The sequence below is a fragment of the Melitaea cinxia genome, chromosome Z, assembly GCF_905220565.1.
Source record: "Melitaea cinxia chromosome Z, ilMelCinx1.1, whole genome shotgun sequence".
Lineage (NCBI taxonomy): Eukaryota > Metazoa > Arthropoda > Insecta > Lepidoptera > Nymphalidae > Melitaea > Melitaea cinxia.
Genome location: NC_059424.1, coordinates 5,216,767 through 5,288,855, shown reverse-complemented (window position 1 = coordinate 5,288,855; position 72,089 = coordinate 5,216,767). Strand labels below are relative to the sequence as shown.

At 32.4% G+C, this 72,089-nt stretch overlaps 2 protein-coding genes across 2 annotated transcripts; both read left to right on the top strand.

Annotated features, from left to right (window-relative positions):
• Positions 1-18,460: 18,460 nt before the first annotated feature.
• On the top strand, positions 18,461-57,628 carry LOC123669048 (mucin-5AC-like). Its single transcript, XM_045602711.1, has 11 exons — positions 18,461-18,521; positions 18,765-18,873; positions 38,314-39,270; positions 39,513-39,689; positions 40,224-40,888; positions 41,554-41,651; positions 42,691-42,797; positions 44,340-44,492; positions 45,513-45,684; positions 54,613-54,768; positions 56,184-57,628. Exons 2-11 carry the CDS (start codon positions 18,854-18,856, stop codon positions 56,397-56,399), a joined length of 2,721 nt encoding a protein of 906 aa, XP_045458667.1. The 5' UTR covers positions 18,461-18,521; positions 18,765-18,853; the 3' UTR covers positions 56,400-57,628.
• Positions 57,629-59,931: 2,303 nt separating this feature from the next.
• Positions 59,932-70,015, top strand: LOC123669049 (D-3-phosphoglycerate dehydrogenase). The gene is made up of 8 exons (XM_045602713.1): positions 59,932-59,973; positions 60,533-60,673; positions 60,807-60,958; positions 61,603-61,822; positions 62,522-62,654; positions 66,747-66,862; positions 67,444-67,546; positions 69,809-70,015. The coding sequence occupies exons 2-8, from the start codon at positions 60,539-60,541 to the stop codon at positions 69,931-69,933; spliced, it is 984 nt and encodes a 327-aa protein (XP_045458669.1). The 5' UTR covers positions 59,932-59,973; positions 60,533-60,538; the 3' UTR covers positions 69,934-70,015.
• The last annotated feature ends 2,074 nt before the right edge of the window (positions 70,016-72,089 follow it).

The window sequence follows — 72,089 nt, the reverse complement described above, 5'->3', positions numbered from 1 at the left end:
CTTTATAATTTATAATTTTTGTCTTCCGGCTATTCTCTGAAACGGCTGGACCGATTTTGAAGTGACTTGCACTGGCAGATAGCTGATGTAAGGAGTAACTACGTAAGGCTACTTTTATTTTAGATTTTTTTTAATAACTCCGCGAACTGAACAATAATTATTTTGTTAAATTCCACGCACATGAAGTCGCAGGCACAGCGTGTATAGTTTATATAAGAATAACGAAACATAAAATATCTATTTCGAAGGAAATTTCCTCACACTTGATATTTAAATTTGTTTTTTGGGCTTAAGGATAAATAAGTAGGTACTTTTAACTTTTAAATTCCGAAAATCAAGAATTACTTATAAATTTTGTTAAAATTTTTTGTCGTCATATCTTAGTAATCTGCACGGGTAATATGATAAAAGTATTTTAAAGATTATTTGGCCTTGCTATTGTTATAATTGATATTATTTTTTTAATGAGTATTTTAAAGAGCCTGGAATTTGTATTGTGTATTTGTATACTTAGAATTATTCGCAATGTAACACAGATAAAACTTACAGTCTAGTAGTTCTAGCGCATGAAAGGAGAACGATAAATTTGGCACAAAGAAGTCATGAATTGTTGTTATATAATGGTTATACACTTTTTTTACGTGGGGAAAATCCATCATGGATACCCTCCAACGCGGGAGCGCCAGAGGGTTATGTCATACACCTACTGACTAAAAAACCACCACGTGTGAGCAGTCGTCCGCTAGGGTGGGGCGAGATGGGGTCGCGCTAGCATTCGCCACCTCGCCCCGGCGGTAGAATGGTTATACACTGCCTTAGCCTCTTTATGTAAATATTATTAATTTCTATGCAAGCGAAGCCGCGGGTAACTGCTAGTATGTAAATAAAATTAATAATTATTATATATTATTTTTACAACATTATAGACATTCATGTTTATAAGTTTAAACACGTTTATCTATTTGTACGATTTAAAAAAAAATGTTTGTTATTAATTGAATTTTTATGGTGACGAAGATAAAAAACTACTAAACCAACATGCTATGTTGCATAAAAGCTTAGCAACGGATACTGTTGTTAGAGAAAATCCGAATGTCCTCTAATATTCAAAATAACAATAGTTTATTAAACATTATACATATTTACAATTCACAACTTAAGAACTAAATATTTACAGATAGTTTTGGTATAAATCATGTCCGCGTGGAATTGTGCCAAGAATGCTGGCAGCGTTTCCCCGTTGAATTGCTATGCTGATTCTCTGGGCAAAAAATGCACCAGCCCTCTTGTCACCAGTGGAGGCAATAAATGGAGGAGTAATCTCAATTAATTTTTTTTAGCACTGCTACTCCAAGGTCCAAGTGTTTCGACTGCAAACGGCACAAAGATGTAATTTGGAATTAGTGACGAATATTTGTGTCGTTTAGTCGTTTCAGCTTTTTCCGCTGCGGCTCCCGCTTTTAAGGCTGTTTCCCTGACATGCGACGGAGCAAGTGTGTTAACGCAGGTTGGTCCCACAAAGAAGAAGAATCGGTCTCCTTGCTGAACACCGACATTAGAAAAAATTGTATTTTCGCCAAAAATTAGTTGAGATGGTGAACTGTAACATTCGCAAACATGGGTAAATTTCAGGAAGATGTAATATTCTAACATTATTTTTAGTATATATGTCAACAAAAAACAAAATCGAAATCGATTCTTTACCGATTATATTTAAACGTTTTTGTAGTTACATCAAATTGCTGTACAATCTAAATTGTGTAGACGACGACACATTTCAGTACTCTATTTAAAAATTGGTTTTTTATACTTCTGGGGGCCTTGAGTGTGAAGCATTTATTTATTTATCTTTATTGATAACTTTAGGTACATTCAATAAATTTACGTTTGAACGAAAATTAGTTAGGAAAAAATAGACCAATAAATGCTATATAGATAAGTTTTTTATTCCGCATATCGAAATATTTTTGTCTTTAGTAATAGTTAGTATTTGACCTTTCAAACACACTATAATTTTATATGTGAGAGATAATCTATACAAATGAATAAAATTGAAGTGTCTGTTTATAATATTAAAATAACTGCCCTTTACTAAATTCATATGTATGTATACACGGTACATATACCAAAATAACATTTTTTACAAACAATAAATAAAATTGGAGTTTCTGTTTGTAATAGTAAAATAACTGCTCTTTACTAAATCCATATGTATGTATATATGGTACATATTCCAAAATAACATTTTTTACAAACAATAAATAAAATTGGAGTTTCTGTTTGTAATAGTAAAATAACTGCTCTTTACTAAATCCATATGTATGTATATATGGTACATATTCCAAAATAACATTTTTTACAATTTTTGTCGGTCTGTCTGTCTGGCTTTTTGTTCCGGTTAACCTCTGAAACGGCTGGGCCGATTTTGACGGGACTATAACTGGCAGATAGCTCATGTAATAAGGAGTAACTGAGACTACTTTTATTTTAGAAATGTATTTTTTTATAACTCTGCGAACTGAACAATAACTCTTTTGAAAAATTCCAAGCGGACGAAGTCGCAGGCACTGCTAGTCTTATATAGAAAGTTCTTGTGTCACAATGTTAGTTACATTAATCCTCCAAAACGGCTAGACCGATTTTTATAAAATTTTGTGTGTATATCGGGTAGGTCTGAGAATTGGCTAACATCTATTTTTCACACTCCTAAGTTATAAGGGGAGGGGATTCAGGGGGTTAATAACATATATGGCAACACAACGTTGGCGAGGTCACCTAGTATTTAATAAACATTTCGTAATTCAAATACACATTAGCACTTTTAAAGAAACAAACAAAACTTTATACGTACAATATTAAAATAGAGGAGATGCGACTTTTTAAAATCTTTATACTTTAATTAATTTCAACTAACCAACTAATTAATATATACTTTTATCACATGTAAGCTGATGATATTCAATTTTACTTTACCTTTTGCTGTTTCTGTCGTCAATAATGACCTGAAAGTAAATCTTACCAAGACTCAAGTCATTGTTGTTGGCAGTCAGAGCATGATTCCAAAAGTTGATTAGACTTTAACAGGATTGTGGAAAGTCTTGGTACATATGTGGACTGTACATTATCATGGAGCAATCACCTAAAAGAATGAAGTCGGAAAACTTCAGCGGCTGCGTTTCATATTTGATTTGCGCAAGTCTAATCATATCTCAGTATTTCGTTCAAAACTTAAGTGCTTTCTACTACATGCTATTTTTCATGCTAATGCACCCAAGTATCTTCGAGAAATTTTTTAATTTCTCGGAACCCACAGCAAAGGCTACCAGCACCAAGTTTTTTATAACGTATTTCACTGCACAGGCAGTACAATTGTGAAATACCTTGCTAATTAACATTAGAAATGTGCAAATAGTTAAATTTAAAAAGCACTATCTCACTAGCTAGTTTTATATATAATTTTTACCATTATCTTTTTTACCACCTATTTATTATCTATGTCTGTCTTTCTTCTTACACATTGTCATTTGATATTTGTTTAATTTTTATATTTTAACATCTTGACTTACATATATCTACACTACCTATATTGCTGTGTGGTGTCGGCCTAGTAGAATAGCACCACCCCCTTTCTTCCTTTGGGGGTCGTAAAAGGCGACCGAGGGATAAACCTGGCTCAAAATCATCAGGGTCCTAGAGAAGGAAAAATTCATTTGAAACCCGGAATGGGGTCTCCGTCAAGCATTCGTGGCATAGCTTTAAAATGCGAAAGACTCCTGCAGCCGAACTGGCTCCGCACGTTGTTCCTGTGGGCGAGGGGATAGCGCAGAGCTTAGGCAACTCTGCGTTTTCCTGAAGAGTGTCCTAGGCGACACAGTGTCTGTCTGACACTGTCTAAATCGTCTGCAATAGACGGATTGAGGCCAATGATGTGTATTTATGTATATTTGTAAGTATTTTATGTGTATCCCTGTATTTATTTTAAAATTTTTAAGGATCTATTAATATTGTACTTATAAATAATATTGATAATATAATAATATTTATATACATATATAATACGTAAAACGAAAATTTTGTACCCGCTTGTTATGATTTTACGAAAATTACGCCGACGGAGGAGTATGAAAATATCGCACTCAAATAGTTAATATAGAGAAGAAGTGCAGATTGCAAATATTTTATTAAAATTTTGCATAAAACATACATGAAATAAAAAAAAAATCGTTGTACACACTACCACGTATTTGACATTTTGTACACTGCTTACAACGTTCTCCTTTCTGTTGTATTACATTGTGACGTTTAGATGACAGATATTTTACTAAAATTTACACATAGAGGCGCAAGTATCAAAAGCGTTGAGCTAAAGCGCCACTATACGAAAAGTATTTATACGTAAGTTGATTTGAAATTGAACAAAAACTTTACCAACCGCCAATCATGTTAACGTTGTTTCAAAATTAAAGCCGTCATATATATAATTTTAACTAGCTGTGCCCGCGGCTTCGCCCGCGTTGAAATCGGTGTGACACAAAGTTTTCCCGGCAAACTTCCAGTGAAACTCTCATCATAATCGGCTTAGCCGTTCTATAAGCCTTCCTATTGAAGCCCTCTCTCCATTGATGAAACCGCATGAAAATCCGTTCCGTAGATTTTGAGGGAATCGATCACATACATTTTTAGGGATTTTGTTTTATAATACACTAACTGTTGCCCGCGACTACGTGCGCGTGAAGCGCGTCGCATTTAACAAAATGGTTTGTTGAATTCGTCAGAATTGTGGTATGAAATAATGTAGTAATAATATAGTATTGTAGTGTAAATATGTTTAAATATACTGCATGTAATTTAGTTTTTAATATGGTTCTACGTAACTATATGCCACAGAATAGCGTAACGCACGCTCCTTCGTGACTCTGTGACGACAGGGGTAAATAAAAAGTATTCTAGTAACGTAAAGGTTAGATATTGTAAAAAATTGCGTACGGTTCACCTGATGATAAGCGATTACCGTAGCTTATAGACACCTGCAACACCAGAAGCATCGCAAGCGCGTTGCCGACCCAATCCCCAATCCCCCCAGGAGCTTTGGTCACCTTACTCACCAACAGGAACACAATACTGCTTAAAAACAGTATTATTTTGCTGTGATCTTCTGTAAGGTCGAGGTACTACCCCAGTTGGGCTGCTCCATATTTTGAGCAGGAAATTCCTGCTGTGCCCTACCTCAGTTAAAAGTTATAAGTGATCAATATAAATGTTTCTTGAACACATAGGGTTGCAACGCGGTTATTTTGCTTTAAGCCGACCCTGCTGTATATGTTTCATACAAACTATCAACCCCAATTAAAACCCTTAGCGGTGGAATATCGCAAAATCCGTTCTTAGCGGACGTCTACTAATTATAATCTACCTCCCTGCAAAATTTTATCTTTGTCCAACCTGGATGGATAGACCATCCAGCGGTTTTTGAGTTCTCGTGATGAGTGAGTTAGTGACCTTTCTCTTTTATATATATAGATTACAATGCATTATTTGGTCACCTTTCTACCATCTGTAGAGCATACATTTTAAATTTCAAGTCTCTTACTTCAAAAACATAGGACTTTAATACAAACTTCCAACCCCCGTTTTACCCCCTTAGGGGTCGAATTCCGTAAAACACGTTCTTAGCGAATGTCTACGCCTTATAAGGAGCCTATCTGCATAATTTCAAGTTTCAAGTGCGTAAACCTACCATCCCCCGTTTTAACCCCAAAAGGGAGTTGATTTCTAAAGATACACTATTTGGACACCTTCTCACCATCTATAGAGCATACATTTTAAATTTCAAGTCTCATACTTCAAAAACATAGGACTTTCATACAAACTTCCAACCCCCGTTTTATCCCCTTAGGGGTCGAGTTTCGTAAAATCAGGTCTTAGCGAATGTCTACGCTCTATAAGAAACCTACTTGCTAAATTTCAAGTTTGTAGGTGTTATAGTTTCGGAGATTTCGTGATGAGTGAGTCAATCTACCATCCCCCGTTTTAACCCCAAAAGGGAGTTGCTTTCTAAAGATACATTATTTGGACACCTTCTCACCAACTATAGAGCATACATTTTAAATTTCAAGTCTCTTACTTCAAAAACATAGGACTTTCATACAAACTTCCAACCCCCGTTTTATCCCTTAAAAGGTCGAATTTCGTAAAATCTGTTCTTAATGGATGTCTACGACCTGTAAGGAGCCTACCTGCCAAATTTCAAGTTTGTAGGTGTTATAGTTTTGGAGATTTCGTGATGAGTGAGTCAACCTACCATCCCCCGTTTTAACCCCAAAAAGAAATTGATTTCTAAAGATACACTATTTGGACACCTTCTCACCATCTATAGAGCATACATTTTAAATTTCAAGTCTCTTACTTCAAAAACATAGGACTTTCATACAAACTTCCAACCCCCGTTTTACCCCCTTAGGGGTCGAGTTTCGTAAAATCCGTTCTTAGCGGATGCCTACGTCTTATAAGGAGCCTACCTGCCAAATTTCAAGTTTGTAGGTGTTATAGTTTCGGAGATTTCGTGATGAGTGAGTGACCTTTCGCTTTTATATATATAGATATATATATATATATATATATATATATATATATATATATATATATATATATATATATACACATATATATATATATATATATATATATTATATAGAGTAATTTTAAGTTTTTTTTTTCTAAAAAGAGAGGCTAAAATCTTAAACATTGCATATTATGATATAAGGAAATAAATAAATTTATCAAGTTTATTAATTAAATTGTTAACGTTAATATTTTTTTTAATACGCTTTAGGAATATTCAAGTTTTTTTTCTATTCAATGCAACAGTTAGTGTAATTGATTTAAATGACCTATAATATGATCTTAGTTTGCAGGTCAAAGCCTGGCGCAAGTGGCACAGTGGGCCACGGGCATCGCCTGCGGATGTATTGTGTTCGAATGTCATATAATATGGCAATGCTATAACACTTCATTGTTAATATGAACATTTTTATTGTATTATAATATTTTATTATATTATAATAATGTTACGTATCATAGTCATAGTTTCATATAATCTTTGGAATTTCCTAACAAGTAACTGAAATGGATTCTGGTTTTTTAGAATCTTAATTTTCGATACACGATATTCATATATATGGTTATTGTTTAACCTTGAAAACGTTCTAGTCATACAATCGATTAATATCAATACTTATTTAAATTAAAGTTTTTTATTTGTAAAATACTTGTTATCTGAAATACCGACAAAAATGATTCGATCATCTTTTCCTCTTTTTTTTTCATGGCAATTGATTACTAGTAGTTGAAAATCCTAGGTTTTTAGTAGATTTGTAAAGAAAGTCAACTTCACACTGCTATAATCTTCGTATATATATAAAAATGATTCGCTGAAATTTATGTTCGCACTTAACGTCCGAGTTACTACGTTTGAGTTACTAGTACATGCAAATTGTGTTTTTAAATTTTTTTTATGTGTTTGTGTCAGGATAATGTTTGGGTAAAATAAAATAATAAAAAACGTAATTTCACGATAAATACGACACGAAACGATAACGAAACGTACGATGTTCGCCTGGTCAGCCAGTAGCGTATTTTAAAATTCAGCGCCGTGAGCCATTAAGTTTTGTTGCCCCAAAAATAACGGAAAAAGGTAGAAACAGCGTATATATTACGGTTGTGGGTTTTCAGGAAAACAAATCGATTCATAAATAATGGCTTTTTTGGCTGCCCATTCCATAGATTAATTGAGTAAAAGGAATAGAGAAATCGATTCTTTTTTCACACCTCGCCTTGCGCCGCCCCTTTTAAAATTCTTTGGCCCTAAGGTAAATGCTATGGGGTCAGCTAGTTTGTACAAAATTTGAAAGCGTATTTTTCAAAGTTTCTAAATCAATAAACTGAAACAAAATTGAGCAAAGAAATAAAAGCAAGTATAAGAAAAGACTGGACAAGAAGAATGGAAACAATTGAGAGATACATTTTACAGTCAAGGAGAATAAATAATTATACAAATACTAGCTGATTCAATCCACCCACCCACCCTTATAAATTAGGGAAATAAAAAATAGATGTTGGCCGATTCTCAGACCTACCCGATATGTACACAAAATTTCATAATATTTTATGAATCCTCATAACTCCTTTCCCCACCTTATTACTTAGGGGTATGAAAAATAGATGTTGTTCGATTCTCAGACCTACCCAATATGCACAGAAAATTTCATGAGAATCGGTCAAGCCGTTTCGGTGGAGTTTAACTACAAACACCGCGACACGAGAATTTTATATATTAGATGTTGATACATTTGTTTATTTATTTAATGGATATTCCAATGGAAAGAAATTAACAGTTGATACACAGCTTATTTTGGTAAAGTATAATATAACAATTACTAGAAACAAAATAGGATTACACAGTTTGTTTAAATATATTATTTAGCAAATTAGAAGACATCTCGTATTATGAGCGTTTGTAAAACAATTAAATTATGAATATAATATATAATATGATATATACGCACGGTTGTCTGTTGTTTGTGTTGTATGTAGCAGCCGAGTAGTCGACTGTTATTTTTTTGATAAATGTACGTAGAAATAATACATATATACATAGAAATATACATATATACATAAATAGAATTTTATATACATAAATACATAAATAGATTTCTCAATAAGTCTCCGGCTGGAATAGAACCCACAAAAAACAAAAAACAAAAAAAAAGAAAAAAAAAACGGGAACACTACAAACTGCCCTAAAGGGCTAGTTAAATAAAAAAGGCATATAAAGAGTTATTTAGCAAAATGACTAGATGAGAATGAGATGAGAATGATAGGATGTCAAGAAATATTAAGAATTGCTACACCATTGAAACTATATAAAACCACTACAGAGGGAAAACTAATAGACCTGTTAGACATATCACTCGGGCCCAGCATCATGCAGGAAGAAACGAAATTCGCTATAGACTAAAATAAAAATAAATAAATAAAAAAGCTCTTACCCCTATTCTCCAGAACATTTTTAATGGTATCTTCAACACAGAACGATTTCACAGTATTAGATTCAATCTAAAGTAATTCTTCTGTACAAAAAAGGCGATCAGTTCGATATTGGAAATTACCAGCCCATAAGTTTAATGTCCTACCTGTATAAAATATTTGCATACTCAAGCGAATGGAAATAAAACTAGACGAAAAACAGCCAACAGAACAGGTAGGTTTTAGAAAAGTCTGCTCAGCACTTGATCATATCCATGTTGCTAGACAAATTGAGAAATATACGGAATATCAACTTATACACTATTTGGCATTAGTTTGTCGATTATAGTCAGCATTCGATTCGTTAATATATGCAAACAACTGGGATGTAAGAGAACAAGGGTTAGAATAAAGTATATAAGACTAATCTATAGCAATTAATTAAAATTGAGTGTATATTTGTAATACTAAAATAACCGCTTTTTACTAAATACATATGGATCTATACACGATACATATACCAAAATATATTTTTTACAATTTTTGTCGGTCTGACTCTCTGTCTGTTTGTTCCGGCTAATCTCTGAAACGGCTGGACCAATTTTGAAGGAACTTTCACTGGCTGATAGCTGATATAATAAGTCGTTATTCTCTCAACGTCCATTCCTAGGGAAAAAAGAGAATTAATTAACATACAAAAATGAGTAAAACAAGGAACCCCTCTCTCTTCAACATTTTTCTCCGCTATTATGGAAATAATCTTCAGAAATTTGCAGTAGAAAAATCTTGGTTTAAATGTCTATGACTACACGCTAATACACATAAGATTTCCTGATAATATTGTGTTATTCGCCACAACGCCACGAGACCTCAACAAAATATAAATCAAACTAGCATCTCAGAGTAACAAGTAGGATTAAAGTTAAATCTCGAAAAAACAAAAGCAGTATAAATGTAGGTGAGTGACAAATATGAATAAATAATAGAATAATAATAATTAATAAAATTACCACTTGCCAACGAGCAATGGAGCAAAGTACGATAGCAATAAAAAAGAGAGGAAGAAACAGAAGCATAGACATTAGGAAAAAGACTAAGATACAGGACGTAGCCCTGAAAATAAAAAGACTAAATTGGTCGTAACACTTAATCAGAGAAAGCGACTAGAGGAACAAAATAGTTACGGAAAGAAAAGAATAGGTAAAAGGATAAGAGGTAGACAACAAAAAAAGATAGAAAAGAGTAAAGGGTAGAAAATTATATTAGTCAGGCTATAGGTATAACATGGAGTAGGATGACCTATATAGATGATAGTAGTGAGAGAGAGAACAGAATTAAGAAGATTGGAGAAGGCCTTTATCAATTTACAACCGGAGTTACAGAAAGTTAAAAAACATTATAGGCGCAAATAATTTAACTATGTTATATTTGTATAAATAATTGTAAATCTTATGTCCGAATAAAAGGCTTTATTTAAATAAATAAATTAGTGAAGTTCGAGTTCAACTTGCGGTCAAAACGTTATTCAATATCGATTAATAATCTCTTAATTTTAAATACTGCAGTTTTTTAATATGCGTATAACATCGTAAAACATTTCACAATTGATTATTATTTATAAGTAACCGGGTCATACATCGTATTACATCTTTCGGATACCGTAAGTATAGATTAAATTAGGCTGTATTATTTAGATAAAGCACGTTCCTATCGAATTCAACTGTCATGAATTCATTGTTAAATTTTGCCTCACTGATTCCTAATATGATTAGTGTTATTATTTCTATTAGTATTATTATTATTAGTCTGTTATGTACGTAATGTATGCTATGTCTCATATCTCACAGTGGAAGACGCAGGCAGCTGTATCACAGTCTATACTATTACGGCTGCTAACGTTAACCTGTATATGTTTCTGTTTAAAATGTGAATACTTAACGTGCTGTAAATTGTTTTGTTAAAAGGAGTGAATAAATAAATTATTATTATTATTATAGTATTATTATTATTAGTATTATCATTATTAGTATTATTATTATTATTCCTAATATGATATATAATACCGACGATGACAGTTCATGTCCAGGACCAGAGAACAGGACCTATTTCCCTCCGGCGTGGAGTAAGACAGAGAGATGTAATATCACCGAAACTATTTACCACTGCGCTGGAGGATGTCTTTAAGACCTTAGATTGGGGAGAACGAGGCATTAACGTCAACGGTGAATTCATCTCTCACCTTTGTTTTGCCGACGATATTGTCATCTTTGCGGAGACGTTGGATGAGTTAGGCCAGATGCTGGCTGGCCTAAACGAGTTCTCCCAGCGTGTCAGTCTCTGTATGAACTTGGACAAAACGAAAGTTATATTTACCAAGCAAGTCATACCGAGACCGGTATCGGTCGATGGTACCCTTCTCGAAATTATTTAAGATTATATTTACCTAGGCCATACTATCCAACTAGGCCGCAACAACTTCGAGAAGGACGCCGACAGGATGATTCGGTTGGGCTGGGCGGCGTTTGGCAGGCTTCGTCGAGTCTTCACTTCGCAGATTCCGCAATGCTTGAAGATAAAAGTCTTCGAGAAATGCGTCCTGCCTGTGTTAACATACGGAGCCGAGACGTGGACACTGACGAAGGGACTGGTCCACAAATTTAAAATCGCTCAACGTGCAATGGAACGGGCTATGCTTGGGGTTTCTCTCAAAGATAGGATTAGAAATGAGACTATCCGCGAGAGAACGAAAGTAACCGACATAGTGCACAGAATTAGCAAGTTAAAGTGGCAGTGGTCTGGTCATCTGTGTCGCAGGACCGATGGCCGTTGGAGTAGACGGGTCCTGGAGTGAAGACCGCGCAAAAAAATTGCTTGTTGCGAACGCCCAATTGTCAAAATTTTCACGTCCTTTGAGTTTTGGCATGTTTAATAAGTACCCCGACGTCGGCATTATTACCTCCGCACAATAAAATAACTTTATATTGAGTAAAAACAGGACTGGTCCCCATAACCTTATGAAACTCGCGTAGTGACTTCGCAAAGACTAACACCTATTGACAGCTAGACAGGCACTCACAACAAATTACAGATGGCGCCAGTAGTATTTACCAAATACATTATTTTGATACTAATCTTAACATCGACATACTAGATTGAAGCACAACAAGTACACATAGACACATATAATGTAAACATAAGTAACGGATATATTATTGATTGATTATTGTTACTAAACCTTAAAAATAAAATTATAAATATATTATTGTCAGCTTAGTGTTTTTTTTACTACGCTTATATTAACTTGGGTTGTATGTATGTATGTATGTTTGTATGTATGTATGTATTTATGTATGTATGTATGTATTTATGTATGTATGTAATGGAATCTTTGAGCATAATTTTCACCAATTTCCAGAAGTTTTATTAATTTGAAACTTTGCACACGTATCAAGTACCGATGACAATACAATAATTCAATAACAGTTTCCCAATATCCTTATTAGGACCACCAGGATTAGTAAATTCCTGCGTGAATCCTCTGTAAGGAAGTAAGAGGGATAAATTAAGCGCACGATCAGCGCATGCCTGCAGTTTCGGACTTAATCTTTCGCTCGCTTGATATATTACATGTTACAATTATTTTACTTGCAACTATCTATGTACGGAGAGTTATAAGAACATAGTAAAAAGTTATGAAAATATAGTAAAATGCACCCCAGGTTTTTTACTCTGAATTTAATTATTCTCTTAATAACTAAATAAATTAAAATTAAATTAAATTTATAAAATTTTTATTTTGAAGTAATTAATTATGATTGATTGTTCGATCTTCTACTACTGTAATATAAAATAATTAAAATTTAAATAGAAAATAATTTTTAATTACAAAGAGTTTACTCTTTGTAATTAAAAATTATTTTCTACTTTTAAGTTCGATTAGCTATAAAAGCGTGGTTTTTTAGTTTTTTTAAAACTATAATTTATTTAATTTATATTATTGTTACGTAAAATCAGTCTTCATAAAACTTTAATTATTTTTTCTTTTTGGAAACTCTTAGTAATGCTTAATTGTTTTTTTTTTTTTTGGAAACGAAATAACGGTGTTATGTAAGAAATTCCTGTACAAACTTTAATGCTTTTAGTCCCACCTTACTTAGGCTTAGGATATGCAATATTTGTCAATTAGTTAGCACGTGTGAGAATTTTTGATATGTATATTTTTATAAGATTTTGCTCTTTAATGTGACTTCATCCAATATAATTATTATTTTAATTTTATAGAATTCTCACAGATTTACAAATAATAAAATTGGAAATATATCACAAGTTTGCATATTTAAGAATTTCGTGGAATATTAAAATGGTCGAAAATAATATTATATTATCTATATATATATAAAATGAATGTTTGTCGGTACATACAGACAAAAATATATTATATATATTCATTCCATAAAGGACATCTTTATAGAATCGGAATTGGTACGACCAAAAAAAAGCGTAGAAACGCGCGCGCGCATTTTTAAAAATTTCTTAAGATTTAAGCACGTGTCACTCTGACTTTGTATTTAGTTTATACTAGCTGCACCCACGACTTCGTCCGCATGGGAGATTTTATCTTGACACTCATAATTTTTTTGACGGCGTGATCCTGACCCCGTGGCGATTATGGGATAAAAAATGTACCTATGTTGCGTGACCTTCTTTATCTTATTTTGAGATTTTAAAAGTTTTTGCTTTTATTTCATTTCTATCTGGGCGGTAGGTACTCGTGCTCGGTAAACGCGGCTTTATTTCTCCACAATCTTCATTATCCTTCTATATTTCAAATAAACTCTACTACTCTACGTTCTTTATATTTCGTTAAGCTGTGCCGGATATTAGCCCGGACAAACAGAAAGACAGAGAGACAGATAATCATTTTAAAATAGTTTGTTTGTGTTTTAGTTTCGTGTAAATAACTACACACACACACACACACACACACACACACACACACACACACACACACACACACATATATATTATATATATATATATATATATGTATAGATTGAAAACTAGAAGATCCGGTGAATTTTGTACTATGATTGTATGTTATTCAGGAAAATTTCTATTTGGTTTAATTTTGTTTTACATAAAAGTTCTCCTAACAGTAAAGAAAACAACGAATCAAGAATTTTTCAATTTGTTGCAGTCGTTCAGAAGTGCCGACGCGTACATTCATTTCGACAATTCATTTTTATAAAATATAACTAGCGACTAGCCCCGGCTTCACACGGTTGCAAAAACTATCTATGTTTCTCTACTATATTATGCATGTATTATACATATAAACCTTCCTCTGGAATAACTCTATTTACTAAAGAAAACCGCATTAAAATCCGTTGCGTAGTTTTAAAGATCTAAGCATACAGACAGCGGGAAGCGACTTTGTTTTATACCTACTATGTAATGTTACGAAAATTCAACAATAACATACAAAAATACATCATTGTATAAGGTCAAAAATTGTTTTAGTTTATTAAAAATTATTGTTATTAAGATGAAGATCACAAACGGTATTGCTTTAAGAAGATTGGTTTTTAACCGACTTCAGAAAGGAGGATGTCTTGAATTAATTAATCTCAACTGTATTTTCACCACGCTTTTATTAGCTTGAGTTGTATGTATGTATGTATGTATGTAATAGAATCTTTGAGCATTTCATTTACACAAATTTCTTCGTGCTCGGTATATTAAATGTAACAATTATTCTACTTGCAACTATCTATGTGCGGACAGTTATAAAAACATAGTAAAAAATTATGAAAATATAGTAAAATGCTCCCCACGTTTTTTATTCTGAAGTAAATTATTGTCTTATTAACTTAAATTTTATTATAATTTTATTTTGAAGTAATTAATTATGATTGATTATTAGATTTTCTACTACTGTAATATAAACTCTTTTGTAATTAAAAAATATTTTCTACTTTTTAGTTTGATTGGCTATAAAAGCGTGGTTTTTTAAGTTTTTTTTTAAACTATAATTTATTTATGTGTGTTACCTAATAACTCTTTAATGGGTGTAACGCTTTTAAAATATTTTTTTTTAATCGGAAGATCATGTTTCAATTTGATCAAGATCTGACGATAACTTTAAGAGTTATCTCAAATCTAATATATAAAATTCTCGTGTCGCGGTGTTTGTAGTTAAACTCCTCCGAAATGGCTTGACCGATTCTCATGAAATTTTGTGTGCATATTGGGTAGGTCTGAAAATCAAACATCATATATTTTTCATCTCCCTAAATGTTAAGCGTAGTCCAGCCCTAATTTTTTTTTAATTTTTAGATAAATTATTTATTTATTATTTTATTATGATTTGGCGTTGAAAAATACATACGACCCTAAATTTACACCCTTCTACCTAAACCCCTATGTTTAAATTGCGTTTAGCGGCAAGACAACGTTTGCCGAGTTAGATAGTAATCTATAAATTAATACGCGAAGCAAAAAACTTTGTACCCCTTTTTACAAAAATTGCGCGGACGGAGGAGTATGACATTTAGCACACTTATAGTTTATATAGAGAAGGAGTGCAGGATACTAATTTTTTTTTTAAATTATACATAAAATATAAATTAAAATAATTAAAAAAAAAACATTAGACACATTACCATGTACTTGACACACACTCGCATATACTCTTTTGTCAGTTTGTAGTGAAATTGAAAAATATAAAAAAAGGTTCTTTATTTTTATTATTTTTGGTTTTCTTTAGTTAAAATTTTTAATTATGGTCGAATTTCGACCTCTGGGCGACCACTAGTACGTATTTAATTGACTATTTTTTTCGACTATCGACGGTGTGTGTGTATCGGGGTGTACCAATTTTGATGATTTTTAAGTTAATCAAAACCTGATGTTTATCATGTGCCTACATTTAAATTTCATCGAGATTTGATTACAACTTTTGGAGTAATCTTTGATAATGCGTATTTACTTGACTATTTTTTCGTCTACCTACGTTGTATTACTTGTCGATATAATTGAAGTCGGTTTTTTTCGTTTGCTTGCAAACACAATAATTATGTTAGTTTGTGAGCAAACATAAATATATGTGATATAATTATTAATAAAAATAAAAAAACAGAGACAATTATCAAGCTAGAGAAATTCTTATTAGACGAGTTTCATAAAAGATAGGTATACTTACGGTTGCGTCACAAATATTTTCAAGACTATTTTCTACATTCACCAAAATATAAATAGATTCAAATGGAGAAATAAATGAAAGTGACAAATGTTGTATAAATTTTTAGCATTAAGCTCAAGAGATAAAGGTAAAAAGACAGAGTGAGGATAAGTATGCCAAGCTTAAAAGATAAAAGTCTACACATATGTGATAATATCGTGTTATCCAAAATTTTGTATTAAATACCGTTTATTCAAGTTACGATACAAGCATTGAGTAAATAGATATTCATTTTACATTAGATTATTTGACATTTTACTTTGATTCCTACAAACACACTAAACATTCTTGTAGAACTAACGCGGTTTTTTTTGGATTTGAGTTTTAAATTTGACTTGAATCCAAAGATGCGTGTACGGATAACTGTTTGGAGGTTCTGTGTTTAAAATCTTAGATATATAATCTAGATGCAATATATTTTAAGTGACTAATTAACAAAAAAAACTTGTATTTTTTCAATATTTTTATTTTGTATCATTAATTTATCTGAACTATTTTAATTGAGGTAGGGCTCAGCAGGAAGTTTCCTTATCAAAATATGGAGCGGCCCGACTGGGATTAGTCACTGTTATGTTCCTGTTGGTGAGTAAGGTGACCGGAGCTCCTGGGGGAATAGGGGTATATAGGGTCGGCAACGCGCTTGCGATGCTTCTAGTGTTGCAGACGTCAATAAGCTACGGTAATCGCTTACCACAGGTGAGCCGTACGCTTGTTTTCGACCTAGTTGTATATAAAAAAAATAACTTTTGTGTTTTTGCTACAATGCACCTATATAGTAATCTATATATAATAGTCTTTATAGTATCTATATAATAGATCTAATCTAGATATGTTATGCACAGGTACCTCTACACAAAATTTATGGATTTGAAGATTTTGATAAAATATTTTATTTTTTGTCTTCATTTTTCTTACGCAGGAATATTTTCACACAATCAAGATCCCGATTTAAATAAACTACACTGCTTTGTGGTATCGATCAGGGTTTGACTATTTTTTTTTAAACTATTATTAAACGTTTTATAAGAATAAGTTAAAGTCAGTAAAAGTCATTAAAATGAATTAGCATTTTACTTTAAAAAAAGCTATGAGAACAATTCGTATGATTCAGTTTCATTGATTCCCAAAGTGGTCTAGGTGGATCCCCAGGGGTCCCCGGGACGCTTGAAAGGGTCTACGTTGGCATTATCAAAAAACGGGGGTTCACGTTTCGTAAGTGGGATCATCAAAAATCTCAGTGCAACGTGTCAACAGGGCAGATCCGTACGTACAACTTTCGGCTGATTTTTTTTAATCCTTGACTCGATTATTTTAAGGAATTATGGAACGGCAACGAACGGTTATAATTTTATTTTTAATCTTAAAGACATATATAATAATAATAAAATAAGTAAATTTATAGCATTCGAAACGGTTAGAGGATATATATCTGTACACACATGCATAGAACATACATACATAGAAATATAATTGAAGTCTCTGTCTGTGATTGCAAAAATTTTATGGGACTTTTATTGGAAGATAGAGGAGGTTGTGGTGCAATATATAGGCATCATCACATCATCACTTCAGCCTATCGCCTACTGCTGGACATAGGCCTCCTCAAGTTCGCGCCAAAAATTGCGTGCACTCATGTGTTTTGCCCCCATAGTCACTAAGCTGGGCAGGCGGGTTGGTGACCGCAGGGCTGGCTTTGTCGCACTAAAAGAGCTGGTGCTCGTCTTCGGTCTATGTATTTCAAAGCCAGCAGTTGGATGATTATCCCGCCATCGATCGGTCGGTTTTTTAAGCTCCAAGGTAGTAGTGAAACTATGTTATCCCTTAGTCGCCTCTTACAAAACCCGCGGGAAGAGAGGGGGTGGCTATGTTATTTACTGCCGTAACCACAAAGTAAACATATAGGCATAAACGAAAGCAAGTAAAATGTGAATATAAGATAAAGGAGGTCACGTAACAACATATAATTTTTATCAAGGATTAGGATGACACCGATATAACGGAATGTTTGTTTTGCGTAGATCCCTGATGATTTTAAAATATTTGTCTATGACATGAAAGTAGTAAGGGTGAGTTGGTTGATATGCTACGGTGGTGCGGTGGTAAGTTGGTGCCGCGGCGTGGTGGAGTGGTGACAGGGAGCAGCAGGCGCCGCGCACGTGGGCGCACGGCTATAAGTAAGAGGCGCGCGCGCGGCGGCGAGGTTAGTCGCCGTTCGGCAGCGCGTCGCCATCGGTGTTACGCCCCCATCTAATCCCCGGTGCGTCCCTTCTCCCTCCGAGCTCAGTCGCCCCCTCACGCACTCGCCTTTCTCACACGACCGGTGATCCTCGCTTGCACAACCTAGTTCAAAACCGAAAGGTCGCCGCTATTGGCATTTAAACGCTCTTTGACATTAATGTTGCATTTAAATGTGCGATGCAGCTTCCTAGTTGAGCTTCACTGTCGCAACTGTGTGTCGTTTGGGAAAGGCGCGTGTGCTGACGTGAGGTTTCTGTTGCAGCCTGCAGCCCGAGTGAACCGGGCCGTGCGCTTCGCACACGCTTTTCGCACGCTACTCGCGCACACAGCTCTTAGTAGCTGATCCTCATCATGGACTCCAGGATACTGTTGTGAGTACATTGAGCCATTTTAAATTTTTTGTCTAAAATATATTTTTAAATTATTTATGCAAATGTTTTAAATAGATCGTTTAAATTATAATACCAAATCATTATTATGTGACTATTTCGTAACAGTTTTTTTTTGTATCATAACTTTCTAACGCATCTAATCTATTAAAAATAACGTATGAAAACCAGTTTGCTCACATTGTCACTTTCATCGAATGTTTGCATAGGTAAATAGCGCGGTCACCGTAGCTTTACGTAACGTAGCGACTTCAGTTGCCGGGATGTGAGGCATCTCGTGTCGCCGATATAGCGAAAATAATATGATCTGATTTCTTGTGTAGAAATCTGGCGTTGCTTAACATCAAGTCACTGACATCACGAATGAGGGCGCGTGTTTCTCAATGAAGGCTGCGAAATATTGCTTTTAAAATATGCACGACTAAGCGCGCACATTGTCTCCCCACGACGGGCTAGGCACGCTTCCCTACTCATACAATTCATAAGAACTGAAGTAGCTAGATGTTTACGCTATTAATTATAACCATTTAGTTGTCACCGCAAATCTACGGCACCACAGAGCTTTCGTTTGCGGGAAACTTAATAGGCTGCGTCTCTCCTTAACAATTTCTCTTACCTTACTTGTTCTAAATAACTATTATGTATATATAAATAAAATAAATAACTAAAGCCTTATATAGATATGTAAGGACGATTAATTACTAATGCCGCAATAACCGTTGTTTTCAAACACCATTGAATGTGTGTATAGGCATGAATTGGAATGTGGTGAATGGCGCTAAGTTCATCAGATATCCGCGGTTGACATTGTTGTTGAGGGTATTAATATTACTATCATTACAACACGGTAACCTTCATAGATTTATTTTAAATTACTAATAAATGTCAGAATGATATATTTATCTCTACGCATTATTACTAAAATGTACACTTTTCTATACTTATCTATTTTACTTACGTAAGTCTATATCTCGTGGGAGTTTCAGGTAAAAGAGGTTTACACGTTAACAGTACTTAGTAGTTAGTGTGTGAAAGAAAAATCTTCATCCGTCCTAAAAAACTTTCGTATTTATTTTATTTATTCGTTTCTTATTTATTAAATGTTTGGTAACAGTGACTTAACCGTTCGCTGTATAAATTTCCTCCCCCCTAACATGTTACGTGATAAATACTTAAATAACTTACTGACGTCAGTAATTTATTTGTATTTTATAAATAATATATGTGTAAAAATAATATTATTATGAAATATTAAAACTACTAGTTATCGCTATGCTTGCTTAAAAATCTTTTCGATGCGACTAATTTTCCGGTTAAACTCCCGCTAAAAGAATTTATATTCATCGAATGTGTCCCAGTTCCGGTGCATCTACGACGTTGTCTGTTATGAGCTTTAGTAATCAATTCATTCCGAATGATACTATAAATATGTATACCTATACTTACATATTCACAAATTTATCTTTAAGTTAATTGTGAAAAATAGAAATTTAGTATAAAATCTTTAATATTCACACAAGTAAACATATAATTATTTTTATGAGTAATGAGAGAAACTTTTTTTTTGAAAAAAGGAATCTATTTGAATATGTTTATAAAAGAATATTGTCAAGAATAAAAAAAAAATAACAAAAAATCATTTTTTGTAATAATTCGTTTTCACAATAATATTAAAAGGTAAAAATTAATAATACACTTACATGTCATGTATTGTTACTAAGTGATGTGAATATTTGTACACGTAAAAAGAATTATTTTTATAAATAGAAAACAATATAATTTAAATATATAAACATTATTTTAAGCGGCCTTGAAAATAAAAAACAATCACTTCCACTTTTTATTATGTATTTTAATACCTACAGACCGTTTATATTACACATAGAATTACAAGCCAAAAACAGGCTATTCAGTGTACTGGTATTAAAGTAACGTACGGATTTATGATATCGTGATAAACTTAATATAAAAACGTGTTTTGAAATTTTTCAATATTATTATATACAATTACAATTCACTACTTAGAACCTAATTATTATATAATTATTATTATATTTTGTTAAAATTATATTATATTATTTATTCTTATTCTTTAGAATAGACGTAATAGCCAATTCACACTTACGAATACGTGTCATCATTTCTATTGTTTCACTTTCGCTGCTTAAAGGAAATTTACTTTTAACATTTTGTCATCGCCTATGCGTGATTCGGTCCCTCTCTTTTTGAATACAAATCACTACATATTGAAATTTCTCCGCGATACAGATTCGGGCGTACGTAACTCTAAGAAATAAAAAGAAAGTTGTAATAGATATTTATACCACGTTCACAATCAAAGTAAGCGGAGTTTTAATAACATTTAAAAGCGAACAGCGAATTTTTTGTGAAACAGTCATAACTTTATATAGGAGCAGCTCACAGTAAAAATATTACTAAAAATAATGTTAGTTTACTATTTATATTTCATTATGTAGGTAAATTTTTTTAGGTTTCTCAATATAAATTATTTTTTCATTAATCGAATGTTAATTTTGCAATAAGACACATTGTATTGCCATAACATTTGAACTTTGATGTATACATAAATCAATGTTAATATCGAATCGTTTTACAAAACAACCATTTTAAATTAAGAAATGAATGAATTTTATTAACATGACTAATTTTAATATCCATTTTCAAGGCTTTATTTATGTCGTATTTGAATGGCAATATTTGTTTCTATTTTACGCCTTATTAATTGTTTTTAGGAATAGTCTTGATAATCAATATACTTAGTAGCGGTCGTCAGTCCATTTGCTCACGGATATCCCGTAGTCGTGCAAGTTTCCCCGGATTACACTGGTGTCGCAAGTTTCTGTAAGAGTCGATTGGACCGGTCTCGTCCACTCTCGCATCACAGCATCTCGTCTTCATCTGACCTTCACTTTCGCTTTTAACACGTATTTGTTTGTGCGAGAGCACTTGAAAAACTTATCGACGTCTTTTAGTATTGGGCTGACTGGAAATAAGCTGTCTTGTCGATTAGGATACATAATGTTTTATTTTCATATAATTCTAAATTAAACTTCAGCTTTAGTAATCCAAATATATAAAGGTTCGTAGTTATCTTTCATTATCAGAAAGTAATATCTGAAATAAATAAAAGTAATCAAACTTTTTTACTGATAGGCGACAATCAAACAATTTTGAAGATGAGGCCTGCTATGTAGCATTTTATGCATAAAGTTTATGATTATAGTTGCGAAAGCGCAATGAGTTGTGGTATCCTAGCCATATATGTCGCTTCAGCATGCGCTGGCAGAGGCGATGCTACACGCTACAACCTCCAGCCCACTGACGCTTTCGCTTCTCGCATAGCTAGCTATAAACGTGTAGTCATCGCATACCGCTGATCACTCATAATACTGTGACTAAGTTTGCCTTGCGTAACCGTTTATTAAACTAACACTGTATTGTGGCACTCATTATTTTTTATGGCATTTATTAATGAAACTTAAGTAGGTTTATTATTTTATATAGTTATGTTTCGATTTCTATTTTTTTACGTGCTAAGTAGCCAAAAAGATTATTGTGCGTATTTTTTTTTTAATAATGATAGGAGTATTATAATACTCAGAGTGCCGGTGGATTGATTCTTTGCACTTTCTACATCTAGTGGAGCGATATGTCAAGGGCAACTGGTGGCGGCGACAGCGACCAGGCAGGTCACGACCCATCGACACCCGCTAATCCGTCCACGCTTACGCAACAACCGAAACTTGTTGTCGTCTCCGCTACGACTTGATTATTATGACCTATTCGACGATCCACCGCGACTAGAATCATCGAACCTGTTTTTAAACTATAATGGTCTGCTGGCTCCCAAGTCATATTTTCGCAACTCGCTAGTTTCAGCGCGGTCAAGCTCGTAGCGATAAATTATTGTGAGATTTTTCTATGTAAATATGCCTTCACTTCTTCATGGATCTCAGAAGGCACGACCTAGCATTCTTTGTCGTACCTTCAACAGTCTCTTATAATTACTGTCAAGGAAACTTACTCATTTCCTAGTCGATTTTTTTATACGACCAGTTTTTATACAACGATATATTGAAATATTATTATATTATTTAGTGACTATATTTTGAATGACCACATTTAAAATCCATTTTTTTCCTTGTTTACTGTACCTAAATCGTTGCAATATTGTTGCGTGCGGCTCCAAGCTCGTTGAAGTCTTTCGTAAAATCATCACTATATAAAGAATGTTATTAATAATATCTTGTTATACATTATTAGGCAATTTATATGTCAGTTAGCGAGAAACTACTTAATAAAATTCAACCTGAACGACCTTCCGCAAACTCAGAATACCTACGAAGTTCTTTGTTTGGAAAATTCTTAATGTTAAATTTTTCATTAAAATACAGATCACACTATTGAATTCATTTTAACAGATTTTATTTTGTTTTTATTAAAAAAAAATATATAGTTTATTATCCATCACTATCCGCAGCTGCTTAAAAATTTAATTAGAATAGTGTTTTTTTTGTAACATTTGAACCGACTTTAAATTGTTAAAAGGCGTTACGTAAACATAATTAAGGTGTAACATTTCATCACACTCACATCTCACGTCACTATTTGAGAACGGATGAAGATGCTTCATATTAAAAATGACATTGGTATACTGTTACGTCGTATAAAATATGTATAATAAACAGGTCCGGGTTCATCTCCGGGCCGACGATACATCGTTATAAGTGTATTTTCACGTTTTATGATCATCACTTTCGGCATTAACAAGTTTCACTTTCGAGCCAATGACCTTTTGAAGAATGTGCGCTGAGATAACGGTTAATATATTATTTATTCGATTGTCAACTGTAATCGTTAATATCATAAAAATTTTCCCTAAGGAATAATCCTCTTATATTATGTATGGGATCTGTCTTATATTCTGTTGCAAAGTAAATAACTTGCGAAACTGAAAGCTCGTTCACGATCGATTCACTTTGACCTTGTCTCTTAAACTTTATGGTCTGTGTCAGTGGTTATTTTCGTAAAGGAAAATTTAATCGATATCCTCGTTGAAATTAATATGATTACACAATAAATATTCCTTAAATAAATTAATAAAATTAGCATTACTTTTATATAACAAAACTTATAATAAAACAGCGCTGGTTAGATTACCGGTTTCACAAATGAAATATTGTTTGCGCTCCGTTATATTTATTAGTGATTTTTAATAAATGAATGAAATCTACATTAATTTAAGTACAGCCTACAACAAGTCTGCTTAGGTTAGCACGACTGGTTTTACGAGAAAATATATGATAGAATATCTGTTTATAATATAATTTGAAAATATATTTTTGAACTTAAAATAAGTTTTGTGATGTATGTTTAAAGTTACGTAAGATGACATTCGCTAGAATTTGATATATTTTAATTAACTTTATATTTTCTATATATTTTTAAAAATAATATGATTATTGTGAAACGATACGAATATGTTCCATCATATTCCTAGCAATATTCGACAGTTTTACAAGGGTGCGGCATAGTGTCGCGTTTCTTACGCATGAACAGTTCCTGTTTACGAAACATGTTTATGTCGGCATTGTGGTAAAAGTTGAATTTCTGCTCAGGGAAGCGTAAGTATTTAGCAAAAGAACCTTGAAGTTAATATTTGGTAGTCCCTGAAGGAACATTAATGATCTCAATTATTGTATCCCTGTTACAGGGACAACTCAGTAAATTTAATTATTCTTATACAAAGCGTAGGACGACAAATTAGAATTATTTCAAAGTAGTGAAAAGTTGTTTTATTGAGTAGGGCTATTGGCGTTACAAAATAAGTTATTTAAAAAAGGTTTATAGCGATACAAGAAGTTTTTATTTATCTTAGATTTCTGTCACAATCAATTACTTTGTTTTGCAAAGGTTAGTATGTCTGTTGGAATGTTTGTTATAAGTATTTTATTTAAGTATTCTGAAGGAGTCTGCTTGCAATATTTTTATGTCAAGCGTTGACACTGTGTGCGTGCCGTGTATATTCACGGAGCTTTTAAATTCTGAGCGTGAGTACAACGCGAAGACGATGCGCGTTTTGTGACAATATTTAGAATATTATAGTTATGCAATATGTTTATTAGACATCTTATTTGAATGACCCAATTATGCAAAATATTTCATAATATGAAAGGTGCTTTACAAATACTTTTAATATTTTATGTGCATTTATTCAATAGGGACGTTAAAAGACCGCTATGTAAATGATATCGTTACAAGGTTACCTACTCAACTCTGCATTCTTCGTTAAGGCTTACAGAAATGCCATAGATGCTTAGAGCATGTACCGCTTAGTATCTACAATTAATATATTATAGTTTTCTTATTTAAGAGGTGTATATGTTAATTTGGCGCCTTTAGATTTATACATAACCTTATGAAACTTACATTTATCTATTGATTATATGTATATTGCTTATATGTGATTTAGCCTCGCTGTTTTTCCAGAGTAATATCGATTGAAAGTGTCGTAAGGATTTTCGGGATACATCGTATAGTACATGTAATTTTGTATTTCCAGCTTCATCACAATCACGTTTATGGTTATTGCGTGAGAGTAACAAATGTTCCTTCTTCAATTCACTCATCAATAGGGCTACCACCACTACAAGAACAAAAGCTTCACCTGTTTGTTTTTCTGTTTGTTATTTCACATTATTTTTTAAGAAAATACTTGCTAAGGGTTATTTTAATCTGATATTTATTATTTTATTCAAATCTTGAACTTTTGTAGCAATTGTATCTTTTGATTGATTGTTACCGTTTATGATGGAATTTGGAATGTTATAGTTGAAAATTCAAACTATCGTGCGTACTACTTTTTTCTCAAAATATCCATAGATTTGGAATATGTACGAACAAAACTTATGGATACAGTGAGTGTTGCAATAATAGAAAATAATTTTGAGATTTTTGCTTAATATTTGAATATAGAATTTGTTTAAGAACGTAAAACTATATAAGAACGTTAAAGTTCGGATCACGCGCAATGTTTTAATTATGACGTGACTACAATTTATTTGAGCTCAGGGTTAATGAACCGTAATACCGTAATGCGTGTCGAGACAAACTTACTGAATTATCGTCGCTCTATCACTTTTATTAACGAGACACGAAACGTGACAATCGCTATTGATTAGTCGCTGTGACGAATCAATTTTTTTAGGCGAACTTCTAAATTAAAACTGTTTCAAATGTATCAATGGTCTTTAAAAAATATTCTGAGAATCTGGTTAAACATCGTTCTCTCTGAAAATCTGACTAATATTATAACCTCGAAAGTTTGTGACAGTGGATGTTTGTTAATCTTTCACGATATTACAAAACCGATTTGAGTGAAACTCGGTACTCAGTAGCAACGCATATTATACTGTATTTTATCTCGACAATTCAAAATTTCAAGATACAGTTAGTTTCTCATAAGATCATAAACTATGTTTATCTTGGAATCTTGAATCGATGGTTACAATAAAGTATTAAAACATTAATCATTATTAATAGTTTTATAACGTTCGTTAAATAAAATAAATATAATACAATACACTTTAAGTTTTTCCGGTCAAAATGGTAAGTGGTTTGTTGATAAAATAATATGTAATGATATAGAGAAATATTTATTTAATTTGAGAAGCAGTTTACATTACTATCTTACAATTAAACAGTAACTGTTGCACATTTATTAATTAATGCGTAATCTTTTGAATGTGTAAAATAATTCATTGTTTCGGAATTGGTTTTTTTTCTATTATTATATTTTACACAACCCGCACGTCATAAAAATTAAAATTACTATGAAATCGAAAGATATTTCTTAAAAGTTAACTATCTCTAGACGAAGGCACGTTTCACACGCACAATAAATGAAAGAGACAAAAACAATCGGGCAATTGGCCACGCTTACATATTTGCCCCCGTACGTTCACCGGTGACCTCGTGGCGGGAGGTATGACAGACCAGACCTTGTCTCACGATACAGATTTACAATATTTACATTTACTGTCGCCTGCAAAAGTGCAGTACACGTTCAAATCACGTGAATAGATGATGCAGGAAGTTATAAATATTAGTCGTTGTCTTTGCGGAAATATTATTTGCTAGATGTCATTCACGATTGCGCCTGTTTTCTTTTATGGCTTTGCTGCGGCTTAGGCTATGACAGTTCCGCCACCTACTATAATATAAGTCTAAGTCTGTTACTTGTGTATGTAGCTTACTCACGGTGAAAGAAGTTTCGTAGTTAGTTCAACAAGCAAATTATTCTCGATTAATAATATCGTTAGCGTTTACTTAGTGCAAAGAACAATGACCCTCTGAGTGATACCGGTCGATCAATAATGCAAGTGTTTGGTTTACTTGCGAGGTAGTAGAGTGAGTGGTATAAGACATGAATCTGTAATTGTGTTAGTAATCAACACGCAACATTCTTCAGAGGTTTTTACTATGATCAGTCGAACTCGCTAACAAAGAGCTCCGTATAATATCAAGAACTAGTTGACCTGACGAACTTCGTATCACGGTATGCACATATATTCAGCGATTTGTTATACATATATATATAATTACATTACAAACGCTAAAGAGATGATACCGGGACCACTTTAATTGTCTACTTAATTCGGTTTGAAAGATTGTGACTGTGACGGAAGGACACGAAGTCTAAGTTGCAGGGCTGGTTCCGTTGACATAATTTTTATACGGAAATATAGAAAAAGTTGTCAACGTGTATCCATAAATGCTGTTAGCAATACAAGTATTGCGCCAACCCGCCGTTGGGCAAGAACAACTCAATAATATTTTAGTTTCTTCATATGACTTTAACTTTGCAACTGTATGAGAGTTGATCAATATGACTAAATATTATTGTAATAAACGAAATACCTAACTTTCTAGTACTACGACGATAAGTAATCAATGTGACTAAATATTATTGTAATAAACGAAATACCTAACTTTCTAGTACTACGACGATAAGACAATTAATTATACGATCATATTAATACCAAACTAAGCGAATTTAAAGAGGATGTTTTCTAGCTAATAAATAACGTTGCGCGTTATTTAATCACACAAGTGTATTAAGAAACATTATATAAAACTGTTTGAAATACTTTACCAGTTTGATTGTACACGACTGAGTGAACACAAACTGGGTTCAGCGTAACGGTTACTATAATTACAGTCTACCACGAAAACTATGATAAGATCACTTACTATTATAACTTACATTACCGATTGGAATTTAAATAATTTTTGTCGCAGACATATAGAAAAATCTTTAAAATAAATGTCTTATTAAGTATAGATATAACAAATTTAATTTACATTAGAACTGCTGTCCTCGACATTGCCCGAGTAATAGTAGATTTCTTATCAAAGTCCATATTAAAAATATATGCTCTTAATTAAAAGACCCTCACAAATTACTTACTCCACTTATTTCTATATTTAATCTCAAAGTATATAACGTATATATACTTACAATGCGAATAGTTTGTTTATATAAGTTTCAAAATGTTTAAAATCAACGGAAAAACGAAAGTAAACATTAAAAGAAAGTAAAAGAACGTTAGGTTTAGTGTAAAAAATATTAAAAAGTCTCATTATTTTATTTTTCGGCTTGTCACATACAACGTTACGTAACAAACGTCAAATGTAACTAATTTCCAGAAACGGTAACAACACAAATCTGTCTTTCTTGCCAGTAAACACTAGCGTAAACACCAATTTACATATTATTAACCATAGTAATGGCGAAATTACAATAGACAATACTAAACTTCTCTTTATTTACGGACTGATTACATAATATCTTTTGGGCCAAGTCCACGGTCTTGGCGTAAAAGTGGTATAAATCATAGCATTCGAACGAACGAAAAACGCGTAATTGTGAGTTAATTGAGAGCATAAGCTGATGATTAGTCATTTAGTAGTACACTGATAAATTGAAACGCTCGTTTATCACGTTACACGTTATAAGAGTTTATATAAGAGTTTTATACATTTTAGAACACCTTTTCTATGTACCTACCGACACGTATTGATTAACTTCCATTTTTTTTTAAATCTACTTCTAGGTTCATAGGAAAACATTTTCTAGGTTCAAATATTTGAACTTGAAAAAAATCTAACGGAAATACAACTTAGCAGATTCGTATTTTGTTTAATTGTAGGGACACTATATTAAGAGTAACGATGAATAAATACTTTACTTGAGACTTAAAATTAAAATTTACTTGAATTAAAAATTAAAACAAATCCGTGAGTTCGATTCAAGAGGGTTGAAAAATGGCCGTTGTTGGAACTATCAAATTTATAAATTGAACATATCTGATGTATGCATTGCAGTTTTTTTTTATTTCAATTTAACATCCACGGGCTCAAAGTGCCCATGCCCTTTGTTAAACATGCATTATAATACCACGGGCGATTTATCATAATAACTACAAATTGACAGTCCTGTGACTGCCCAGTGAAACTAGGACGTGGTCCAACGTTGACGGTTTTTCTTTTTCTTCTTAAGGTGCCGACTCCTTGCGAAGGTTGGCAATCATTAGAGCGATTTCAACTTTTGAGACCTCTGCTCTAAACAGTGATCTTGTACTCTTCCCGAACCACTGGCGCAAGTTCTTTCGCCACGATATCCTTCTGCGGCCAGGCCTCCTTCTGATTGCTACTTTCTCCTGAATGAATGATAAGTTGAAGGAGTTCATATTTTTTGGTGTTGCGCATCACGTGTCCAAAATATTCCAATTTCCTCCTCTTTGTTGTTGTAAGTATCTATGTGGCCTTCCCCATTCTTTGTAGCTCGGTGGTGTTTCGTACGCGGTCTCTCCAAGAAATTCTTAACATACATCTGTACACCCACATTCGAATGCTTTCAGTTTTTTAGACATGGCTTTTGTCAGCGTCCAAGCTTCCACACCATAAAGAAGTACAGAAAAGACATAGCGCCGCGCCATGTGTGTTCTAAGAGAAATACTTAGATTCCGGTCACAAAGAAATGTTTTTTTTTTATCTCACAATAATTCTTTGATGAAAATATTATACCTAGAAATCATTTTATATTTACAGATATTTGCTAGTTACCATATATGTACACTTATCTTCTACTTACAATTTACACTTAACCTATGTTATTGTTAGTAAAGGTTTTTTTTATTCAATGTATACATACACTCACATTCACATACACACATATATTTTATTACATTAAATACTTACATATATATATACCCATTCAATTATCTATCCAGATTTACATATAATACATACCTGCTCCCACCTACAGGTCATGCGTTGCAGTTTTTTTACACACACGAAGTAAGCAACTTAATGCTTGTGTTATAGGTAATAACCGACTGGTATAGCTGCATATATTTTTTTTTCGATAAACATACATAATAAATATATAAATAAATATATATATTATACCCCGACTCGGGGTGGGAATCGAACCCACAACTCACGGAGCACAAAGCAGGATCACTACAAAATGCGCAAACGGGCTAGTCAACGGGCAGTTGACAAGTGACCAATATATAGTATATAATATAAACGGATTTTATGGTATCACAATACATGCATACTCAAATTATTAACGTTACACTGTGGTTATGAGTCGTTTTTAAGCAAAAGAAACGAAGAATGTTTTACTTTTATTTAAATATCCTAACCAGTATTCAACACAATGGTTAAGTAAGGTTGACATCCGAATAGATTAAATAAATTTGTGTCCGGGTTTTCTCTGAGTCACATGTATTTTTTTGGTTTGTGTCTCCGTTATAAAATTGTTGAAGGCGTTACCGTGGACTTGGAACTTTTGTATACTACAATGACATGTCTTTTTTTCTGAAGGGTGACTTTTAAAATGTTCGAATTAGGAAATACAGTATATAATATATCTCCATTTCTTTTTTTTAAAGTGTGTTACGTGATGTCTTTGGCAATCGTGTACCATTTTGGATATTATTTTTTGACGTAAATTTATATTTTTGCCATTTTATTTTAAAATTATTTAATATTTTAAAATTAAATTTAATTATGTTAATAACTAAGCAAATTGTCATTTTATTCATTTATTTGAAATTTTTATATCATTTTGGTTTACATAACTCAGTTATTTAAATTCGAAATTTAAAAAAAAAAATAAAAAAAAAATTATACACATTTTTTGAAAAAAATAAAAAAATTAAATAGTTTTTGCGGTTCGAGAAGCAGATGTTTGAAAATATAAATGAACTCATTTTGAAGATTGAAATCAACTCTGCCACGAAGTTTATACCGGTACATATGAAACGTTGGTACATTGTTGTATTTGCTGCTTAATTACCTATTGTATTTTATAATTTTAGCGGTGTTAAGTCCTGTTTGAGTCAGCGACTTTTCTATTCGTATCTATGACACATGTCCCTATAGTCACACAATTCTATTACGATTGTGTCAAAACAGGAAAATAGTTTGTGTTTCGGTAAAGTTCATTCATACTACAATATTTTAAAATGTTTAAAAAATATTTATGCTTCGCATTAAAGTGTTGAAAAAAATTGTCCAACACGTAGGGCCTACATTCAGGCAGCGTTTAAGTTGGCCGTTTTCCGGTTAACCCTTTTATAGTTGTAATAAAAGTATTGCTATACGTTTTATTCTCGTTTTTTCGTATCAGCTTTTTTTAGATGGGTGCCGTTATTGTAGTACGCTTAAATTCCAACTCAAATAAATAACCTGTTCAACAATTGACATCTTCTATTTTTAATAATAAAACGCGTTGAAGATACCAAGGTATCTCGGCTCGTTAGGCGTCTAATTATTATTCATTTATAAAAACATAATTTGCCGTGTGGGAAATGACTGAAGTCCTTGACCGACTCCCTGACTGGACTCCCACGAAATACAATTGATGTTTTCATAAACACAGCATAAGCTTTTGATGAGATAGTCGTCAAACCTGTTCTTTACATTTTATCTCAAAACTAAATGTCAACTTTGCATACCATTTCATCGTTTTGATATTTGGTTAAAGGTTATTCTATCGATTTCATAAGTCGTCGTAACATTTTTAGACAAACACTATTCGCTAAGGATTGTGAAACTTTTTAAACAATACGATTTTTAAGTACATATACGGCAGCCATTTAATAATGAAAATAAAATGACACGTAATATTAATACAACAAACATTAGTTACGTAAACGATAAAACAATTTAACCGACTTCAAAAAGGAGGAGGTTCTCAATTATATTGTATTTTTTTTATTTGTGTCTTTCAATGATTTTCGACCGATTTCGATGATTTTTTTTAATCGAAAGGAGGTGCTTGTCATGTGGTACCGTTTAAATTTAATCGAGATCTGATTTACTGAAGTGCTTTTTTGAGTTATTTCTGATCATGCATATTTGCTCGACTATTTTTTCGTCACCCGTCGTTGTATTATATTTATTCAATTTTCGTCGTCATAAGTTTTTACTGGGTGTACCGATTTTGATGCTGCAGCCTGTAATATCCTACTGCTGGACATAAACCTCATTCTCCATGTAGGAGAAGGATCGGAGCTTAATCCACCACGCTGCTTCAATGTGGGTTGGCGGATATATATATTATATACTATGAGTAACAATCGCTATCAGGTGTACATGATAACAACCGGGACCGACGGCTTAACGTACCCTCCGAGGCACGGTGGTGAGACCAACAAGGCCTGCACAAACATCCAGACCACGGCCAACATCTATATAGCCAACACAAACGTTTGTCATGTGTGAGGATTGAATCCGCAACCGCCAGCGCAACAGCCACAAACCAGTGCTGTGACCGTTGCGCCAACGCGTGTCAATATGATTTCTATGATTCTTTTTTTAATCGAAAAGTGGTGCGTATCAAGTAATTCCATTTAAATTTTTTACTCTCAGTAGTTAAACAAGCACTAAGCTTGCCACATAGACAAATTCAAATTGAAACCGTTTTTGATTGAGATATGAGGATTACTTTTTAGCTTATCTTTAATACTGCGTATTTACTTGAAACAGTTTTGTATTACTGGTCGAATCACAATTAACTCATATATAGAACCTACTTTGCGAGAATAATCACTTTTGATTATTTACTGTTGTTATTACTATTATTAATGACAAAAATAAACTAACACATTTATTCTAGTAATAATTAAATATAACTTCATAAATATACTATTGTCGCTCGTTCAATGCTAACATTTATTAAAAAAAAATCATATCTAAAATCGGCCGTTTCATGGTCGACGGCGCTTTAAACAATGACATAACTCGTAGCGCTCAGTATTGTATTTTGTTGTTGTTAGTTCTGTTAAACTCTAGTAAGTAATAGCCAAGTAAAATACCGAGTAAATTGTTGTTTAAGACGATGTAATTATAGTTTACAAAATTGTGTAATCTAAGTATGTTACATACGATTTAAAAATTAGATCGTGGGAGGAACCGTCGCAAGGTCTGATATTTTTATTTTAAAACACCAACACTTTTGAAACTGCGAGTTTTACGTATATGATAGAACATTATAATTATTAACTTTTTTCTTTAAATTGTGGGTAATTTGTATCACTTATAATACGCTTAATTTTTTTTTTAATTATTGACATTAAATTGAAGTGATTAACTATTCTCTTGAAAAGTACAAAAAAAATATGCAAGAAATCCTTGAAAGTCCAGTGACGTATACGGTGCTGTGCAAGCTTCAGCAACGGGCAAACGTCAACAACCTGTTAATGACAATATCTCATATAAGAATTGCAGCTACCGTAAACTAGGCAACTTTTGTTGCTGCTACTAAAGGAACAACCTTTTGGTACTGGTTATAAAATTCGAAACAAAAAATTCTTCGACAAAAGTTGATATGAACAAGTAGTGACTATAAAGGAAATAGACTTGTGATGTACAAACTTTTTGTGGGTTGCTTTTTTATCTAAATATTTCTTTCTAAATGTCAAGCGTCCTATGTCAAAAATGGCGTCATGGAGCATTTTAAAATTGTTTATCGACACTAAAATATTAAAAAAGTTTAAAAATAAAATACCTATTGTACATAATGTAAAATTATCAAGTAAAGAATGTCCGAAGACACCGCATCGAACTTTGGCTCTGCAGCCGTCGAGGTGGCAGTGGCACAAATGTAAAGACATGTTTCACTACTACCTAATGGTGGGATTAATTCCTGTAGGTGCGATAATATTTTATACAAATGTTTATATCGGTCCGGCGCAATTGAAACCGATTCCGAAAGGGTACCAGCCAGCGCATTGGGAGTACTTTAGACATCCGATAACTAGATTTATAGCTCGTTACATACATAGCAATCCGCAACAGGAATATGAAAAATTCATGCACTATATAGATGAAGAACAGCAAAAAGTTAAATTACGAGCTTTGGAAACGGCTGTACTAAGCAAAATGAGTGAAAGACAAGATTATAAGGCATACTACTATAGGCCCGTTTACAATAAGTATCTTAGAATAAATAAAAAAACTGGTGAAGAGATGTATAATAGAGTCGGTGATGACTATGATAACTGAAATTGTATAATTTTAGATTTGTGTTAAATATTTTAATGTTAATTTACTTTTTATTAAATACTAAATGCGTATTAATGCTAAAACTTTATGAGTTTTTATTTAGAGATGACAGAAGTTATTAATCAGAGTCTTATCATTCGAGTATATATTACTACGCTAAGGTTATTCGCATAAATTATATATCATTTTGTACATAATTGCTTGCTCTACCGGTATCCATAACTAAAAAAATATTATTACTTTTGATTTTGTAAATTAATTATTAAAATTATGTATATGACAGTTTTAATTTTGAAACAACGTCAACATGATTGACGGTCGGTAAATTTTTTACTTATTTAGTCCGAACTATTTGCACGGGTATTCCTAGTTTACTTATATGATGAAATTATTTCGATAAAATTATTATTTGATTTAAAAAACGTAATGATAACTTATATTTGAAATCGCAGATAAATCTAGTGTTGAATATTTATGTACTATATAACTATAAGGCAAAGTAAAAAATATTTGTTTGTTAATATGTACGATTTTATTTTTGTGTTACACACACATTAGGAATTCTAAACATTTTTGAATATCATATCAAAAATTGACCGCTCCAGCGGGATTCGAACCCCGCGTCTCCGACTGACCGTGTCGACGCTCTAGCCAATTAAGCTATGGAACGATGTACCCGCTAGAGCGAAATTTTTGATATGATGATTTTTACTTTCGGTTTAAGCGAACCGTGTGGTGAACGGGGTTCGAATCCCGCTGGAGCGGTTAATTTTTGATATGATATTCAAAAATATTTGTTTGTTATCAATACATTCTGAAACTTCTGTACCAATAGGTATGTATATAATAATAATTTCGACATTTTAAAAACTGCACTGTTTGGAAAACACTCTACTGTTTTATTTAAAACTTAGGTGTGCCTACGACTTCGCCCGCGTGGAATTTAACAAAAAAAAATATATTTTTCAGTTCGCAGGGTTATAAAATAAAAAAGTTCTAAAATAAAAGTAACCTAAGTTACTTCTTATTATATTTTATTTATTTGTACAGATGTTTCTATGTAATACAAAGTTGATAATATAAAAATATTATTTTGATATATATATGCTATTTATTTAAGTTAAACAAAGTAACATCACGTTAAATAATAAAATACTCGTTTCATGGAACCTAGTTTATTGGTATTATAAGTATCAATCTCCATAATTTACAGTTAATTATTATTACATACTGCGTATGCTTATACACGGTAATACATTTATAATTAGTTTATTAGTCATTTCGCTTTCACCATTAACATATAGTTTTCCATATCAGATTACTTAAAAATATAATTATTATAATATATTTATCATTAGAAATATATAACATTTTAGATTTTGTGGTCATATGGGCTTACCACGATTGTCATTTTTAATCTCCTAATATTTCGGCAACGTCACAGACGCCATATTCACGGGCGACAAATTCCGAATATTTATAAATAATTACTTAATTAAACAGAAGATAATAAGTCAAATAAATATCCTTGGCCCGGCCCTGTTCTAAACAAGATTGTCGAGACTGGCTCCAAATGGCTCTGATCTCATGAACTTAATTTGTAATCGGAATTTCGGAATGTTGCCTATAACGAAGAGTATTTGGTTAGTGTTGATTGATTGTAGATGACTTTTATTGACACCGTAAATAATTCTTAATTTGGTTCATGAAGTGTATGCCCGTTCAATAAAAATAAATGGGAAGATTTTCGCAGTTTATACCTACCTACCTGTCAAAAATCGAACACAATTATATAAGTACTACATATATTTTTACACCTGATAAATTAAAGTAGTGTGTGGAAATTTAATAAGTATTGTGCGTGTATTATGTAGGTAAGTTTTAAAACAGATGGCTTTTTAACGGCATTTTTCATTGATATAAAAGCAAATGCAAATGAAGAAAAACCGATTTCAGTTATATCGACAAGTAATACAATGTAGGTAGACAAAAAAATAGTCAAGTAAATACGCATTATCAAAGATTATTATATATTTAGTTATCCCCGAACATACATAAATATATATATATATACGGTCGAATTGAGTAACCTCCTCCTTTTTTTAAGTCGGTTAAAAACAAAGTCGCTTCCCGCTGTCTGTATGTTTAGATCTTTAAAACTACGCAAAGGATTTCGATGGAGTTTTGTTTAGTAAATAGAGTGATTTCAAAGAAAGGTTTATATGTATAATACATGCATAATATAATACTGATACAGAACACTGATAGTTTTTGCACCCGTGCGAAACCGGGGTTGGTCTCTAGTATCATAATAAATGTGTAAAATTAAAGTACATAATAGAATATCTATCTACATAAATATTACGACTAAAACTTACAATTTTTTCTGTAATAATCTTGTTTGCTCGCAAAGAAAAAACCCACATCAATTACCTACATCGACGAAAGTAAAAAGAAAGAACGTAAGTGACGAAAAAATCGGTTCATACACGATAAAGTTATCCGCGAATATACATTTAAAAAAAAGGAGGAGATTACTATATATATATATATACGATCCAATTGAGTAACCTCCTCCTTTTTTTAAGTCGGTTAAAAAACTTACCTATATAGGTCCTAAAACCTAAAGGTGGTCTAGTGAGTAATTTAATTGGATACGCTCACCTAGCCTTGCGCTCCGTTCGACCTTACATCTAGTGAAATTGAACCGGTACTTATTGTATACCGGTCTCGTTGCGCTCACAGACGTAATTATTGAGGCTACATTGTATATATATATACATTACAACAACAAATTTTGTCAATTAAAAAAATTAAAATCAAAAGTTTGTTTAACTAGGCACTTTATTTAATTAGACTCCAAAGGCACTTTGTCATTTTAAAAATATATTTATATCTCAAAAACTATACTATAAAATAATAAAACATCCACCGACTTGGAATTTAGTTTCAGCTGAGAAGAATCGGCAAGCAAGAAAGTTAAGAAATAGTCTTTTAAAAACCATCAATACATTATTTAAACAGACAATTGACAAAATAAAACGACCATATTATACACAAATAATACGAAAAATTACGAACATTTAAAAAGTTAAACTTTGTAGGTAGTTAAGTTAATAACAAATTGAACTACGGAAACGGTCGCCTTCCGACTGCCGTAATATGCTGGCGACACGATATGAATCATTACTTTTAATTATACATTACCGGGAGGAATGTTCTTTGTTGGATAGATAATGTTATTTTTAAGCTGAAAACTGATTCTTATATTTATATAAAAATTTATATTATAAATGTATGTAAACGTTCATATTGTCTTACTTTCATAAGCGTAAGTTCAAAACGCGTGAGAGTACATTTACGTGGAAAGTGATTATAATGCTGTTACTCCATCGATTTGTACTCGCGTGGAATCAGATTGCGCAATACTCGCACCCACGCTCTGATTTGATTAAATTCTCACAGAAATACATATTTGCTCTTGATGTAATGACAAAAATGAATGTTTTGCCTACCGTATTTTCTTATCATTAGTTACGTTATGTTAGTATGTCTTCTTAATGGTGTTTAATAAAATCTCGCTAAGTTAAATAAAGCCAAATTGAACATAAATTGGAATAGTGTAGTACTTAATAGATGAATCATTAAGCCTTGAGTCGGTTAGCATACATATACTGGTTTAGTAGACGCAATAGCCAAATGTCGTCTTACTGACTCACGACTTACGAATCGCTGACTTTAAGTACAACAATGGAACATTAAATTTACTCAGGATTTTTTTATTTCTAACCTTTTGAATATATTTTTATCTTGTTTCAGATGTTTCCTAATTTATACTTTTAATTCTGCATATGGGGAAGTTGATATTATCACTGAACCTCGACCTGGAGAAGAATATGTTATTGTTAGTTCTGGGCAGCAAACGCCTTTGAGGAATTTTGAAACTTCACATAAAATACCAGAAAAACATCCAAACTATAGATTAACAAAAACGGACGAAAGTGAAAAAATATATAAAAAGTTGCATAGTGGTAAAAACAAACATCCTTCTGAAGGTATTATTTCTATTGAAGAAGATAAAAAAGCTAATTTAAAAAAGGGATTAAAAATTAAAGCTTCAGAGTCCATAGAAGTTGACGTTCCTGTTTCTAAGCTAGAAGAAATCAAAATTCAAGAAAATGTTAAAGATACAGACATAAACTCAAAAATGGCCGTAGCTTTAGAAGCTATGTCAGAATCAGGGAAATTGAGTAATATAGATGGTACAACCACGCAGAAACCAATACTGACTACTTCAGGACCAACACCTGATAAGGCATATGACTATATACCAATTAATTTTGACACTATTGATGATATCAATAGTGGCTTACTTTCATCAAACGTAAAGCTGGAAACTGCTGGTTCTGAACAAAAGCAGCATTCCCGAATTCAAGTTAAAAAAGGACCAAACGGTCAAGATTATGAATATGAATATATTTATTATTACTATGATGATGAAGAGGAAGGTAAAAAAGAGAATAAAGATAAAGCTTCCTCTTCGACAGACAAAGCACTCGTTTCGAATTCTCATGATGGGCCACAGAAAGTTGAAACTGAAAATCAAATAACTAAGGAAGTCAAACCAAAGAGCAAGTATAGTACAATCGATAGGTCCAGCGCAACGACAGTTGCTGCTCCCGAAGTACATAATGAAGTTAATCCAACAGCCAGATCTCGTTCCCGTGGTCGAAATATTACACCTGCTCCAGTTGAAGAAGAATCACGTGAAGAAAGGTTAGTTTATAGCTTGTAGTTTTAAATAATATAATTCCAGCTTAATGGTGCCGTAATAGTAGCAGTAGTATTTAGTAGTGGCAGAACAAAAGTTGTTAGTGGTTGTAGTAGCAGAAATGTACGTAAAGTCCGTTTAGCACATACGCTTTTTGCTGCACGAGTCCATGTGGAATCACTGCATTATGAAGAAAGCACTCGGATAACAAAAAAGTGTACGTACAATATTAAATTTTTCTTATCAGGCTCCCGTCAAGTACACGATTTCCTCCCCGCGGTCGCAACTTAGCGACTGCGAGCTCTACAACGCATGCTCCTGAGGTATCCTCCCAGACGATAAGACATCGTGGTCGGTCACAGGTTGACAATGTTGCCGATGAGTCAATTGGTCAAACTAGAAGTAGAACACGCGCTCATATCAGGTATTGTTTACTGTTGATGCTATGGATTTGGTTATTCTTCATTCTACTGCCTTCTAAATTATTAATGGCATGGTTTATTCATATTAAATCTTTTTAATATGTATTAAAAGAGCTTTGGGTAAAAAATGGTTGGTTTTCAAATTGATTATATTTAAAATCAAAATTTAGAAATACTATTTTTTTGTTAATATTGATGTGAAACATCTATACGCGAGGATAAACCTATATTATACTCGTACTATATAATAATTGAGTTATCGCGATTTTAAAGAAAGTTTTGTATAAAAAAAAAATTTGTATATAAAGAAAATAAATATTTATTAAATGTTTCACATCTGCCAGCCGTCATATGACGGCCGACATTTTTTAATATTAAGTTTTCTTTACTTCATTTTCTATATTTTCTTCTAAAATTGTGTATTATTAACGACCTATCTATATCCCTAAATGTTTCCCCTTTTTGTGATTTAAAACAGTAACAACAACAAACTATAAAATTACTAAAATATGTAAATAAATTGTTTGTTATTTCAGGCGGCCAAGTTCAGAATTAGTAGATCTTGACAGTTTTAAAACTCATTCAGGTGATATTCCTGCGCCATATAAAGAACAACCAACAAGGTATTCATCAGAAAGTAAGACAACCACAGAAGCATCTGAGAATGTTCCTAATACAAGCAATCCATCACAATCTAAAGAATCACACAGGGAAGGCCACAGCCTAGCTAGTGGTATTATATTCCAAGAAATTTTAGATGATTCCAAACTACCACCAGATTATAAGCAAACAACAACTTACGAACAGGAAACGACTGAATATACAACAATGACAGCAATGGAAAAGGTTGCATTAGATTTATACGCGTACTTGGCTGGTGAAAATTTAAATAACGAAATTAGCCCAGCGGGTGATTTGATGAACTTTGATGCATCGACTACTTTGGATCAAGACGTTTGGACAACTGAAGTTATGAGTACAACGGAAGAGGAGACAACACCTGCGGCTACTACTACGACAACAACAACTACTACGACCACTACTACGACTACAACCACACCGGCGCCCACGACAACGACGACCACGGCTGCGCCAACACGTCCTTCAAGATTTAAGGGACGTCCAGGAGCGAGATCACGTAGTCCCGCTTCCACGAGCGCTGCTACTGAAGCACCGCAAGAAACCTCTACAAGAGCCCGAGGTAAACAAAAGTTAAATTTTATCGTGTTATTTGAATATTTTTAGATTTTTTTTATATAACTTTAGATATAGATTACATTCAATAAAAATTTTCATGGTAAGTATTTTATATGTTCCTGTTGACTAAACAAGCTATCAAATTATTTGCTCATGTCTAATCTCTTAATTCGAGTATTACGCAATATATTTGGAAATATATCTAAGCTTATTTTATATTTTTGTTTTATGTAAGACGTTATGCAAAAGCGAAATTTTATTTTTATAATTGTTTTGTGTGTATTATTTACAAAATTCTATTGTATTTGCTGTGCGATTTTTGCGAAGTTAATTTTATATTTAGTTTAAGTACCTCAATTATTATACTTGCAAAACTATTTAGAAATGTCATTTCACTACTCCACTGCTAGTTGATATATTATGCAGGCAGTTAACGGTATCTACACATTGAGGTAGTAGGCTCAATCGAAAGACAAAGTTCTTCTTAAGTAATATTTATTCTAAAATAGTAAGAGACAAAGATCCAAATAAATCTTTCGTAAATAATGATACAAATTACATATTTGACGAGGAAAAAGCTTTGTTCCAGCTGTGTAGGTATCTCAAAATTAGTACTTGATTGTAACGTATTACATACAGCACATACAATAAGTGAGTGTTTGTTGACAGGTCGGTTCGGAAAACCCAATGGAAACAGGAAAACAACAGCCGCTGCTGTCGAAGCATCTACTTCTTCCGCGCCAGTTGAAAAACCAGCACAACCAAAGGTTTGCATTTATTTGTATTTTTTTAGAGCCTTTTATTGAGCAATTTGTTTATAATGATGTAAAGCGACATGCTTGAGCGATCGCCCGCAATGCGAATGTAATTACTTTTAATACATAACGTTATTTTTTTTAATATTTAATAACTCATACATCAAACTGTCTCCAAGCATTATTTAATACTCACCTACTTACTACAATTTACAAATTTAAAGTACACATCATAACAATGTCTATTGTGTTGTTTTTTATCTTCCTATTATGTATACTCATGTATAAAGTAAAATCATTACTTCTCATTAGGCTAAATAAGAGAATATTAAATAATTCAATTACGCCACACCCAAAAAACATTTTTTGTAACGGAAAATTAATTAATTTACTATGGGATGATGTGGCTCCTTAGGCTATACCAGAATTATTTTATTAAAATATACCAGATGACTACGTAACAAATTTTAAAGTCTAGAGAAATTACCGCGTAGATAAACGCTTTGTAGTTGAACATTCTTAAAAATATCGTCAATAATATAGGTTTTTGGATGCTATTCTAGTAGATTGTATAGCATATTACTGGCCACAGGGTTCTGGCCACTTGACCAGAGTATACAACAAGGTTAGGGAATTACTCGTAAACAATACACAGGATAGACGAATTGACTGATGACATTTATTTTTTACGTCATTTGTCAAAAGTAACAACATTTATCCTGCATTATAAGGATGTTTTAAAATATTTTTACAAGTAAAAACTCATTAACTAAGCTTACTTAAGCTAACATGCGTACCTTTTTAGGTGTATATGTATGTGAGTACACATTTTGTTTATTTCAAAAATATTAGATCGAGACATTTTTAGAGCTTATTATTAGACAGTTTCTTAACTTAATTATGGTTTCGTTAAAATATTACATAATAAATGCCTATGCGTAGTATTTATACCTGTATTTAGTATAAATTATAATTTTTACATTAGATGGAGAGAGTTAAGTGAATCATGACAAAGATCGAATAATGCTCATTTGCTTTGTCTTGTTAGCAGGCGTTTGGTCGTCGAGGACTTTTTGCCGGCCGCACGAGGCCCAGTACGACTGCTGCCCCAGTACAAGAATCAGCAAGCAGCGCTGCCAGTGAACCTTCAACTCCAAGGTTCGTAAATCTATATCTATACATCTATACAAATAAATAAAATTGAAGTGTCTGTTTGTAATATTAATATAACCGATTTTTACTAAATGCACATGGATGTATACATCGTTCATATACCAAAATAACTTTTTACAATTTTTGTGTGTCTGTTTGTTCCGGCTAATCTCTGAAACGGCTGGGCCGATTTTGAGGGGACTTTAACTGGTAGACAGCTGATGTAATAAGGAGTAACTTAGGATACTTTTATTTTAGTTTATTTTATTTTATTTTATAACTCTTCGAACTGAACAATAACTATTTTGTTGAATCCCACACAGACGAAGTCGCGGGCACAGCTAATATCTACGCGCTCTTAGTTACTTGCTCTTAGTTTTCTTGTCAAGCTCTTTAGTTTATTTGTCAACCTTAAAAGCTAAATGCCAAAAAAAAACACCTTTGACAAGTAGGGATTAACAGATGCTTATGAGCTAATTGAATGAAAAAAAAGAACTCATCCGCTATTTATAGTTAACGTACATAGAACAGACTGTACATACACACATATAAATTTTTAGCGTTTAGAGAATATGTTACATTCGTAAATTGAGTATTTTTTAATTACATAATATTTAATTTTAAATTTCTATTAAAGTTCTATCTAGATACATTGCAATACAATTGTAACTGACTAATGTCTGTACACGCACACACACACATACACACACACACATCTCTATATGATAATTGAATAAAATAGTGATAGAGATAAGACAAATTTAGAAAAAAAAACGAATTATAGATTTTAATATGATAGAAGTTAAAACGTTTTTCTTTTTAATTTTCTGTCTCTTTTTCTGTCAAAATTTTGTTTCTACCTAATACTTGTAGTGACAGTTGTCTGATGGGCTTTTTTTATACCTACGAGGTAATTACCTCTAACCAGTGCCGGATAAAGGTAACTTGGTGCCCTAAGCAATCTTCCCCTATCCTTAAGTGTTAGACACAAAGATTAATTGATATGGCTTTAACTTTCGTGTTTTCGTTTTTTTTTCTCTGTCATCTCTGGTGCCCTAAGCAATGGCTTAATTAGCTTATAGGCTAATCCAGGACTGCCTCTAACACATGTCTGTGTAGTCTAAAAAAATCCGATTTGTCAATATGTACCAATATATAACTGACAAAAACTGTACGTATTAGAAATAAGGATACAACAATACTCCCCGTTTTTGATGTCGGTGATAAAAGCTATATCAATAAAAACTAATTTAAGATAGTTATATGATTTTCGAAATCGTAATTAATACTGTGTCGTCAAACGTTAAGGTCTGATTATTTACTATTATTTTTTTATATTTATTTTTATTATTATTATATAACAAATACATTTAGAATGCTATTGTAGGACATACAATTTTAAAATTGTTTTTGGACGGCTAGAATGTTTAAAAAGAAAATGGTATTATTTTTCTCAAATAAGTTTGGAAAAATCTATATAAATATATATGTGTCATTTTATATTACAAATACAATTATCATAGGTAATTGAATGATAAATTTACATAGAACGCGCCTTCGTCCCGGTTTGAGAAGGCCTGCTTCAACAACTACCGCAGCACCGTCGTCTGCCGAGGCAACTGAAACTACAGCATCTGTCAGCCAAAGCAATGGCTCCGGCGAAGCTGTAGAAACTACTCCGATTCCTTCCAGAACTATCGGGTATGTAAACATTTATTTATAACGTATGTAAGCATTTTTTTTCGGTTTCTTTCTTCAATATAAATTTTGAGGTAATATCGACCAGCCCGTTGGCGCAGTTTGTAGTGGCGCTGCTTTCTGTGCCGCGGGTTACGGGTGTGATTCCCGCTGAATCTGGGTGTAATATTTGTATTTATATATATATTTATATAGTCGGCTGTTACCTGTAACACAAGCATTAAGTTGCTTACCATAGGAACAGACGACTGTGTGTGTATGTTATAGATATTTATTTATTTATATTTATATTGGTGGTCAGTAAAAATTTAGGACGAAATACTTTAAGAAGCATTTAAAAATTGGTAAATTTTGTCAACAGTATTTTTGTCGAACGTTGTTTTAAATGAGTCTTTTGTAGTGTTTAAATATACACACTTGGTTCAAAGCATGTAAATAAAATTTAGTATTAGGTATTCGAATAATGTAATGTAAACCATTGTACTTCTTAATTTTTGCGTTATTATTTGTGTCTTCTAATCTAAAAATCTGCAATAACTGACATCCATAAATAGTTGTTAAGTTAGAACTGTTTCTTTTGACAGCTATTTTGCGAACTATTTTCAATATAGTTAAATTTTATGGCAAAATACTAACGTATTATAACGTATTATAATACTAACGTATTAGAAAAAAAAAAAATGTAGATTATAATAAAAAGTATTAATTTATCCTTAGTTGTCATAATTAACTAAGTTGACAATAATATTTTACTTGAATTTTCTACGTTTATATTAAGCTATCAGAAAATAATTTATATAATTTACATGAGAACAAAAGGTGAAAATAAAAAGTTATTCTTCAGCTCGGGTATGGTAAATTAATAATAATTGAATTATTATAAATCTTATGATTAACGATGCAAACTCCTATCCAATTTAAATAAAGACTCCTTACTCCTGAAATATTCCACAAAATAGCAAGTTATATGGGTAACAAAGGAGGGTCCGCTTAGTGTAATATGCGTATATGTATCTCTTCTAGACGTAAACCTGGTGTAAGGCCAGTCTCACTCCGACCTGGGCCAAGGCTGAACATCAGGCCGAGTCCTCGTTTAAGGCCCGGTTTGACAAGCGCAGCCCCAACAGAAGCACCTTCTGAAGCACCGGCTGAGACTGCCGCACCCGACGCCCCTGCGACTGAAGCTGAAAATGAGGCAAGGCCAAATGAATCATTACTTAAATAAATAATAACAAATACGTATAAAACAAACATACTGTTCTTAAGATAAGCAATTCAATGCCTTAGTTTTAGGTAACAGTCGGCTGATTTAGCTTCTTTTTTTTTAAATAGTGATGCAATTATTATATATACATCCCTCCCTGACTCGGGGCAGAAATCAAACGCACAACCCTTGGAGCAGAAAGCAGATTCAAACAGCACCAACGGGCTATGGGCTAGTCAATTGGAAATAAATTTTGCGTTTTCTCAAAGGAAATTAAACTAAGGCGTTTACGAGCTGCATATTACCGTTAGTCATACACCGGATTGATATTAAAAGAATAATTACTACTATTGTCGAGTTTCTTTCCGGTTATTTTCGGCAGAAAAATTAATATCCGAACACGATATTTTGTTACCAATCACATTTATCGCAACTTTCCCTATATAAGTATATTATAACATACACTACAGTTATGCACTTTGAAACAAGATCGTCAACTTTTAAATATTAATTTTCTTTAAATTAATATTTTAATAAAATATTCTTGTATTGAAATAGACTAGGAGAAGAGGACAATTATCTGATATTTCAAAATTATAACGTATTTATAATTTTACACTAAAACCTCAAAATAGTCAATAAATATTTGTATTACAAGAAACGACCAATGTTCCTAGTAACAACACGATTGAGTCATATTGATTTTTGATAAATATCCTTCTTTGGAACAGATTACAGGTCACAATAGAAAGTAAAACAAGGTTATCTACTTAAGTTATTATTACAATTGAAATCGACCAATTAACCACTTTAGTATATTGTAATATTTAAAAGTTATGATGTTAGTTATGATGCTGTATTTGAATAATCGCGATATAAAATGTGTATTAATACTACCTAAGTTCTTTAGATGCAGATCATCTATGATCATTCTATAAATCATATAGCCTTGGTTGTGAAGCAAATAAAATTTGCTATATACACCTTCACTAACCTACATCCGCGACCTTGGTGACTAGCGCACGTCATCGGGCCAGCGTAATCTACACCGGTTGTCTCAAAGGGATGACCACCTGGAAAGACGCGTTCCCGTGGTCATTTACCCAATAAAGGAGTAACAACCCTACATTTCATTCGATGACACCGCACACATAACAAGCCTTCGCCAAATTGCGACCTCCTATAGGTCAATAGTTTTCCTTAATTGAAGCTAACAATAACTGGGGGATAGCGTGCATCAATCTTTTATGCTGATAATCAAATAATATTTTCGTAAAATTATGAGTGGACTATAATAATAATGGGTGCTTTTCGTTATAAAGAAAATTAGAATTTTCAAGACGTCCCCCAACACGCATTAAATTATTTTCGTCTAAATAAAAATGTAAACTTTGTTCTTTAATCAATAAACTATATTCTGGAAAAGATTCCTTTTGACATTTCAAAATAATTAAATTTAATGCATTCTTTAATTCATCGTCAGATAAAAACTTATTGGCTGGTAGTTGTTTTTTGCAACACCTGACAAACCGCATTCTATAGGCTACGGAACGAACAAGACGTAAATAGTTAGAAAAACAATTAAATTGAATTAATCCATTATGTAATGTACCGTTGTCAACGACAGCGCTTAACGCCAGGTCGAGTTTTCGGTAGAAGCTCAGAATGTTTGACTTGAGAAGGCCAACGAGATGAATCTTCCATCAAAAATTCGGGACCAGACCACCACAAATCAAGTCTGTGCAAAGTACTGATATCGACACCACGATATATAAAGTCAGCTGGGTTCATGTAGGTTGGAGGAACGTATATCCTATATACAAGTGTCTGTCTTTTCTACAAATATCAACAACGTGGTTGTGTACAAATGGCTAAAGTTTACGAGACAATATCTGTAATCAACCCTGCACTATCGTCGAATCGGTCAAGCAAAAGACACGACTTATCTTTGCCCGAAGCGAGCCTACGACCTTGTCATATAAACGGGCTCCTACCAAATCTCCACAAAATTCCAATCGTGGTATTGTCGTGGGGTTTGTCGGTGCTACTTGACTTTTAGCCGTTAACAAAAAAACCATGCAGTATCTCTTATCATTTGGAGGAATACGAAAATTATTTAAAAGTTGCAAATCTTTGAATTTTGTTTTACCAATGCCTACTAATTTTAGGTGGCAATGTGTCATCCCATGATAACTTGTCTAACCACATTTGTTGCAATAGCATTTTCATGCTAATGACACATGGGGCAACGGTCCTAAATGATCAAAGATGCGAGCTATAATTGAAAGCAAATCACGTTTTGTATTACCACGAGAAGTCATCGATGAATCTATAGAAAATGAAAACTTATCAGAAGTGGCATACTAGCTCAGGCCTAGTAACTTATTGAGCTCATTAGATCCAATATTTAAGTCACATGATGATTTAGAAGATTCTGACACTAGGATTGGTTCATTTGACATCCATTTTCTCAATGGCATACACGTCGACACGGTGATTTCATGCAACGCCGTGATATCCGCATCAACGAACGTGATAAATGGACTCTGATTTGGTCCATAACACCAACAGATGAAGGACTAATATTGACAAAATTGCAACATGTATTTTTAGAAAATAATGTAACATACTTGTTACTGATAGTACCAGAGACTATCCAACTTAATTTGGTTTCACAGAGAACAGGCTTTCCATCACCTAATTTTATTTTGTGTAACCCTAACAAGTCCCAGAATAGGTCCGCGCCTATTAGGATGTCTACATCAGAGGGCTTATAAAACGTAGGGTTAGCTAAACATATCTTAGAGGGAATATTTAAATTAATTAAGTTTAATTGACAATTTGGCACTTGAGTGGTAATTGATGGTAAAACAAAACAATAAACATCAGTAAAAAAACTGTTATCTAATGATGTTTTATCTACGTAAAAGCTCACGTTATTTATGCTTAAGATTGACCTATTTATCTGACTAGCTGGTAAATTTAATCTTTTACACAACCTATCAGTCATAAAACTCGAAGTACTGCCACTTTCAAGAACGGCGCGAACGGTATGCACACGATTATTACGATCATACAGATTTATCAAAGCGGTTAATAACAGCACTTCGCGCTGTTTAAGATCACCGCAGGATGTGATGTGAGCTGACAAGGCTACCTTATTTGTATCGCTCATAGTACACGGTGATGATGATGATGACGGTCTAACGATCACGCTATTAAAAAAAAGTTGTCGTTCTTTACCTTATAATCTGGCAATAATGTAAAACGATCATTATTACTCAACGAAAGAAAAAGTGCGCAAGTATTTATATTATTATGTAACAAAATCTGTGCCGGAATTTATCGGACTTTGAGCCACCATAGACTTCAACTTAGGACCCTTAACAAATGAATTGGATACATTGTTTCGCGACAGTTCTATTGTTTCAATTAAATCAGCGCGGTTACGCATAAACCTAATGAAATCTTCAAATTTTATAGAATTGTTTTTATCTTCACGTCCCTTGAATTCCTCCCATTCACGAAATGTTTTTTGATCTAACTTGCGTGTAAAAATGTAAATTAAAAGTCTATCCCAGTGCTTCACCGGTGCACCAAGTGATTTTAACGCTCGCAAGTTTTTATTGAATTGATCAATGAGACGTTTCAATGCTAACGATGATTTATTTACAATCGCTTCAACATTTAACAAAGCGGAGATGTGATTTTGAATTAACAACCGTTTATTGTCAAACCGCACAATAACTGCCAAGCAACCGAGTAGTTACTCGCTGAGAATTCGATGGTTTGAATCACCACTGCAGCAGTTCCCTCCAGGGAAGCGCGAAATAATGAAATTTATTAACGTCATCTAGTTAGAATGAATGGGGCTAGTGAAGGTGTCGTGAAACTTCAACCAAGTTTCATAAGAACTGTTCAATTTTGGCAATTGTATATTGGGTAGTTTAACACGTTGCTGGACAATACTCTGTTATTATTTTTAGTCTAGTTGACAGTACTTTTTTACATACATTAGTTTCTTACGGCTGTAGCAGCTGTGTCACGGCAAGACTTTGAAATTTGCTGTAATATCTCATTACGGCTCTAGCCGTATTATAGTTATATCCGTAGTGTCGTTTAATATGTGGTGAATATTTTGTATTGTGACTGTACGGCTAAGACCCTTGTATTATAAAATAAATAAAACATTAATTTATAAAAAATCAACAATAGTTATTTCAAAATAAACTATCGGCTTTTACTATTCGAAAAATAAACATAACATAATTTCGAAAAATAAACATAACATTATTTCTGGCCAATGGTTTTTCGCTGTTTGACTAGCTCGTTGGTGCAGTTTGTAGTGGCCCTGCTTTCTATGTCGTGGGTTGCGGGTTCGATTCCCACCTGAGTCTGGGTGTAATATTTGGATTTATATATTTATATATGTATTATTTCTATGTATATTTATAAAAAAAATATAGTTATAACAGTCGGCTGTTACCTGTAACACAAGCATTAAATTGCTTACCATAGGAACAGACGACCGTATGTGTATGTTATAAGATATTTATTTATTTATTATTTATGTTCGTGGTCGGCGCGTCACTAGTTCAAACTCCAACGGATTTTATTTGAGGCGTCAACAGTCATAGCCGTAGTGTCGATATGCCATTATCAAAGTATGATGTCCCACGGAAACAACTGAATACGTAAAAAACAGTGATGTAGAATGACAGTAGTAGGGTCTATAAAAGTCATTGTAATATGACAGCTTAAATGTATTTTATGGTCATTCTGTACATAACCAACTGCTAAGGCCGTAGGTTAAATTATTACTTTTTAAAATTTTACGGCTATACCCGGTATGTCGTATTACGAAGTATCTTATCCACGGTTATAACCGTAGTGTCCAGCAACGTGTTAAAAAAAGTGTTTATAATTAGTAGCACGAGTACTTTTATTACTACTAATCGAATTATTGTCTTTATTAAACTTAGTTAACAGATTCTGAGCCTTTGCTAAATATTTATAATATCATGACTCAAACTCGGATCGCTCAGAGAACTGTGCGGGAACATCTTCGACGATGTATCCTAAACGCGTCTGTACCTCATCATATTGTTCGCACAAAGATTCAATCTTACCCAGTCGTAATTGTATCTCAGTTGCATCGAACTCGTTCACGCATCAGCCTACCGCAGTCCACTCTTGAACATAGGTCTCCACAAGTTTGCACCAAAAATGGCGTGAACTCATGTTGCCTATAGTCACCACCCTGGGCAGGCGGGTTGGTGACCGCAGGGCTGGCTTTGTCGCACCGAAGACGCTGCTGCTTGTCTTCTCGTTCAATGTTTAAATATAGTTAATGATGAGCGCTTCACGATAATTAATCGGCCTTTAAAGCTCCCTCGCTTTTTTAACCAGCTTCCAAAAAAGGAGGAGGTTCTCAATTCGATTCTATTTTTTTATGTATGTTACTTCAGAACTTTTGACTGGGTGGACCGATTGGACAAAAAAATTTTAATCGATAGGTGCTGCGTGTCATTTGGTCCCATTTAAATTTGAGATTTAACTACTACTTTTCAAGTTATATCTAAAATACGTTTTCACTTGATTATTTTTTCGTCGACCTACATTGTATTATACCGCATAACTTCTTACTAGGTGTACCGATTTTGATGATTTTTAATCAAATCGAAAGCTGATGTTTATCATGTGGTCACATTTAAATTTCATTGAGATATGATTACAACTTTTTGAGTAATCTTTGATAACGCGTATTTACTTGACTATTTTTTCATCTACCTACGTTGTATTACTTGCCGATGTATTATTATTAATTCTCGTTCCTCTGAGATTCTGGGAGTCGAGTGCAGTCAACCTGGAATTTGTACAATAATCAAGATAAACTAACTTTTAAATAATAACGATGATTAACAGAAATTTAAAGTAAGATGATTAACGGAAATTTGAAGTAGTAGAATCTAAAGTAACTGTGACTAGTATCAATAATAATTAGTTAGGTACTCAATCTGCGCTAAAGCAACTAAATTTACGGAGATAAAGTGAATACAAATTTATATTCGACATAAAATTTAATAAGTACCCACTTTTACTAATCTACAATTTAATATGAAAGTAACGAAAATAATCAAGCCTTATTTGTACCTATTTTAAGAATTTAGTAACAATAAGTAAAAAGTATTTATATTATAAAGGTCTTACAATTTTAACAATACCAATCAATTAATTCAATAACTATACACACTGCAAAATATATAGGAAATATTGATTGTTCTGATTTGGTCCGAAGATTAAAACTGGCAATCACTAGAAAATCATTAAGTTGTATAATTCAATTTTAAAAGAGCAAGCAGACATTGATATTTTTAGATATTCTGGGAAAGCATTCTCTCAGCAACTCAAATTAGTTACCTACTGTATGTAGTTATGGACATACATGTCAATATTATATTTTAAATCAGCTGATTTCTTGTACCTCGAACCGAACGTTTTTAATTTTTACTTATAGATAGATTATATTTGTAATTTTTATATATATTTACAGAATTCGCTATGTATTATCATAATAATTGTTGTCTTTCGTTGTTTTTTTTTTGCATATACCTACATATTTTTACTTTTTTCTTTTAAATATTTTTTAATTTTTTGGCACTGGTTTTAATTGTTGTACTTTTTTTTAAATAGTTTGTTTTATACTTTTATTGATGAATTAATTTGTCATAAGATAAATATTTATTGTTAGTATAATGCTCTTAAATACGAAAAATTCCTGCAGCCGAGCTGGCACCACACATATACAATATTACAATAGTTAAAATAATGTAAGCGCTAATTCTTACTGTACCCAATAAATATATAATAATAAAAGGTACGTTTTAACTTTATTGCTAACAACTTATCACAAAGCTACAGGTGTACAATAAATAATATAACACAATCTTATCTATACATATAATAAAATGGTAGGAAAGTCAAAACTGTACATTGAATATTTTTTTATAAAAGAATACTTGGGGTGTGATCTACAATCAATACCGCAGCCAAAAATATGGTTTTAGAATTTTTGTCTGTTTGTCTGTTTGTCTGTATGTATGTCCGGGATAAATTCAAAAAGTACTGCATGGATTTACTTCAAATTTGGCACGAATGTTATTAAGAAGTCGGGTCAACATATAGGCTACATATTATCACACTATCACCTACGGGGAACGAGCAGTGAACCTTTATTTCTTCAACGTATTCTGTAACAACGCGTAATCTAACGACGCATATTTGAATGTTGTTGTTATTATGTTAATAATAACCTATATATATATAATAAATAATAAGCTAGCTTCACGCTATAAATAAAGACATTTTGTAGTATATTTAGTATCAGCATTGCACCCGTGCGAAGCTGGGGCTAGTTAGATAATAATTATTATAATAACTCATCTTATATAATAAAATAAGCTTATGCTAATTTGTTACCTGAGTGTTGGGTTAAGATATAATGACAAGTAAATTTAAATTAAGTTCAATATTGAATAAATAAAACACCATTGAATAAATCCTCGTCATCCGAATTCCACGATTGCAAATTAATAAAAAACGAATATATTGTCATAACTTCCAGTTATGAGAAAGTCGGATAAGCGGTCGGTCCTGGCGCCGTGTATTAACAATTACCCGCAATTAACAAAAAATTGTTTACGATGACGATGCTATTATTCTTTGTTCACTCATTGTTATAAATTATTTATTGAGTTGTTGTATACTGTTATTTCCCATGATAAATGGCAATGTAATAAATGTACTATTATCGTATTGCCTATATCTAATTTATAAATATATGTTAACTGTAATGCACATGTTTCTAATATCTGTACGCTGCAGAAATCTGTAAATGTTTGGTTAAAATAGAGAATTTATTACTACTATCATTATCATAGTAAAGATATAATTATATGAAATGTGGTTTCTAAAAAGGAGAAAAAATATTTAAAGTTGTGTAAGTGATACCGTGACTGACGTGATGACTTGTTAAAGGCCGTACAATAAAAATTGCATTAAATTAGATGACTAGTAATATTGACACCAAACATGAAAACATTATACTTGCGCTTAAACGTGCCAATTTTAATTTCAATTTTTCTTTCAATGACAATCTTTATAATATATATATAAAATGAATGTTTGCCTGTATGTCCTTTATAGCACCGTAAACTATGCATTTGATCATGTCATGGTCTTTAGCAAATTGTTGTGCATAAGCCCACAAATGTTACTAGATTAGTACGACCAAAAAAAATGTCTTCAAAAATTCGAAATCGACTTCAATTGCATCGACAAGTAATACAACGTAGGTAGACGAAAAAATAGTCAAGTAATTACGCGTTATCAAAGATTACTCGAAAAGTTGTAATATGATCTCGATGAAATTTAAATGTAACAATATGATAAACATCGGCTTTCGATTAAATTAAAAATCATCAAAATCGGTACACCCAGTAAAAAGTTATGCGGATTTTCGAGAGTTTCCCTCGATTTCTCTGGGATCCCATCATCAGATCCTGGTTTCCTTATCATGGTACCAAACTAGGGATATCTTCTTTCCAACAAAAAAGAATTATTAAAATCGCTTTATAAATGACGGAGTTATCCCTGAACTTACATTAATATATATAAGGTCTAATTGAGTACCCTCCTCCTTTATTTGAAGTCGGTTAAAAAGCGTAGCAACGCCGCGCGCTATGTACGCGCATAAAATACATAACATTACAAAATGATTTACTCTATAGTACAGATTCGGCAACTTTGCCATGTCGTTTTTTTTTCATTTAATAAATTGTTATAGTAATATCTATATCGTCTGAAATACATTTGTATTGTTAAAAACTGCCCTAGAATAATATTGTGTAATTATTGTAGGGTTCTTCACCTACGCCAGCCCCTGAGCAACCTCGTGGTGTGCTGAAATTGAGGAATCGCTTGCAAGTATCTCCATCGCCGAAACCGCGCGTCTCTGTGACCCCCCCGCCTCGCCGACCCAACCCACTTCTGAAGAAGAGGTTGCCCTCTACTGAGGTAATATTATTAGTTATCATCAATTAATTCATTTACTCAGTAACTCATTGATTCATTCGATTTTGTAGCTTTCGATAGTGCTAAATTAGTATCGATGAATCTAATAACATGAACTAATTAGGTTTAAAGAATTTATTCTCAAACAGAAAAATTCACTTTCATGAGAACAACACAATAAATGTAATGATACAAATATTCGCCTTATAATCAGGTACTTGGTTTACGGAATAGAGTATAATTAAGTCGTTTTATGTATTTTAATCACTTTAAAGCTGGGTATTCTCTAAAATATATTTCGATAGTTGAGATTTAAATCAATTAACGGAGTTTATATATTTTATATGAGTGGTACTTTGTTATAAAGTTGTGCTCCATCGAAAGTAATTTTGTTGTTTTAATTTATTTCTGTCAAATCATCAATCAAACAACATTGTCATGCCGATTTTCATATTATTATAATTTACATTTTTTTAAATAATAGCCGCTTATCATTGTTATTAAATAAACATAATCTTGGCGACATTGATAGATATTTTAAATATCGCTAAGATTACGTTAATTATTGATAAATTACCTTCAATAATTTTTTTTTGTAATTGGACGATATCAAAATGATGATATTCAAATTTGTAATGCTTCGCACCGTCAATTTATGATGTTAATAAACTCTTATATATTTATTTAATAGTCATTAGCTTATACACTACGTGATATTATGTTTATGTAATATTATATTGAATTTTTTAAAACAAATAATTAGGAAAAGGCCTTAAGGCATCCATCAATTACGTGAGCTATTTTTCGATCAGTTTAGACTCCCCCCCCCCTCTAGGTGAGATTTAGTAAGATTGACGCTGAATATAATAGAGATTGACGGAAAATAATAAACTGTTCAGGTATACTACGAGTAGAGTCAATTTATTTATATAATTTTAATTTAATAAAATTCAAAGCAAAAACTAAATGATTTTAATAGCCATCAGATTTATTTCAGCGGACAAAATGAACACTCAAAATATTTTTTTAATATCTGTAATATTTTATATTTTTTGAAGTGGAGGTAAGATTTTCGATTGACCTCGGTTTAAATGGGGTTTGGTGAGATTTCATTGGACCCCTCCCCCCATTCTGAGCTCACGTAATTAATGGACCTAAGACACCTTTAGAAATTTACTAATTCTATATAACAATATTTTAACCCTAAAGTAGTCAGAATTTTTCAGATTACATAATAATATTATTTAACAATATATTTGATTACGCAGTGTCCTTGGGGAATCGAGCTAAACTTTGACCTTTTCTTCAACGATTACGATATTTTTAATCTTGTTGATTTTTAATTAGGACACGGATACATTCCATTTTTCTGACACGGTACCATTTTTCAATATTCACTCCTTCGATTTATGTGGCAGGCGACAACGGAAGCGCCGAAAAAGTCAACTGAGACGACAGAGGAGAGCACTAGTGCAGAGAAAAGCGAAGCTGAAGTGGAGACCGAGGCACCGGCAGTAGAAAGTACTCCCGCACCTCCTCTGCGCGGCCTAGATGCTCTCATAGCTAGGAGGCGCGCGGCCGGCGTCGGCGTCCGCCCCGTCCGTCCCGTGCGAGGCGCGAGGTTCCACAACTAATCTCACTCGCTGTTCTATGACGACTGTCATCCTGGAACTCATACGGAAACACTCCGTTGACCACACCGTCTTACAAGATGTTTACTTCTTCAGCTAGCCCGATTTATATATTTTAACTGACTTAACTTTTTTCTATCTCAAATCATTTTCAGATCTATTATAATATATTAATAATATTTACAATGCAGTCGACGAATTCTCATCTCCGAATGGTTCCAGGGTGAAACGTTAAGTCTGTCATTTAGTCAAATTATTCCCCAAACTGCCTAGAGGTTACTCATACTTTTTTTTCAGTAGTAGTTCTATGTTTACGTATAATTAGATATATATAGATTATGTTTAAATTGTTTTTTAGTGTTTCGATACCTATCCGTTTGATTAAGAACTTTCTTTCGATATCCTTAAATATTTGCATTATGTACATATTAGAAGTAAATTTATATGACAAGTAGGTTTTTATCGAGGGTTTGATCTTCAAAGCAAGTCGCAGTTGTCGTCTCACAGACCAAATTATTAACCATCGAATCCCATTTCACGTGGACATATCCTAATGGCCAAAGTAGCTATCCATAAGAGTAGGGACGCAGTTTTCTTTAAGAATAGCCCTTATTATATCATTAATAAACCTTGTATCTACCATCTGGTATGCTCTTTATATATATTTAATTATTGTTTCAACGTTTAAAGACGAGTATTGGTGCTATGTTGTTACACCAGACGTCTCGCAAGAAACATACAAAATTTTATTAGTTTAATTGAAATTGTGACAATATTTTAAAATTTTCGGTAATGCCTTTTTTTCAATATCTTAAATATTTTGTAATTATTGTGTGAAACTTTTATTATTTTCAGTAATTGGTCACTAAATTGTTTTATGATCTATTAATCAAATACATCGAAAACTAACAAATAGCAACTATCAAATATTACATTATTTCCATACAACTCTATACTTGTGTATTCTTATATAAGGTTTTGTAGACATTTCAAATCATATTCTAGTTTAATTACCGTGAAACATAACGGTATATACTCACTTGTCTTTATTTATTATATATTAGTGGTCAAAATGTTATAGGGCTTAAGTAAGAAAGTTGTTAATAATTCGTTCCGTCAACACTCATCGATTTGACTAGAAACGTCTGCTAAAGCACTGATAGTTAGTGCCATCGTGATATGTTTTGTATCTGTCGTAAGTGTGATAATAAACTAAATGTTAAGATATATTATAACTTGTTTTATTTATGACCTCACTTTCGAATATTAATATTGTGCATTATTTTTTAAATAACCGCTTTCAGTTAAGTAGATAAATATTTTATCTTAAAAACGTAATATGTTATATTTAAATAAATGAACGCTTCAATGAACAAATATATATATACATAGGTGCAGTGCTGATACTAAATATAAAATACCAAATAAATATTTCCAATTTAAGCGCAAATAATGTGTTTATTTACGACATCACATTAGAAACCTCTAAAACTATCAGTGTTCCTCTATTATATTATGCATGTATTATACATATTATAAACCTTTCCCTGGAATTACTCTGTTTAGTAAAGAAAACCGCATTAACATCCGTTGCGTAGTTTTAACGATCTCTACGTATACAGACAGCGGGAAGTGACCTTGTTTTATACTTTGTAATTATAGAATAATTAATTAATTTTTAATATTTATTTAACATTGTTTAAATAAAAAAAAATCTTAATATTTATAATAGATAATTATTATACAAAATATATACGACCCGTTCAGTCATCCTTTAAAATCCTTTTTTCATTGTTAATGAATCTAAGCTCCTTTCAAAACGATCTATATTGCAATTAACAACGACGTTATGTTATTACTGACGTTAAACGACGCCACAATTTCGGCCAAAATAAATTAAGTAAACTTTTAGGTTGATCGCTGTTTGGTTAATATCTCCGATAAGAACTTACACACTTCAAAGAGTATCACTCCGATAAGAACTTACAGACTTCAAAGAGTTCACTATTTCTACTAGAGTTTGCAAAGAATATATTTTTTTAATTCTGTTAACGAACTAATAAAATAAAATAAAATATATTCTTTATGACAACCGCTCAGGTGTAGATGTGCGAGTAGTCGCCTAAAACACCGACCGACGGCTTTTGAGTTCGATTCCCGTTCGGGACGAATATTAGTATTTGTACAAATATTTCTTTCAGGTTTGAATGTCTGTCCTTGTGGGTCTCCTCACCGTGCCTCGGAGAGCACGTTAAGTCGTCGGTCTTGGTTGTTATCATAAATAACGGATTGCGATCGTTTCTCATACAAGGGAAGATATCCGCCAACCAACATTGGAGCAGCGTGGTGGATTAAGCCCCAACCTTTCTCCTACATGGAGAAAGAGGCCAATGTCCAACAGTGGGATGTTGTTATAGGCTGAATGCCACGAATTAATATTTAAAAAACAAAATGGATCAGCATCAAGTGTAATCCACAACATGTTTACAAAACTGTACCTACTTGAACTGAGTGAATGAATGAAAAGTACTTTATTGACAATGGAAAATTTGAACCAGATACATACATACATAGGGGGAACCAATAATGGAAATTGATTGAAGGAATACTATAAATATGCGACAAACAAAACATGACAACACACAATAATAGCAATTTTAGTATCATATGTTGTTTACAACATATTTTGATGTTACGTTATACTCGTAAAAGAAATAATATTTAATAAAAATTAAGATACTAAACTATCATAAGAAAATTACAGCAGGCGGGTTACTGATAGGTCAAACAAACAAAACGTAATATCGTGTACGATAAGCAATGCAATTTTATTAACATATTTCCCCATAAGAAAATAAATTTATATATATATATATATATATATATATATATATATATATATAATAACTAGGTCATTCCATTTTATGTGACAAAAAAATTCCATAAAATTTATCAATATTACAAGATATATCTATAAGTAAAAGTTCTTTCCGCACGTTTTACTTGAAGAGTAAGCTGGTGAATGCGTAACGAGAGCGTTACGAAAAGTGTGATCGGGTGAGGCGAACGGAAGTTGAGAGGGAGGTATAAGTTAGCGAAGATAGAATGTTTTACTTCAGTCGTGTAGTCTAAACTAAAGTACACTCGTTTTATTTTAAAGTTTATATTTATTTGAAAGCACCGATTAAAAAAACAACGCAAAAGTAATAGGCATAAGCAGAAATAGAGACAATGCGTTCAGAAAATAAGGACTAACTAAAAAAAAAATTATAATTGAAAACTATTAGGTACTGTTATAAGATAAAATTAATAAGTATGAACGAGTGACGACGATTAAACAAATATAATCGAGTGTAATCAAAATCACAACTGTATAAATTGATTATTAAATGATGAAACATTTTCTTGTTTTACAACGAGAACGTAATTATGAATATACGTTGAGACTTGTCGCTTGTACGAGCACATCACGCACACAACTCAGTTGCTTGACGACTTGGCTCATCAGAAATGTCCAATTACATCGTCAGTCGTTAACAGACTACGCCAGAGTAAACATCGCAACTATTCAGCCTCTGTGAGTAAATTTTATCACATTAAAAAAAAATATATATATATTTTCATGCACATCAAAACAAAATGTCTCAATTATTATTAGTAGCGTTGTGATAACGAATTATAATAATTAGTATTACATTTAGTAGACGCTCGTTCGATTTACACAAATAAATAATACTTATTCTAAAGTTGTTCGCACCAACTGACCCATTTCATGTTGTCCTTCTGGTACAAGATTTGAACAATTTATGACTTTATATCGATTTAGAAATTTTGTTTTGTACATTTTTTTTATTATGTAATAAATTAAGAAGATTAAAAAAGAAAGAAAAATAATGTATGAGATAAAATAGTTGAAAGTGATAACTCTTTATATATTTATATGTATTATAGATCTACCTTATATATTTATTAAAGTTAATAGTATTCCTGCGAACTACCGACACAGAGACGTTCCAGAATTTTTAGACTTTTAATTTGAGCTCTTTGAGTAGAAGTAAAATGAAATTTTAATAAATTTTGTTAAACTTATTAATATTATGTTTATTGCTGTAAATAACTGAATAATTTTGTTTTAGATCAAAATGGGTCTCGAAATTAATTCTGTATTATTGGTCGACGGAGTGGGAGCCAATTGCGCTCAGATTCTTAAATCACATAAATTTGATGTCACTATAATAGAGAAGATACTAAGAGACCAACTTTTGAAGGAAATCCCTGTAAGTAGTTAGAGGCGACAGGTAACGTTTTTATAGACTGTATTACTTGTACGTAAAAAGTGGGTAACTTGAAATTATTATAAAAATAAATACTTTTTCTAATTAACGCAAATAATATGATTTATTTATACAGAAACACGATGCTCTAGTGGTTCGCTCCGCGACACAAGTGACGAAGCAAATCTTGGAAGCAGGGTCTAAGCTGAAGGTGGTGGCGAGAGCTGGTGCTGGCGTCGACAACATTGATATTAAAGCAGCGGGTGAATTAGGAATAGGCGTTATAAAGTAAGAATTTTAATATTCAGCACTATATTTTCCTGTGTATATGAATTTTTAAATATGTTACCACATTAGGTTATTTATATTATTGCAATATTTGTCATATATCGATATATTTGCAATGCGGTGTTTTCATATTTTGTTCTAAATAATATGTACTTTGTTTGTTGAATTGGAGTTTATCGATAGATAAAATTGGTGACCTTCTCGCGATGTAGTCAATGAACTCCTGTCACACATCACATGTAACATTCGTCATGCATTACTGTGATCAAAGATAAATTCTAGATATAGGATATTTGTTGTTATTTTATAAAAATACTTAAATTCTTGAATTCCCAATAAATTATAAGCGAGTTTTAAACATGGTTTTGTATGGCTAAATTAGCAATGTGCTCTAGTTTGATAGCATGCAAGCAGTTTTTAATACGTTCCTGGTTTCTTTGGAATTACAATGCTTAGATTTATTGTATTAAAAAGTAAATGCCTAGTAATGTAACTTGAAATTATTAGTTACTTTGCAATCTGTGACCATTTCGCTGAGCGTAAATCTTTTTAATTCTTTATAATTACATTTTATTGCATACTTATTAATCTATTGTTGTAGTACCAATAAATTTTTACTAGTTTTTTATCGTATAATATTTTAGTGCTCCGGGAGCGAATGCCATGAGTGCCTGCGAGTTGACATGTAGTTTGATGTTGGCTTTGGCCCGACACATCATTCCTGCAGCTACTGCTTTAAAGGCTGGTCAATGGGAACGCACAAAGCACACAGGCACAGAATTATACGGAAAAACACTGGCCATTTTGGGACTCGGTAGAGTAGGCAGAGAAGTCGCAGTGCGAATGAGTGCTTTCGGCATGAAGGTATATAATAAAATAAATTTCATTCACGTTGTATTAAAGAGCTAAATTATGAACAGGTCACGTTTGACTAGAAAAATAACAAATAACGATTAAATTTTACATCTATATTTTTAACCGACTTCAAAAAAAGGAGGAGGTTACTCAATTCGATCGTATATATATATATATGTATGTATAATTTTTATGTATGTTCGGGGGGATAACTCCGTCGTTTATGAACCGATTTTGATAATTCTTGTTTCGTTGGAAAGGAGATATCCCTAGTTTGGTACCATGATAAGGAAACCAGGATCTGATGATCGGATCCCAGAGAAATCGAGGGAAACTCTCGAAAAGCCGCATAACTTTTTACTGGGTGTACCGATTTTGATGATTTTCAATTTAATCGAAAGCCGATGTTTATCATGTGGTCACATTTAAATTTCATCGAGATCTGATTACAACTTTTGGAGTAATCTTTGATAATGCGTATTTACTCGACAATTTTTTTTGTCTACCTACGTTGTATTACTTGTTGGTATAATTGAAGGCGGTTTTTCTTCGTTTGCCTGCAAATACAATTATCTTCCTTTATTATATTATATTGTTACTTATATATGTTATATATATTATGTATATTCCTTATTTAGGCTACGACTACGACTTATAAGGAAACTTAGTATTATATTAAGATTAAGTTCTTTTTTTTTGTTTTACCAGGTAATTGGATACGATCCCTTTGTAGCGGCAGAGCAATGCGCGGAATTCAATGCAGTTAAAATGGAACTTGACGAGCTCTGGCACCTTGCAGACTATATTACTCTTCACACACCTCTCATCGGATCCACAAAAAGTAAGTAAATCCGCATTCATAGTCTTAAGACGATTTACTTTGGAGAAGTAGTGCGAAACAAAATTCTAAAAGAATTTCATGTTCAACATATCATACTTCTAACCTTTTTCATAAAACAAACGTGAATTTGGTTTTTTTTTTAACTACGATATTTTTGAAAAACAGATCTATCTATTTTGAATATTTGTTAACGCTTATCAATAATATATAATAATGCTTTTGATATTAAATTAACAATCAGTTAATTACTAAAATAATTGTGTTTGCTCGCAAACGAAAAAAAAACCGACTTCAATTACATCGACAAGTAATACAACGTAGATCGACGAAAAAATAGTCAAGCAACTACGCGTTATCAAAGATTACTCAAAAAGTAGTTATCAGATCTCGATAAAATTTATATGTGACCACACGATAAACATCAGCTTTCGATTAAATTAAAAATTATCAAAATCGGTACACCCAGTAAAAAGTTATTACGGATTTTCGACAGTTTCCCTCGATTTCTTTGGGATCCCATCATCAGATCCTGGTTTCCTTATCACGGTACCAAATTAGGGATATCCCCTTTCCAACAAAAAAAGAATTATCAAAATCGGTACATCCAGTAGAAAGTTATGTGGTATAATACAACGTAGGTCGACGAAAAAAGCGTCAAGTAAAAACGCATTATTAGATATAACTCGAAAAGTAGTTGTTAGATCTCAAATAAATTTAAATGGGACCAATTGGCACACACCACCTTTCGATTAAAATAAAATTTGTCGAAATCGGTCTACCAGGTCAAAAGTTCTGATGTAACATACATAAAAAAAAAAAAAAAAAAAAAAAAAAAAAAATACAGTCGAATTGAGAACCTCCTCCTTTTTTGGAAGTCGGTTAAAAAGTTAGGCACGCCGTGTTACACCTTCTAACCTTACGCTCGAAGGGTTAATATAGATGTTTTTGCAAACTACCTGCTTTCAATAAGCGATGTATGATTTTGCTTAATTGTAAAAAAAGCTTTTTTATTAACTTTTATGACATAGCTCAGTTATTTTTTACAATTATTATTATTTTTTTATTTTTTTATTTAAAATAGAAATAATCTTAACTAAAATATTAGCATTCAATGGTGTGACAAAAATCATCGTTGATTAATCCGCACACCGGCATTCGATATCGTAAGCTCACAATATCAAAAATAAGTCCTTAACATAATAAATTATAACAACTTAACAGTAACATGTTTACACAACTACCCCCCAAGTTTTACAAATCAATCAATCACAAAATAATACAGTCGCAGTAGCTTGTGAATACACACGAGGTGATTTACATTGAACGATATTATTTAATGTTTATTTTTATTAACGAGGTTTAATTTATATTTTATGTTTGTTTTTATAATTTCATTTTTTACTGAAGGTAGGTCGCTTATTAATTTTGGTATTTGATTTTGTAGTAGTTTTTATATAGATTATTGTAACTCGGCACTTTTAATTCAACTTGAGACGCACTACGTGTTTAGTAGGTACGCCTGATGACATGTTGGTGTTCACCATTATGAAACTGCTCAAGCAGTAATATCTATTTAACCTGAACATGTATTGATATTATGTTACAATAATAAAAGATGTCGTGATAATCATTTTCGTAATAGGTTTTAATTTTTTTAGGTATTAGCTTTCATAATTCTTGTTTGCAAGTTATATATTGTATCAAGGTTTGGTTTACATGTTCTACCATAATCATCGTTAATTACTCAGCCGTCTACTCAGACCGTCAAATATAGTTGTTTCGCCTAAAGCTTTATATAGGTTTAATAGAATTTTGTATGGGATTTTTTTAAATTAAAATTATTTTAGCCAATATAGTACGCAGCGTATCACATACGTGATTAATATGTTCAGTCCATTTTAGTCGATCGTCAATTATAAGTCCTAGACTTTTCAAAGGCATACAAATGTTAAATACATAAAAATGTTAAATGTGAAATGTAAAATTTAATGAGCTCTTGCAGGTTTCATGTTTGAACTTAAAGATTGTTATGTTATATAATTATGTATTGACTAGCCCGCTGGCGCAGTTTGTAGTGACTCTGCTTTGTGTGCTCCGGGGTCCGATTCCAGGCCCACGTATCGGTGTATTATATATATTAATCGAGAAAAATAATAATGTAGCTTATATCAGTCAAATGTTACCTGCTTAACTTCATAAATATTTTCTTTTTAAATTGATAACTTTTGTTTTTTTTTTTAAATGTAAGACCTATGTACATAACGAGAATAGCAAATAAATAAATTGAAATTGAAATAGTCAATGACTTTATTAAGGTATCTAAAAGTAACAGATACGTAAAAAAGATGGTGCACTGACCATAACTGTGATAAGAGGGTACTTGGTTTATATCAACTCAACAAATAAGATAACAATTTGATAAAATTAATATCCGTTTATTTTTGCTGTCAGTTCTAATAAGTAGAATAATAATAATAGTTTTATGATACTGTTGGTGTCGGTATTTTCTAAGTTATTTTTGGAAAAGGAACATTACACATGAAAGTGTACAAATATATATTAAAATGCACACAGTTATTAAATAAGCTAAAAGCATCCTGAAGTTTAAAAAATACAAAACAATGATTTACAAAATCTCAAAATAAAATAAATACAGTTATCACAGAATAACTACAAACAATAATTGTGTTAGCAGGCAAACGAAAAAAAACTTCAATTATGTCGACAAGTAATACAACGTAGGTAGACGCAAAAATAGTCAAGTAAATACGCATTATCAAAGATCGGTTCATAAACGACAAAGTTATCCCCGAACATACATTTAAAAAAAATTATATATATGTGGTCGAATTGAGTAGGTTACAAAATTTCAATAAAAAATAGAGTAATTGATAAATATAAACATTAATTATAAAATTTTAAAATTACATACATAAATATTGATTATTATTTTGAATTTCGCCTGGCCGCATCTAGTTAAGCATTTGAAGATCTATGTATTTATTTGTGTTTCGTCGCTTGTCGTGTTTTTTACTTTTTTTTCCTGCATAGTGACCGGTCTTACTATCGATGTAATGCGTTTCTACCCACTTTTTTGCTTTTTGTGACGATATCGTATAATGAACTATTGTATATTACCGAAATACTCGTCTAGAATTATTGGAAAATTATAGCTATTTAAAATTGTATTCTTTCTAATATATTTCTCATATAAGTGAATTGTTAATTCTTATGTGAATAAATATCTTTGACATGAATATCTGACCCCGTGACCCGTGAATCCCGTGACTTCATCCGCGTGCAATGGAACAAAAAAGTTATTGTTCAGTTCGCAGAGTTATAAAATAAATAATTCCTAAAATAAAAGTAGCCTAAGTTACTTCTTATTAAATTAGCTATCTGCCAGTGAAAGTCCCGTCAAAATTGGCCCAGCCGTTTCAGAGAATAGCCCGAACAAACAGATAGACAGACAAAATTGTAAAAAAATGTGTTATTTTTGTATATGTACCGTGTATGTTCATTCATATGCATTTAGTAAAAAGTGGTTATTTTAATATACAAACAAACACTCCATTTTATTTGTATATCTTATACTATTAAACGAGCAATTCTTGTATATATATATATAATCTGAATCTCGGAAACGGCTCCAACGATTTCCATAAAATTTAGTATATAGGAGGTTTCGGGGGAGATAAATCCATCTAACTAGGATTCATTTTTAGGAAATGACGTTTTATGCCTGCTTTTAGGGAGTGAAAAAATAGCTACAATATCGTTAGAATACGAACGTAAATTTCGCAACTGTCATTAAAGTTGTAATAGCTCGGTGGGAAATCGGCCGGTCGGGATCAACCGAGGAGATCATGGTTCAAATCCCAATGTCTCTGATCAATTATTTTTTTTCCTTTTTTTTAATTGCACTCGTTATTTTAAAAAAAATATTATTCATATTTTATAAATATGTAATTCGAATTTAAAAATGAATTCCAAAAAACACGATTTACTAAAAATACCGAGCTAGGCTCGGTCACCCAGGTACTATTTACTTATGTATGTAATAAATTCAATTGCAATAATTTATTGTTTCAGACTTTATAAACGCTAGTATTTTATCTAAATGCAAGAAAGGCGTTAAGATCATAAATGTAGGTCGAGGTGGACTAATCAATGAGCGTGATCTGTTAGAGGCACTTAAGTCTGGTCAGGTAATTACTTATTCATTTGAATAATGGCTTCTAATATTGCCAAAATAGCACAGATGGAAATGAAATGTCTAATGTCAAAGTACGTATGTTACTTAGAATGAAGAACAAATCATCATCATCATCACCATCATCATTCCAGCCTATTGCAGTTCACTGCTGGACATAGGCCTCCACAAGTTCGCGCCAAAAATGCGTGAACTTATGTGTGTTGCCCATAGTCACGACGCTGGGCAGGCGGGTTGGTGACCGCAGGGTTGGCTTTGTTGCACCTAAGACGCTGCTGCCTGTCTCCGGTCTGTGTTTTTCAAAGCCAGCAGTTGGATGGTTATCCCGCCATCGGTCGGCTTCTTAAGTTCCAAGGTGGTAGTGGAACTGTGTTATCCCTTAGTCGCCTCTTACGACACTCACGGGAAGAGAGAGGGTGGCTATATTCTTTGGTGCCGTAGCCACACAGCACTGAAGAATACATGAATATCTTTATATTTGAATTTCTAAAATATTTTAGACAGAAAAATGTTTTACGATCCGTTGTTTCTAAAGAAAATCGTTAAGTTTCTTTAATGGTATTTAAATGTCAACAGGTCGGTGGTGCAGCACTTGACGTGTTTGAACAGGAACCACCCACAGATCCTTTGACTTTACAGATCATTAAGCATCCAGCAGTGATTGCAACTCCTCATCTCGGTAAATATGGAATTCATTTCTATTACAGCTAAATAGAGAATATTTTTAACTAAAAACGTAGCAAATAATAGTGTGTTCTAAAAAAACCGTCTTCAATCTACATCGACAAGTAAACGACAAATATGGACACCCAATTGGTACAACCCGAAAACTACACGTCAGGTCTCGCCCAAATTTACATGAGAACACATGACCTACCCTAGATTTCGAATAAAAAGGAATGTTCAAGATCGGTACGGCCAGTAAAAGTTGTAGATAAAAATCAAATAAATAAAAATACAGTCCAATTGAGAATCTCCTACTTTTACTGTAAAAATAAGAACTATAGACAATGGTAAATTATTAGTATTTATATATTAAAGTGTCGTTTTACCAAAATATGACAAACGTTTTAATTAAAATATTTCTCTTTAGAATATAAAAAAATAAGGGTATTAGTTAATGTATATCTATTTTTACAGCCGTCTCACAAAAAAAGCCAAAGTATAAATTTTCTTTTCGCCTCCTATTAAAAACTGTCAGTATTCCTCTACTACTTATAATATGCATATATTATACATATTAACCTTTCCCTGGAATCACTCTATTTACTAAAGAAAACCGCATCAAAATCCGTTGTGTACTTTTAAAGATCTAAGCATACAGACAGCGGCAAGCGACTTTGTTTTATACTATGTAATGATTTATTTTTGGAACGAACTTGGCTGGGCGACCGAACTGATAAAAATGTGATACTAAAACTGTAAGAAAAATATATAACTGAAGTGACGTGATATCAGTCACACGATTGTGACGTGTGTAAAACTAAAATATTACTAGTAATCATTACAGCCTATACAGTCCACTGCTGGACATAAGCCTCCACAAGTTTACGCCAAAAATAACGTGAACTCGTGTGTTTTGCCCATAGTCACCACGCTGGGCAGGCGGGTTGGTGACCGCAGTACTGGCTTTGTCGTACCGAAGACGCTGCTGCCCGTCTTCGGCCTGTGTATTTCAAAGCCAGCAGTTGGATGGTTATCCCGCCATCGGTCGGCTTCTTAAGTTCCAAGGTGGTTGTGGAACCTTGTTATCCCTTAGTCGCCTCTTACGACACCCACGGGAAGAGAGGGGGTGGCTAAATTCTTTAGTGCCGTAGCCACACAGCACATTACTAGTAAACTTTTTTTAAATTATTTATGTAATTTTATACTGTCGACAAAAATAAATAGACATGTTTTTTTATTTCACTTAATAGTTTGAATTATTATTATTTTGTTTGATTTATTTTATTTTACGGTATTTGTTATTTTCTAAAATACTAAATTTCCTAAATACTTTTATGTACTTAATTAAAAGCAATCAGCAAAATTAAAAAAAAATCAAGAACTAGAAAATATATATAAAATTCAACATATTTTTTCAAATTGTGTTGCTTCTATACTGTCCGAAGGAACTTCGTTGGTGTCCCATGACACGACATTTTTTTCTTAAAACTAAGTATGCAAACACTTATCGCTTTTAGCGATTTCTTCCAGGCCACCGTTAACGATAGTAGTTTAGTAAAACAATGCTGGGATAAGTGAGCAAACAACAATGCAAGTTTGTTACCAGTACAGTTTGTTACTTGTTACTGTTTACTGTAAATCTTAATCGGAAAAAACCTTATCCTAACTAGTTTACTTGTGAGTCATTATAAGCTATTATTACAATGTTCCTATTGAAGTACAACATAATGTGATTGTTCGTTTGCTTTTTGCATATAATAAATACTAGATATGTATATAAAATACAGGAAAAATAATATATCCTTACGTTTACTTTACCTTAATTGAATACATCTTTATCTACATCGATATCAGCACCTATCAGACGCTTTAACATTATATTTGCCGCTATGGTAACAGTATATCTATCGATATAATCAGACAGTCCTAAGAAAATACAAGATTATATATAAAAACTTTTTGTTGAAAAAATAAAATACGATTTTTAAAATGCGTTGTAGCCATCGAGTCTGTACTTGTAGTCTATTTGCATTAAGCAAATAGTGACTGAATTTGCCACTCTATTTTGTTTTCTCGATCTCAAATTTTGTCACAAATTTTTCAACATTCGAATTGACTAATTAAAATTTTGTAAGTTAAAACCGTTTTTTTAATGACCGTTTTGTTTATATTGATTAATTATTCAAATGACTTAATCGATAACGATGAGTCACTATTTTTTTACCGCAAGTAGACTTTAGGATAATATTATTTTCAATTGATGAAATAATTACAGGAGCATCAACCACAGAAGCTCAAATTCGCGTTGGATCAGAAATTGCGGAACAAATAGTAAACCTGGTCAAGCCTGGCACATATGAAACACCTCTTGCTGAAGTTACTCGGATCTTTTTGAAATGAATTGTTGGTTACTAAAATTTAATTTTATATTACTTACTTTTTTATAACTTTAATAAAAGCTATATCTATATGTCTGCATAAATCACTTTTCATTTACTAATATCCTCTTAGTAACAATCTAATAATAATAATCTATTAATAATATATTTATATGTCCAGATTTCGTAATTAGAGAAATATAATACTATGTGTGTATTATCTATGTGTTATATTGTTTTGAATTTCTACGAAACTAATTAAGAATTTTGTAAACATCTGTAGGGTTGAGATAGTTCCTAAGCCGAACTGCTTCGGATTATGAACAACATATTTCTTACTATACCTCACCTGAAGAAGAAGTTCAAGAAAATACTATTTGGACCAAATAACTAATTTGTTAAACCAAACCAAGCTTAAGTTATATAAGGGAGGCCATCCGAGCCACCGGCCGAGAGTAAAGAGAAGTCTTTACTCTTAGTCTTTTTGGTCGGTGGACTCACGTCTGCATTAGGGATACTAAGACAGAATAATTTGTTCTCTTAATGTAAGCTGCAGTAGTGTAACAAGTAAACGATCAGTAATAAAACTAAAAATCGGAATAACAAAAGCATGGGCACTTTAAGCCTGTGGACATAATTTTATATATATATATATATATATATATATATATATATATATATATAAAAAAAAACCTTAACTAATGTTGTAATTCAATACTAGTAGTGTGTAGTATAGGGAACACTTATACAACTTAAGGAAAAACATTTGGCGTGAGCCCAAAATAAAAATTAGTTAATAATATTGACATTCATAACTTGACAATTTTTAACGCTTGTTAAAATGAATTGTTGCACGCTTTAAACGCAATAGAATTCTCCTGATATAAAAAGTATATGATTAAATTTAACGGTAAGTTGGTTACTAAATAGGAATAATGTTGCTCAGGCGATATTTACCGCGTAATTGTCATTCTGCTAAATTTTATATTCATATTTACGAACACACATACACACACCATAAAACTGAAGAAAAACTGTCAGATGTTTAAAGATATATAGACAGATCAAAAATTGTATTTGGGGATAAAATAAGTTGAATGAATACAGAAAAGATCTATCTTTTTAGAATCTGAATTTATAATTCTACTTACACACTATAAAGTAACTAGTGTTAGTTACATTATAAAGTAACATGATTGTTACGTATCTGCTATCTTCATATTTGACGTCATAATATGAATACTATTTTGTACATGAAATGTGGAAGCTACTCCAATAAGGACGAGTTTCTTCTTTCCAACTACGTTGAGTAATGTAACCAAATATTATGCAAGTAGTAATTATGCTATATTTATTGATAGTAACAGAACACGAATTAATTGACACGTAACATTAACAACTACTAACCACCAACTACAAGTTAAGAAATTATACCCGTTTGTAATAGTGTTTAAATGAAAGTTTTTTTTTTATATTACATTGCTTTAATAGTATTAATTAGTAACCTGCTTTGCTTAATGTTAGTTAAACACTAATTGACGCCAAATAAAAAAAAATAAGTTTGCATATTTACTAATAAAATAATATCTACCAATATAATAATAATATCCTACCAAAATTGCACTCGCGGAATCTCTTTCCCTTTCTTATCTCGACTATGCAGACATGTGCTATCCTTACCTTACTGAGCAACAACTAAAACAACTTGAAGAGGCTCCAAAATTTAGCTATTAGATTCGTTTTTTCTTTGCGAAAATACGATCTCATATCCGATTTTCGTAAAAAGCTCAAGTGGTTGCCAATCTGTTATCGCCGGAATATTAGAATGCTGTCGCTGCTTTACTTTGTGCTTAAAAATCCCCGGATAAGAGAAAGGTTTATAGTATTAGTACGTAAACCTGACAAAGCACTGCGCTCAAATCATACAACTACGCTGCATATACCTATCCATCATAATGCTTTCTGCAATTGCTCTTTCACAGTGCAGTCTATAATTCTGTGGAATGCCTTGCCTAAAAGTATTAGGGAGGCTATCGCCAAGTTGCACGAAACAAAATCAAAATTTAAGTAGAGATTAAACTAATTTAATCACAATTTCATACAATCCTTGCGATTAAATTAGTTTAATCACTACTTAAATTTTAATTTCTTTTCGTGCAACTCGGCGTAACACTCTTA

Coding starts and splice junctions, on each gene's coding strand:
- LOC123669048 (XM_045602711.1), top strand. CDS start 18,854: ATGGACTCCAGGATACTGTT. Junction 39,690..40,223: donor AGAACACGCGCTCATATCAG/GTATTGTTTACT, acceptor TTGTTATTTCAG/GCGGCCAAGTTCAGAATTAG. Junction 45,685..54,612: donor CGACTGAAGCTGAAAATGAG/GCAAGGCCAAAT, acceptor TAATTATTGTAG/GGTTCTTCACCTACGCCAGC.
- LOC123669049 (XM_045602713.1), top strand. CDS start 60,539: ATGGGTCTCGAAATTAATTCTGTATTATTGGTCGACGGAGTGGGAGCC. Junction 61,823..62,521: donor TGAGTGCTTTCGGCATGAAG/GTATATAATAAA, acceptor TTGTTTTACCAG/GTAATTGGATACGATCCCTT. Junction 62,655..66,746: donor TCTCATCGGATCCACAAAAA/GTAAGTAAATCC, acceptor TTATTGTTTCAG/ACTTTATAAACGCTAGTATT.